At 36.9% G+C, this 66,833-nt stretch overlaps 5 protein-coding genes across 8 annotated transcripts in view; 1 reads left to right on the top strand and 4 right to left on the bottom strand.

The window, feature by feature from the left end:
- The window catches only part of LOC104090365 (glucan endo-1,3-beta-glucosidase 4-like), a 2,804-nt gene extending 555 nt beyond the window's left edge, over nucleotides 1-2,249 (bottom strand). Inside the window, exons 1-3 of the mRNA XM_009595430.2 lie at nucleotides 1,984-2,249; nucleotides 490-1,197; nucleotides 279-393 (exon numbers count right to left, since the gene is read on the bottom strand). Of these exons, the coding sequence (XP_009593725.1) occupies nucleotides 279-393; nucleotides 490-1,197; nucleotides 1,984-2,065 (905 nt within the window). The 5' untranslated portion in view covers nucleotides 2,066-2,249. The remainder of the gene's footprint in view (nucleotides 1-278; nucleotides 394-489; nucleotides 1,198-1,983) is intronic.
- A 23,467-nt stretch (nucleotides 2,250-25,716) lies between these two features.
- LOC104090366 (serine/threonine-protein kinase haspin homolog) lies at nucleotides 25,717-31,658 on the bottom strand. Its single transcript, XM_009595431.4, has 15 exons — nucleotides 31,499-31,658; nucleotides 31,280-31,412; nucleotides 31,081-31,170; nucleotides 30,218-30,308; nucleotides 29,481-30,076; nucleotides 28,982-29,105; nucleotides 28,710-28,819; nucleotides 28,190-28,301; nucleotides 27,923-28,015; nucleotides 27,774-27,835; nucleotides 27,541-27,671; nucleotides 27,399-27,469; nucleotides 27,266-27,318; nucleotides 26,433-26,499; nucleotides 25,717-26,047 (listed from the first exon to the last, which is right to left on the bottom strand). The coding sequence occupies exons 1-15, from the start codon at nucleotides 31,512-31,514 to the stop codon at nucleotides 25,922-25,924; spliced, it is 1,875 nt and encodes a 624-aa protein (XP_009593726.1). The 5' UTR covers nucleotides 31,515-31,658; the 3' UTR covers nucleotides 25,717-25,921.
- Nucleotides 31,659-39,825: 8,167 nt separating this feature from the next.
- Nucleotides 39,826-41,412, bottom strand: LOC104090367 (beta-D-glucosyl crocetin beta-1,6-glucosyltransferase-like). Its single transcript, XM_009595432.3, has one exon. The coding sequence runs from the start codon at nucleotides 41,339-41,341 to the stop codon at nucleotides 39,893-39,895; it is 1,449 nt and encodes a 482-aa protein (XP_009593727.1). The 5' UTR covers nucleotides 41,342-41,412; the 3' UTR covers nucleotides 39,826-39,892.
- A 1,704-nt stretch (nucleotides 41,413-43,116) lies between these two features.
- Nucleotides 43,117-48,664, top strand: LOC104090369 (probable receptor-like protein kinase At5g18500). Its single transcript, XM_009595433.4, has 8 exons — nucleotides 43,117-43,578; nucleotides 44,108-44,789; nucleotides 44,880-44,984; nucleotides 45,150-45,272; nucleotides 45,344-45,514; nucleotides 45,705-45,834; nucleotides 46,953-47,165; nucleotides 48,144-48,664. Exons 2-8 carry the CDS (start codon nucleotides 44,128-44,130, stop codon nucleotides 48,261-48,263), a joined length of 1,524 nt encoding a protein of 507 aa, XP_009593728.1. The 5' UTR covers nucleotides 43,117-43,578; nucleotides 44,108-44,127; the 3' UTR covers nucleotides 48,264-48,664.
- Nucleotides 48,665-50,411: 1,747 nt separating this feature from the next.
- Nucleotides 50,412-56,391, bottom strand: LOC104090370 (uncharacterized). 4 transcript variants are annotated; one of them, XM_009595438.4, is made up of 10 exons: nucleotides 56,196-56,385; nucleotides 55,673-55,732; nucleotides 55,328-55,567; nucleotides 54,622-54,817; nucleotides 54,293-54,463; nucleotides 54,102-54,218; nucleotides 52,941-53,138; nucleotides 52,806-52,865; nucleotides 52,620-52,718; nucleotides 50,457-50,790 (listed from the first exon to the last, which is right to left on the bottom strand). In XM_009595438.4, exons 3-10 carry the CDS (start codon nucleotides 55,462-55,464, stop codon nucleotides 50,710-50,712), a joined length of 1,059 nt encoding a protein of 352 aa, XP_009593733.1. In that variant the 5' UTR covers nucleotides 55,465-55,567; nucleotides 55,673-55,732; nucleotides 56,196-56,385; the 3' UTR covers nucleotides 50,457-50,709. The 4 variants fall into 4 exon arrangements, with proteins under 4 accessions (XP_009593736.1, XP_009593733.1, XP_009593729.1 ...); XM_009595434.4 differs by having other exon boundaries at nucleotides 55,328-55,572; XM_009595436.4 differs by having other exon boundaries at nucleotides 55,328-55,587.
- Nucleotides 56,392-66,833: the final 10,442 nt, after the last annotated feature.

Genomic DNA, 66,833 nt, shown 5'->3' on the forward strand with positions numbered 1-66,833 from the left:
AAACCATATGGATTACTCCCTCTATTCCATGTTATATGACACTTCCCATTTTACTTTATTCCAAAAAAGAGCAATGCTTTTTTATATTTGAAAACCTTTTAACTTAAACATGTTTTTATACTCATATAAACGTTATGGATGTTTAATTGTAGAGGTACTTTTGGTACGTGTCAAGTCTTTCTACCTTTCTTAAACTCCATTCCTAGCCAAAACCACAATATAAAATACAACAAACAGAGTATCTGCAGACTTATGGAGCAAATGAAAGTTCCCCTTACCCTGGTACTGCACCACCTGTTGACGAGGCTGTTGTTGGCGCTGGAGTTCCAGGCGTTGGTGTCGCAGACGATGATGTAGAAGACCCCGATGCAGGAAAAACACAAGAACCAGTGCCTATATTTCAGCATGTTAATGATCAGAAAAAAATAAGAAGATGCTGATTTATAACAGCAAGGCAGGATATATAATAAAGAATCCTTGTTTGCTTACTTGGGTTTGAGTTGGTTATCATGGCAGCACCCCCAAAATCACAGCTTGTTTGCCCTGGATTCTTTTGAAAATAGCTATTGAAGGCATATGATGCATGATTTTGTAGACTATTGGGATTATAACAACTTCCACCCTGCTGAATGGCTGAGCAATCTGCTCCCTTTCCACAAGCATAATCAAGCGCTGACTGAAGTGAAGTTTCCATCGCTCCATTCTTAGCGACACACCAGCTCTGCCCTGAAGTAGCAGGAGAGCTTGTGGTTGCAGGAGGCGTTACCGGGGTGGTAACAGGAACACCACCTACTGGGGTTGGATTCGCCGTTACAGGATTACTTACAGGTGCATTTGTGCTAGGGGTGGTAACTGGATTAGTTATTGGTACCGGTGGATTGGGGTTCGTGTCAGTTGGAGGGGTAGTAGAAGGAACTGCTGGAGGTGTATATCCAAGATTTGGAATTCCAGCATTAGGATTTGTGGATGGGACAGTAACAACTGCTGGAGCTGCATTATCAGGAGGCATATTAACTGGAGTTGTGACAGGATTTACTACAGGAGTTGTAGGAAATCCGGTTGTTGTTGGATCTATCATGTCACGTTTAAACGCTTTAATGGGCAACAATTCGAGCAGTCCTTTCGCGAAAAAATGGAATTTTTGTTCCTTTTCCCTTTCAAGTTCTTTCTGCTCAAAACTTTTAGCTGGCGATAATCCTGCAAAGAACATTTACAAGTCCTTTAACTTGCTGCAACTTGTTTGCCATATTTTAACTTTAGTTCAACTAATGTTTTGTAGCTCTTATAAACATCAGATCTCAACCAATGCAGCTCATATTCTAACTAGCCATGGTAAATTTAACATGCTTGATTTTACTGTAAACATCTTTTTTTCCTGGTGAAAATTGGTGATAAATCAAAGGGAATGACACTGACTTTCTCTAATAAGATAAATGTCTTGTCACTTTCAATATTGGTCAAATTTTTGTCTAGGCTTTGTTCCAATATACCTGATTTCACTCCCACCCCACTCCCACAATAAATCAGAAAAGAAGATGAAAAAAACAAAAATATTGCAAATAGGCACTAAATAAGTATGTGAGGCAGCTATTAACCATCAACCCCTCAGAGCAAATCTTCACAGTCGACAAAGGCAATGCTTTTTACCCTTAAAAAAAAAAAACTAATTTAAGAATGAGATAGAGCAAACTTGTCCAACTACAGAAATCCAATATATCAGCAGGTGGTGAAAATTACAGCAATTGTTATAGCATCAACCACAATATTTGCTCATAGGAAAAGGAAAAATAAAACTGACCTATAGTCTTGAATAAAGCAAGGAATACAAAAAATGGTGAATATACATTGAATAATCTTAAACATAGACAGAAAACACAGTAGTCATAGACTAGAAGAATCATCAGCAAAAACAAGAAACTTGGAATATTCAAAGAGAAACATAAAAAAAATGCTATAAATTCCAAATCAAGAAAGTACACTAACCAAAAATGCAGGTAAGAAGAATAGACAAGAAGAATAAGAAGATGAATTTGGAAGCTCCTCTAGTCATTATAATGGTGGACATTTTCTTGAATGTATGTGACTTGAGCAAGAGACCCCAATGGAACTATAAAAGGAATTATATAATGTTGGTCTTTAGAAAAACATGACAAAAGTTGTACTATATATTTAGCAAAGGGGAGAAAGGGAAAAAAGGTATGAGTAGATGATAAACAATGGTGGGGTAGAGAAGGAGAGAAAGTAAAAGAGAAACGAATATGTAACTTTCTAGACGTATAATATATATAGGAAAAAAAGGTGATTACTTTGTGATGAAGAAAATATTGAAAATTGTTTTTGCTTCTCTGATGTGGAAAAGCATAAATTATTTATGTTATTTCTGGTATTCTTTTAGCAGAAATTTCTGAAAGATTGAGTTCATAGTACTAAAATGTAACACTTGTCAAATTGCAGACAATACTACATGCATGTAGAAAGCAAAGTGTGGAAACCTTATCTTTGAAAGGGGCAAAGGATCATGCTGCTTGATTTTAGTGATCAATAAAGTGAACAAAAATCATGAGAAATTAAGATTTCAATTTTAATGGAGATTAAATTCATCAGATAATTTCATTTTAAGCTTTTATAAGTAGAGTTATATGGTACCTAGGTTGATAATATTCGTGGTTGTTGAAATGTATAATCGTCTAATCTAAAATTTAAGTTGTTAAAGAGAGCACATTTCTATTTACTTAATTATTTCTTCAACACGTCTCTTACGTGCGTGCTTGATTCTTTTTTATGAACCAAACACGTGAAAATTATTTTTGATATTGGGTGGCGGTGAGAATCGAATCTAGTACCTCTGTCTTTTCTGATATCATATGAAGTGATAAACTATCTCATCTAAAAACTTAAACGGTTAAAAAGAGCATATTTTTATTTTTTTTAATTATGTCTTCTAACAGTGATAGAATAGTTTAAGATATCCATAAATTTTGAACACTACTACAGTCAAACCTTTCTATAACAGTTTCGTTTGTTTCGAATAATTTTGGTTTTTATAGCGAAATGCTTTTATAGAGAACATATATTATAACATAACATAAAAATTGATTCCGAAAAAACTTGACTTGTATAACAAAATATTATTATATAGAGATATTATTATAAAATTTTTTTACCGTATATTATATATAGAAGGTAACATAGATAGTGGTCCGGGGAGCCATGTTTTAGTGTATGAAAAGATATGGGAGTGGCAACATGAGACCAGGAGATACCATAATATTCTATTTTTATGTAAATCACACTACTTCTTCCCCTGATTCACTGCACCTTTTGTTTTGTTCACGATTATTAAGGTAGAAATCCGAATTCTATATACCTTAAGAAAAAGAGATCTAATGTACGTTCAAAAATTTTATTTGTTAAAATAGCTTATGCAGTTAATTGATGCTAATTTTAGAATAAACTAACTGTTGGGAAAGGAAACAATGTTTTGGGACATACATACAGAAGAATCGAAGAAGGTGACAAAGGAAATGGAATTTAAGGAGTAGATAAAATGAAAAAGAATTTTTACACAAATAGCCGGTTGAATTTACTGTTTATTTTTTAAATCAGCATACATAAATTATATATTTTTATATATGATTATACACATATTATATATGAATTATACATATATTATATATCTATCGAATAAAATTTGACATGAGGAAGATTTTTAACGTTAAAAATAAAAGTGGGTGACAAAATACATCCGTTGATAACTTATTAAGAAGTGTAAAGAAAAAGCGTATCTCTGTAATTTTTGGACAATCATTTGGCATCGAGGGCGTGATAAAATTAAGAACCAAGGTAGATAAATTATCAATGTTGTCATTTTGGAACTTAATTGCTATATCAATCTATTGTCATAGTTTGATTTAAACACGTGTTTGTGTCTAGGATTAAGGATATATATATATATATATATATATATATATATATATATGTTTGTGTCTAGGATTTAAGGATATATATATATATATATATATATATATATATATATATATATCCTTAATCCTAGACACAAACAATATATATATATGGTCATACAAATTACATAGGATTATTATGCTTTTAGCTTTAATTATTCGATGCTGAGTGCAACGTCCCTATCTTTGAATTTGAGGTTGCAGAACGAATTCAACTTTTCTAGCTATTTTCTTCTCTATTTCTATTTACTAGGATCCTTGAGGGAAAAGATTTTGTTTATCTTTATCTTGGTCATTGGACAAAAACAAGAACCAAGGTAGGATTAATTCTACTCAAACTCTACATAAAAGGAGGTATATGTACTAATAGTATCATGAGATGCCCTTGTCCAGATTCATGTTGATGACCTCAAAATCCTCCATCCTACTTAGCAAAAGGAAAAGTTGAATCGCAGGTACAACCAAGAAAAAGTGATTATGGTGGGTATTGAAATGTCAAAACATTTCGTTTAAACGGTCAAAGGTAAAACAGATTTAGGTTTGGTGCATCACAGGAATTGTAGCTGCTGACACTTTCTGTTTGCTTTTTTATCTATTACTCCTTTTCTTGGCAAAGGAAAGGACAATGATTTGGAATTTTAGTTTCTCTTCTTAGAGTTAAACATGCATATTTTGACGAATAATCATTCACAAAGAGGCATGGATCACACATTAGTTTTTATTAGTAGCATTATGTTAATTTTATCAACCATAATCTAGCATTCGATGACATTATTTCAGGTTCGCTTCAAATAGGTCCACTAAATTATAAAGCATTATCTACCAAGAAGTTTATACTCTCATGCTCGAACATGAAATTTTTAACATAAAGTTACAAATATCCCAACCATCCTACTATATACTTTAATTTGGTCGCGAGCATCAATGTTATATAAAGACTTTGTCAGCAGAAATGGTTCCTTACCCCTGGAACATATCAAAGTATTCAGAGAAATCACGATTCAAGTCATACTATTCTAAGTTTGAATTAGATTACTTCCTGATAGTTGTAAATTAAGTTGGATCCTTGTCTTTTCTACTACTAATTCAATAAGAAAAAAGTGAAATTGAAAATTAGCTACATCATGATGTGCGCTCAAGACAATGAAACAAATATAAGGTCACTGAGTATTCTCATTTTGTAATATTATTTAAACAATAGTGAATAGAACCAACCTCTAGTTGCATTTAGTGATCAATAAAATGAATAGAGAACCATGAGATCTTAGGTTTAAATTTCAGATTTGAAAAAAAAAATACGAAGTTAATCTCGTTAGACTTGCTACTTAGATCTATCACAACGCCAAATGATGTTGAATTCTAGCAATGGAACCAACGCTTTTCATTTAATTCTGAAAACAAAGCGTCAATTTTTATCCAAAGGAAAAGGAACGAAATAACGAAAACAAACAAAATAAAATATGATAACCAAGAAATAGTGCAATAGCTTTATGACCGCTGGCGTATAAATTATAGTCCAGAAGAGATACATGTGCTGAGTCTGCTTTAATAAAAAAAGTTCTTTATGATCATGCAAACAGCTTTAAGGAAGGTTTTGTGGATTCGGTTTCTCTTTTTGCTCTACTTGTCTTGATCTTCTCACAATATGGGTTTTGCATCTCTATGTAGAGTTTAAGTTTTGATGCAGAGAGTACAAAAAATATTTAAAAAGTTAATTTAAAAGATAATTGTAATAATTATTATTGTTTACCCTCAAAATCTGATAACAATTAAATTTGTAGGTGATTTTAAGGATACACGGATTAACTTGATACAAAGCAATAAATTAAGTTACTATTGAACATACAAAGATAAAACAAATTCAAACCACATGAATTGGATGGTTCGGCCTTAGTGAAATAGTCGCTCTCGAGCCGGGATCACCACGTCCGACACATATGAAAAAGAACAAAACCTAGAGACAGAGAAAATAATAATATATTGCATTTGAGTGCGTGTTACAATGTACTTCATGATTATTAGACCCACTTTATATAATATGAGTGTCATACTTTAGGTACAACTCTATAAAAGATAAAAAATCTTCTGATTTACTGATTGTCGGTTCCTTATCGATACGTGCCGAGATCCCCACCGCGATATTCGGCCGGTCATGGATATTTCGGCTTTTTGTTGGCTATGCTTGATTGTTTGACAATGTTCTTCGAAGTCGTTCGAGGCTAGGAATGATTCCAGGACCATGACCTCGACATTCTCGAGGGCAGGCGTCATGCCCCCGGATTCTGGCCCGATGGGGCTTTTGGCTCGATTTCGGTCCCTTGCAGCCATGTCTCGAGCCTGACTTATTTTATCGGAGGCCGGGATGTACCATAAGCTCAATTTCACCCGTATACAGATAGTCCCCTTATTTTTCGGAGAGTAAACGACGAGAAACGACATGAGCTTCCGATTCTTACTTTGACACATCGCAACATAAATGACAAAACATCCGAAACGTCTCTTTAGTCAAGTCATAATGACACTAAATGCATGTTAGTCGCTGGTCTGCAGTCTCTGGACGTGAAACACTACTGAAATACTATAAATACCCCCTCATTTGTTCATTTTTACTTTACATCAAACCTTCTACCCTCGTACCCTCAGGATTTCAATACTCTTTTGCATTTTTACCCCGGTTATTCGAGGTCCTTTGCAAGAATTTTTACCTATCTTCTTCTCAAGCGAGCAAGTCTAATCCTTCAACTCCCTCTCTTTCTTCATCTTTCCCAAATTTTCCTCCATTTTCATTTTCTAAAAGAATGGCAAAGACTTCCAAAACAGTTCCCAAAAAAGAAGCTCCTTCTACTTCGCGGCCGGCTACTGAGGTCAAGGAGACCGCTCCGTGCGCGGCCGTTGATGAACCAGTACCCGAACCCCCTTTGAAAATGTTCTTCCTCGGGGAATGCTTGGTCAACGTCGATTTCAAGGTTGAAAAGCCTTCCTCTGTACAGGGTCAGTGTGAGGAGGTCTAGAGATACATCTGCTCGATTACCGAAGAGGTCCTCCATACGGTCGGAAAAGACTGCAACTGGGCCGATAAAGACTTAGTGGTCCCTGAACCCGAAGAGGCCATTACCACCTATGTCGAGGGATATCTAAGTGTTTACACTAATCCCTTTACATTGGGCCCGGTAAACCCAGTCATTTTAGATTTCTACAAGAGGTACAACGTGTGCCTAGGCCAGGTTCATCCATCACTGTAGAGGATCGTGATCCTCCTCCAATTTTTCGTGAACAAAATCGATCGGTGCTCGTTCTCCATTGATCATCTACTCCGCTTATATAGTCCCCGAATCTTTCGGGGGAGGGGGGGCTGATAAAGCTTGTGCATCGGGGCGAGTAAAGCCCCATTCTCAAGCATCGATGAGGACCGGGATCGAGGCTGGAAAGGTCATTTTTTCCGAGTGAGGACTTCAAACTTAATTTCGGCTGAATGCAGGCCATTCCCCGTGAAGTGGAATATGTCACGTAAGTAGAAATTTCCTTCAAATGTTGATTCTATGTTTATTTCTCTTTTCCTTATCGATATTCGTGGTGCTGCAGTCGTCGCTCAGGTCCCAAATGATGTCTCTCGACTCAAGGAGTGGGTCGGGGGTATCGTTTCACATATTCCCTACTCCAAGCGCTCGTGGCACAAACTCTCGAAGGGCCGTTGGGAGGCCCGTTCCCATGGCGAGACTTCTTTTCAAAGTAGGTTGTGTTAGGCTTCTTCTTTTAACATTAAGCCCTTATTATCTTTACTTCGTTTTGCATGCTTATCTAAGGATGTCGAGCTTAGGCCTCCAGTCAACGACAAGGACTTACCTATTGAGTCTCCTTCTCTGGGACAGGCCGAAGAGAGGAAAAAGAGGAGGGCTCTGAGTTCCGCGAGCTCAGAGAAAAAGAAAACAAGGAGAAGGTTGGTTCGCAAGCCAAATGAAAACACCAGCTCCCGAGCACCAGCTTCGAATTTTCTCTACCGGGTGAGGGACGAGTCCGAGGGAGAAGAACCTTTTTTCTGGTGGCCCGCGAGCCGTCGCAGCTTGAAGAGTAGGGGGCCTCTGAACTAGAGATCCGTGAGGCCGATCTACCTCAAGCTAGGGAGGTTGATGAGGAGACCGGGGGCTGAGGCTTCTCGGGATGCGAGCAGTGCCCTGAAGGAGGCACTTGGCATGATAGACATCAAACACCCTGACGAGGGGGCCCACGGAGCGGACGACCCCTCTGCTGCTTTTTTGATGGCGTGGATTCCACCGCCACGGATGACGCCAACAGGTTAGTTGACCTAGAGGTACCGAGGAAAAGTCCGTCCTCGGAGGCAGGTAAGCCTAACTTGAGCCCGAGACTGATCAAGCAGTTCCCTGCCCCAAGTGTGGATCATGGTCGGAAGCGATCCATTATCAGCACCATTTCAGAGGATGCCCGGGTTCTTTCCGCCCCCGTAGAGGTGGCCAGTTACCTCAGGTGCCTGGTGACTGAAGAAGTCCAGGCCAAAATGAACGCGGTAGACGCACCATGCTTGTTTAATTAAGCACAACAGGTGCTGAACCGGGTAACTCTAGATAATTCTTGATGATTTCAATTTTTCCTTTGATATTTGAACTGATTTTTTGATAATTCTAATATCTTTTTTCGTATTTGTAGGCCTCAGTGCTTCACCATGAAACCTTACTCCGGTGTCGGGATAAGCAGAACCAACTCGAAGCCGAAGTCAAAGAGCTTGTTGAGAAGAGAGACATGTACAAACTTCTCAGCGAGCAGCGTGAAGGAGAGGCTAAGAGCCTTCGAACTGAGTTGGATGCGACTCGGAAATAACACGCCGACCTAGTTGAACAGGTAAAAATCTTTGAAGTTAGTGACGATGAGCTAGACACGGTGATTAATGGTCAGAACCCGCATGTCCAATAGAATATTGATCGGATCGACCAACTCCGGGCCGAGATGGATGTAATCAAGGACGAGGCCGAAGAGTGGAGAGACAAGATGGACCTCTTGGACTCGAAAAAGGAGACTGCCCGGGTGCAATTGGTCTTGACGGAGGTACAACTTTGAGTGACGAGGGAGAAGACTGAGGCATGGTCCCAGAAAATTGATGAGCTCCGGTATCAATTGAGCATGGGTGTTGCCAATTGAGAGACCTTTGCCATGGAGCTTAAGGCGGCCAAGCTGGTCGCTGAAGTAATCAAAGACGATGTCGATGAGATGGTGGCCCAGTATAAAGCCGATGCCGAGGCAGCCTAGGACCGCCTGAAAGACATTATCGAATACGTGAAGTGGCAGTCTCGAAGGGAGCCCCTCAAGGAGGTTCATTCTCGAGGTTTTGATTTATCGGACGAGATCGAAAGTGCTAATGGGTTTGAGGACGAGGCCAAGAAGTTGGCGTATACCAAGGATGATGAGGAATCCGAGGGTTCGGGCGGATCCGAGGATGAGACAGGCTCCGACGGAGACTAGGTTATTTAGGCGCCTTGTAGAGTTTTCTTTTGTTTTTGCTCCTTTGTAATTTTTGTTGAGGCCGGTTTGGCCTTTGTAAAGATCTTTGTTTTATATATATATATATATATAAGGCTCTTTTACCCTTCTACAATTTTTAAGCTTGTTTCCTTTCGCTCTTTTCGTTATGATTGTAAAGATATCGAATGCCTTATGTCTTCTTCGGAGGTTCGAACAGGCCTTGTTTCCAATATTATTTTGCTTATGACTCATGGAGGGCTCGGTATGACCGGAATCTTTCCCCAAATTACTTAGAATATTTTAGGTTAAAATTTTGCTGGGGTAGCCTTTTGAACCGGTTTAGAAATTTTTCTCTAAGACGGCCATAACCTTTCTAGTTCGGGTGTTGCCCATTGGGCTTATTACCCCGAGTCATCCGAGATTAAACGAGACAACCGTCCCCGAATAGGGGTGGCCGTAGCCTTTAAAGTTTGGGCACTGCCTAATAAGCTTTGTGCCCTCGGGTTTCGTTATCCCGAGCCGTCTGAACCTGCCTTGGGTGGAAGTTCCCGAGTGAGGTGGCCCTTGGGCTCGATGTCTTTAGGGGACCAAATGTAAGAAAGAAAAATTTTCAAGGGACAAAATATTTATACGCAAGGTAGAAACTTTCATTCATTTCTGTACGTAATATAGAAAGTTACACATGTGTTCAAGCTTTGTGTCAGGGATCGAGCGGTCTATATGGGCACAATTCATTTGACCGTTTGGTCCTTACAGTAAATCCTATCGATCGAGCCTAGACCATTCGAGCATAAAAATTCTTTCATTGCTAAAATCATTATCCGAGGGTGATGCCCCCCCCCAGTGTTCGAGGCCGATCATATAGAAGCCTTGGATACTGTTGATGTAATCCTTGACATTGGTTCACAACCGGTCTTCTATTTCAAGTTAGCACGATCGCATGTTGCCTCATTAAAAACCTTGCCGGAAAACCCATTTGGGGCAAAATCGGTTCAAGGGAAAAAGAGTGCAATGCGTGCTTTCACGTCTAAAAATTGTATCGTTCTTTGACGGTCACCTGCAAGTGTTAGTCCAAAAAATAAAAGAAATGAATGGGGTCGTACCTTAGTCGTAGTATCATTTCAAGTGAGTGATGTTCCAGTTGTTCGGTACTCGCTCACCGTTCACTGCTCCGAGTTTATACGATCACTTTCCGGTGATCTCGATAATTTGATATAGACCTTCCCAGTTCGGCCCCAGCTTCCCTTCGTTTAGGTTCCGAGTGCTTAGTTTGACCTTCTTAACACTAAGTTCCCGACATTGAAGTATCGAAGGATGGCTCTTCGATTGTAATACCTCTCGATCTGTTATTTTTGGGCGGCTAAACGGACAAGGGCGGCTTCGCGCCTTTCATCTAACAGTTCCATGCTCGTATTCATGGTCTCATTGCTTGATTCTTCAGTCACATATCAGAAACTAAGACTTGGTTCTCTGACTTCGACCGGTATCAGCGCTTCGGCTCCGTAAACCAACGAGAACGAGGTGGCCCCGGTATTGGACTTTGAGGTTGTACGGTATGCCCATAGGACTTCGGGAAAGATTTCTCTCCATTTTCCTTTAGCGTCGGTCAATCTGTTTCTGATGTTTTGGAGTATGGTTTTGTTCGTGGACTCCACTTGCCCGTTCCCACTAGGGTGATAGGGTGTTGACATGATCCTGTAGATATTATGGTCTTCGAAAAAACTTGCTTACTTTGCTACCGATGAACTGCTTCCCATTGTCACACATGATCTCGGCTGACATTCTGAACTGACATATTATGTGGTCCCTGATGAAATCAATGACTTCCTTCTCCTTGAATTTCTCAAACGCCTAGGATTCCACCAATTTAGAAAAATAGTCAGTCATAAACAATATAAATTGAGCCTTACGGGGTGCCCATGGAAGGGGGCCAACAATGTCCATCCCCCATTTCATGAACGACCAGGGTGACAAGACCGAATGTAGCAGCTCCCCGGGATGATGAATCATCGGAGCATGCCTTTTACATTCGTTGCATTTTCATACAAACTCCTCCGCATCCTTTTCCATGTCAATCCAGTAGTAGCCAGCTCTGATTATTTTCCGAACTAATGATTTGATGCTGGAATGATTTCCGAAGGTGCCTTCATGGACTTCCCTTAGAACATACTCGGTGTCTCTTGGTCCTAGACATATTGCGAGTGGGCCATCGAACGTTATCTGGAACAGGGTACCGTCTTTAGACAAGATGAACCGGGTCGCCTTCGTACGTAGAGTCCTTGATTCCTTAGGGTCCGAGGGCAGTTTTTCGGTCTTCAGATAATCCCAAGTTAAGATTATTGAGTTTATCTTGACGTTATATTCTTCCACTACCGATCTCATGAGTTGTACGACCATCTCCCGAGTTAAACTCATCGTCGTCGACTGATGATCCCAAGTTAGCAAGGGCATCATCCTCGTTGTTTTGATCCCGAGGCATATGTTGTAGAGTCAACTCCTTTAACCGATGTAACGTTACCTGTAATTTATCTAGGTATCTTTGCATTCGTTCCTCTCTGACTTCGAACGTCCCATTATCTTGGTTCACCACGAGGAGGGAGTCGCACTTAACTTCGATCACCTCTGCCCCCAAGCTTTTTTCCAGTTCGAGACCTGCAATCATGACCTCATACTCGGCCTTATTGTTAATTAATTTTACAGTCCTAATAGATTGTCTAACTACATTACTTATTGGTGGCTTCAATACAATGGCGAGTTCAGACCTCTTTGCGTTCGAGGCACCGTCTGTAAAGAGGGTCTAGATTCTCGAAGAAAGTCCTCGAGTTTAACAACAACTCTCTTGTCTACAAAATTTGAGATTTAATGGCGGTCTGAGGCCGATATTCGATATCGTACCCGCTGATCTCTACGATCCATTTGGTCAACCATCCCGAGAGCTCGGGTTTATGCATTACATTCCTTAATGGGTATGGGGTGACATTGAAAGTACGATTTTAGCTTCCTAGAGGCTCTTAGCAAAGCGAGCGTCAATTTTTATAGGTGAGGGTATCTAGTTTCAACCTCGCCTAAAGTACTACTAACTTAGTAAATTGGAAATTACGTACCTTTCTCTTCCCGGACTAGGACTCCACTTACCTCTATCTCTGATACTAGCAAGTATATGTATAGTTATAAAACTATCTTCGGCGTGTGAAGCAGCGGTGGGCTCGAGAGATATCACTTGAGCTCCTCCAAGGCTCGTTGGCACTCTGGGGTCTATGAGAAGTTATTTTTTTCTTCAACAGTGAGAAGAACCGGTGGCTCTTGTCGGAGGACCTTCACGTTGTTCACAACAGTGATATCTTCGATGGCCTTGATCTTATCGGGGTTGATTTGATTCCCCGGTTAAACACTATGAATCCGAGAAACTTACCGGACCAGGCTATGAATGCACATTTCTCCGGGTTCAGCTTCATATTGTAGTGCTTCAATATGCTGAAGGCTTCCTGCAAATGTTTCAAATGGTCCTCTGCTCGCAGGGACTTAACCAACATATTGTCGATGTAAACCTCCACTAATTTTCCTATTTGTTCTTCAAACATCCAATTTACTAGGAGTTGGTAAGCGGCACTGGCTTTTTTTAGTCCGAATGGCATCACGTTATAGCAAAAGGCGTCGAGGAAACTGAGGATCTCGTGCTGGGTCGTTGCATCGATCATGCGATTGATGTTAGGCAAAGGGAAAGAGTCCTTGGGACATACTTTATTCAAGTCTTTCTAGTCCACACACATTCTTAATTTGTTTCACTTTTTAGAGACTATTACTACGTTTGCTAACCAGTCCGGGTATCTAATGTAACGACCCGATCGGTCGTTTTTGAGCATTTACGCTCCTTTCAACTATTTGAAGTATTGAATAACTTCCTAAGATGTATTATGACTTGTGTAAATTATCGGTTTTGGTTTTAAGGTATTTCGGATTTAGCTAGGAAGAATGAACTTTCATGTGGGAAGCTTAAGTTGAAATAGTTGACCGGATATTAACTTATATGTAAACAACCTCGGATTTGAATTTTTATGATTCCAATTGCTCCGTATGATAATTTTGGACTTGGAAGCGTGTCTGAAAAATTATTTGGAGGCCCGTAGTGGAATTAGGCTTGAAATGTCGAAAGTTGAATTTTTGGGAAGTTGGACTAGGGGGTTGACTTTTTGATATCGAGGTCGGAATCCAATTCTAAAAATTTGAATATCTCTGTTATGTCATTTATGACTTGTGTGTAAAATCTGAGATCAATCGAACGTGATTTAATAGGTCCCGGAGTCGTTTGTATTAATTAGAAATTTCAAAGTTCATTAGGCTTGAGTTGGGGTGTAATTCATGGTTTTAGCGTTGTTTTAGGTGATTTGAGGGTTCGACTAAGTTCGTATGATATTTTAGGACTTATTGGTATAATTGGTTGAGGTCCCTAGGGGCTCGGGTGAGTTTCGGATGGTTAACGGGTTGGATTATGGACTTGGAACTCTGCTGGAATTTTTCTGATGCACCATTTGGTTTCCTTCATCGCATTCGCGAGTGGAGCCTCGCGTTCGCGAAGAGGAACTGAGAAGTTGGCAGTATTTTTTCTTCGCGTTCGTGAAGGGTGGACTAGGTGTGCATCTCGAACGCGAGAGGTATTACGCATTCGCGAAGAAGAGAGGAAGCAACTGAGGACCCCAGGCATTTGGTCTACACGTTCGCGTAGGGGGTGTCGCGTTCACATAGTGAGGGGGACCGAAGCATCGCGTGCGATGGGTTGAACGCATTCGCGTAGAAGGCATTGAGGCAGAGGTATTTTGTGCTTCGCGAACGCGAGGGTGATGTTGCGTTCGCAAAGGAGGAATTTGGACGGGAATTATTTTGTGCTTCGCGAACGCGAGGCACTCACCGCGTTCGCGAAGAAGAAAAACCTGGGCAGTGAGTTTAAATTCAGAAAAGGGGACTTTGTCCCATTTTCAGTTTTTGACGATTTGGAGCTCGGATTGAGGCGATTTTCAGGAGTTTTTCAAGGAAAATAACGGGGTAAGTGTTCTTAACTCAATATTGGTTAAATTACCTGAATCCATGATTGTATTTATCATTTAATTGGTGAATTAAGTTGGAAAAGTTTGAAAAGCCTCTTGATTTAAATTGAAGATTTGAGGGTCGAGTTGGGGTCGGATTTTGGTAAACTTAGTATGGTTAGACTCGTGGATGAATGGGCTTCCAGATTTTGTAACTTTTGTCGGGTTCCGAGATGTGGGCCCCACGGACGATTTTTGGGTGAAATTTCGGATTTTGATGGAAAATTTATATTTTCTTATGAAATTAATTCCTATCATTTTTATTGACTGAAACGAATTATTTGTGGCTAGATTCAAGGCGTTTGGAGGCCAATTCACGAGGCAAAGGCATAGCGGAGTAAAGAATTACACTGTTTGAGGTAAGTAACACTTCTAAACTTGGTTCTGAGGGTATGAATCCCCGAATTTAGTATGATATAAATTGTTGAAAGTGACTCACACGATAGGTGACGAACATGTAGACGCGCACTATAGAAATTGTGTCTTGAATAAATCCTGTGAAGTTGTAAATTTAAAGAATCATGTTATTATCTGAACATGTGGCACATGTTAGAGGAATTTAGGTGAGGCTAGTAATAAAGATCATGTTTAGGCTATGTGTCGACATTTTAGGACCCATGGGGTCGTGATGCTATTGAATTATTTTTTCTAAAATATACATTTCATACTCAGTAATAATTATCCAGTGTAAGGATATTTATGGGATTGAGCTGCGCAATGCAGTAGGCCATTTGGCTTTATATATGTTATTATTAAATGGATCGGGGCTGCCCGCCTGCAGCAGGCCAGAATGGCTTTATATATTATTATTGTTCTGGATCGAGGCTTCCCGCCTGCAGCAGGCCTTATTGGCTTTACTATTGTATGGATCGGGGCTGCCCGCCTGCAGCAGGACATATAGGCTTTGTTATTATACAGATCGGGACTGTCCGCCTGCAGTAGGCCACATTGGCTTTGTATTACGCTTGGGCTGAAGGAGCCCCTCCGGAGTCTGTACACACCCCTAGTGAGCGTACATGATCATCGATATTCGGGATGGACTTCCCACGGCATGGACTTGCCTTACTTACTGCTTATATATATATATATATATATATATATATATTATATTTGGGATGGATTTTCCTAGGGCATGGACTTGCCTTACTTATTTGTATTGTAATGAGTTATCCGAACATGGATCTTGTCAGTATTATTTATATTTGGGTACAAATTATCCGAGGGCTGGATTGGCCTTATACGGTACTTGGTGACTGACTGTCAGTCGATGTGTAACATATATACGGGTTGGAACACCCCTGGGCTGGATTGGCCATAAATAGTATCGAGTGGCCGGATAATTTGTGACCAGTATTTACATGAGGTCTTTCTACTGAGATGTCATATGCCTCATATCATGCAGTATTGATCTAATTTACTTGTACTGAGTTTATCTGTTGAACTTAAAAGCATGCCTGCATTTCTGTACCATTATTTTTACTGGACTGTACCTGCGGAGCTCATCATTTCTTTCAGCCCAGAGGTTAGTCTTGTTACTTATTGAGTTAGTTGTACTCATACTACACTCTGCACCTCGTGTGCAGATCCAAGTGCTTTCGTACACGGAGATTGTTAGATTTCAGAGTACTATCAGTTGGAGACTATCAAGGTAGCTATTTGGCATCCGCTGACCTTGTCTCTCTTTCCTTCAGTTATTGTACCGTTCTATACTTTCAGACATTGGCTTTTTATCAGTCATACATTGTATTCATATTAGATGCTCATGTACTCAGTGACACCGGGTTTTTGGAGTGATATATTTGAAATTTTGAGATTTCTTCCGCTAAATTAATTATTTCGTTTTCAAATTTAAAAGAAATGGTAGTTTATTGGGATTTTTGGCTTGCCTAGTATTGAGATAGGCGCCATCACGACAGGTGATATTTTGGGTCGTGATATTTAACCTCCTGGATGGACCTTATTTTAAGGAGTTTAGATACCTCGTCCTTGATGAAAGCATGTTTGACCTCAGAATGGGGTCTCCTCTTCTACTTGACCGGGTTGAACTTCGGGTCGAGGCTTAGCTTGTGAGTGATTATTTCCGGCGAGATCCGTGTCATATCAAGGTGGGACCAAGTGAGACAATCTTCGTTAGCTATAAGGAATTAAATGAGTTTTTTTGTGATCTCGGGACTCACCCCCTTGCCCAGGTATACCTTTCGATCGGGCAAGTGTTCGATAAGTACGACTTGCTCCAGTTCCTCGACCGTTGATTTGGCAGCATCGGAATCGTCGGGAGCTATGAAAAATTTGGGAACTTCGTAGTCGTCGTTCTCACCCGTCTCCTGCTTCTACGATTGGGACGGGGTCGGTGTCAGTAGTTGCTATTTGGTTCCTCCCTTGGTGACCGGTCCCAGATCCTTTGGTGTAAAAAGTGTGGATATCAGGACCACCTCGTCGACTGCGAACATCTCTTTACGGTCGGTTGTTCTCCGTAAATTATTTTTATTCCTCCCGACATCGGGAACTTCAACACTTGGTGCAAGGTCGAGAGTACTGCCCTCAAGTTGTGAATACATGGTATTCCGAATAAAGCAATGTATACCTCATGTCCCCTTCGATCACATAGAACTGCGTTTCCTGAATGGTCCCGGCGGTGTTCACCGGTAATGTTATCTCCTCTTTAGTGGTCTCACATTCCATGTTGAATCCGTTTAGGACTCTGACTGTAGGCACGATCTGATCTAGTAGACCGGGTTGTTCCACAACCCTCGATCTGATGATGTTAGCAGAGCTACCTGGATCAATTAACACACGGTTAACTCGAGATTTATTTATGAGTACTGATATTACTAGTGCATCTTTGTGGGGATGCACGATCCCTCGATGAAAGACAAGATTCCCTCCGGCACATAATCCCGAGTCCGTTTTTCCCTCGTGATGGATACTTTAGTGTGCTTCACCATCGGCCCCTAGGAAATATCGACTCCACCGATGATCATGTTAATGATGTGTTTAGGTTACTCATGTTCGATATGTTTACTAGAATCTCTATTCCTAAAGTGGTTCTTGACTCGATCGCTCAGAAACTATCGGAGGTGTCCGTTGTTGAATAGTCGAGCTACTTACTCTCTTGATTGTCGGCAATCTTCTGTTATGTGGCCGTGAGTGCCATGATATTTGCACATTAGGTTAGGATCCCTTTGGGCTGGATCAGACTGTAGAGGTCCAGGTCATTTGGTGTCTTTGATGTGTCCAATGGCGGATACGATGGCGGTGGTGGCGACGTTAAAGTTGTACTCCGATAGCCTTGGCGCTTCCTTAGGCCCGATGGGCATGTCGAAATTGTTTTGCTCATGAGTCACAGGTTGTTTTGACCTCAATCACTCCTTCTTTCACTTTTCACGGGGTTTCACCCAGATCCACTACTTCTTCGGTCTCCATTGTATGGATGATACCGATCTCTGTTCGACCTTGGTTCACGATCAACATCTCTCCTAACTCTGTCGACGGCTATGGCGGGATATACAGACCCAGAAGGGTCCCCGAGTTGATCGTCTTCGACCCTGATTTTTGATTGATACTGATTATGCATGTCGGCCCAAGTGACAGCCAGATACTCCACCAGATTTTTTTTCAACTGTTGTGAAGCCAACGAGCTTCGAGCATTGAGTCCCTAGGTGAAGGCTTAAACGGCTCGATCGTCTGTGACCAGAGGCAAGTCCATCCGTTCCATTTGAAACTGTGACACGAATTCCCTGAGCATCTTAGTATCCCCCTACTTCACTTTGAAAAGGTCTGACTTCCTGGTCTTGACCTTGATAGCCCCGACGTGTGCTTTTACGAAGGAATCTGCAAGCATAGAAAACGAGTCAATATAATTAGGTGATAGGTTATGATACCATATCATAGCTCCCTTGGAAAGAGTTTTCCCGAACTTTTTCAGCAGGACAGACTCGATCTCATCATCCTCCAAGTCATTTCCTTTTATGGCGCATGTGTAGGAGGTCACATGCTTATTTGGTTCGGTCGTTTCATTGTACTTAGGAATCACGGGCATGCAGAACTTCTTTGGGACCGGCTTCGGAGCTGCGCTCAGAGGAAAGGGTTTTTGAACAAACGTCTTAGAATCCAGGCCCTTTAATATCGGAGGTGCCCCTGGATTTGGTCGACCCTAGAATTGTAGGTTTTCACCTTTTTGTCATTGGCTTCGATTTTCTTCTCCCCCAATTCTATCCGTTTTGTCAATTCCTCGAGCATCTTTATGATCTCGGGGTTGGTCCCCGATTCATTTTCATTCGGCCTCTCTGTGATTGGTTCATTCCTGCGGGCGATTTTTTGGGATGGCTCTGGCTTAACCCTGCTCGGCGCTCGGCTTTGGTTCTGCAACTAGGCTATCGCTGCCTATTAAGCCTGTAACATTTCGAAGATCACCCACAAATTGATCCCATTATTTTCACCGATGTGCGTATTTTGGGAAATCGGTCAGACTTCCTTGTGCACGTTGTTCTCAGGATCGATAGGCAAATATGTATTGATGGACACATACGAACCATCGTCGATCGGGTACACGACCGGAACTCCGCCAATATCGACATGGGGCACCTCGTTACCGGGTGCTACATTGTTGTTCTCGCCATGGTGGCTAGACTCGACATCCATGCTTAGAGGGGCAGACTAGGGGTTTGACATTTTGACTTTAACCTAGAATCAAAGACACTTCAAAGAACAAGTGTAAAATAGGGTGTGTTACGGGAATTCATATTAAATTGCCGCTATTATCCATAGCCCCACGCTGGGCGCCAAAATATTTACCCTCAGAATTGGATAACAATTTAATTTGTAAGTGATTTTAAGGATACGTTGATTAACTTGATATAAAGCGATAAATTAAGTTACTATTGAACAAACAAAGATAAAACAAATTCAAACCACACGAGTTGGATGGTTTCAACCTTAGTGAAATAGTCTCTCTCGAGCCGGGCTCACCACGACCGGCACATATGAAAAAGAGCAAGAGCTACAGACAGAGAAAATAATAATATTTTACTTTTGAGTGCGTGTTGCAATGTACTTCGTGAATTATCAGACCCCCTTTATATAGTATGAGAGTCCTATTTTAGGTACAACTCTATAAAAGGTAAAAAAATCTTCTAATTTACTAGTTGCCGGTTGCTTATCGATACGTGCCGAGATTCCCGCCACGATATTCGGCCGGTCACGGATATTTCGACTTTCTGTTGGCTATGCTTAATTGTTTGACAATGTTCTTGGAAGTCGTTCGAGGTTATGACTGATTTCGGGACCATGACCTCGACATTCTTGAGGGCAAGCGTCATGCCCCGTATTCTGGCCCGGTGGGGCTTTTGGCTCGATTTCGGTCCCTTGCCGCCATGTCTCAAGCCTGGCTTATTCTGTCAGAGGCCGGGATGCACCATAAGCTCGATTTCACCCGTATACAATTATGTATTTATATTTTATGCACTAACAATGCAAATTTCTTTTATATAACTCTTAGTATCAAATATGACGTCGTAACTTTACATAGAGTAATAACTTGGCGAACTGTTAAATTGCATTGACAGCGCAAAAAGTTTTCAAATTCAATAACTTAAACTTTGAGTTTATAATCTGAAAATGATAAATAACCTTTTAAAATATGTCAAATCATACATTGTAAACGAAAACTTAAATCCTTTGAATTCAATATGTCAAAGCAAAAGTATCCACTTCCATGTGAGCTAATTCGTAATCCCTTAAATCTGAGTCATCCGACAGCTGAAAAGATTTGATCAGCCTATCTAAATTGAATAAACAACTAACAATTACAAACAAGTCTGCTCCTTTTCACAAAAAAGCAAAGAGATAAAAAGCAACAACCAATACCACATACTACTAACTTTTTCTTTGCATTGCTTTCGAATTTGATATTTAACTAATAGGTCGGCAGAAGTGTTGTAGTCACCCTACACAAGTGTTTTGGTCAAGTAATTAAAAGATTGTGATAATTGGAGTATAATGTTACAGATAAGGTAAAGTCAAGACAAGATCGCATGTCGATAGAGAAGACTTAGGCAAATTTATAAGAAAAGTAATGAAAAAGATTTCGATAATTGAGGAAATTATAACTCTTCTTAGTCTTGTATAGAATTTCATCCATGTTAGTTGATAATTTTACTGCTTTATAATATTAGCTAGTTAATTAGTAGAAATAAAAATTAAATCTTTATAACTAGAAAATTATTTGAATTTGTGTTTATTTGCAATATTGAACAGTTGTGGTTAAGCCTTAGTTCTCTGTGGGATTCGACTCCAGACTTGTAAACCGGATTATATTTGCAACGATCACTTAGTCCTTTTTATAAGGCATAGTTGGGCGTGATCAAATTTTGGCGCCGTTGCCGGGATCTAACGGTTTAGTTGTAGGTGTTTATATTGCAAAGAAATACATTGCTAGGTTGATAAAGAAACACTTATAGTTGTAGGTATACATATTGCTAGGTTGCAAGTTTGAACTTTTATTTTGTTTTCTTGTATTTGATTTTTTTTATTTTTGTTTTACTTGTTGATTTTAGAAACATGACATCTTGGAATTATGACAGTTTTGATGTTGGTAATTCTACTTTTGATCCTCCTTATGCATATTGTGGAGGAAACCACTAATGGCAAAATTATCAAAATATTCCTGAGAGCGAGTTATGTACACCAACTCAATCGTATGTGTGGAATGTGTGTGATATGTGTGGTGGTCAAGATGGTCACTTTCATGGTTGGACTTATATGTCTTATCCTCCCCCAACCCCTTACTTTTACGGTTCTACATTTTCATGTGAAGTGAATAAGAACAAAGAATCTTGGGAAGCTGACCTGAAGGAGATCAAAGATATGTTAAAGGGCCTCATGGAACAATATGATGAGAAATTACTGCAGATACAAAGGCAAGAGGCAACTATTCACAATTTGGAGGCTCAAGCTAATAAACTAATTGAACCTTGTAAAGTGCAACAAGCTTACATTGTGGATAATAGCCAAGAAGAGCATGAATGGGCTGCAGAAATTGTCATTATAATTGAGGAGTCGAGAGTAGAATTTGACCAAACCAACCAACTAGAATTTGATGATGTCGATGTTGAAGAATTGGTACTGGAGTCAACTGAGGACCTTACAGATACAATTTTAATTGATTCTAGTTTTTGCCATGAAAATGATGTGGATAAGACTGTGCATTTTCAGTTTGAGCGCATTTGTCCTTACTCCAAGCACTTTTCCACATTGTGCGTAGATAATGATATAAAAATAGAGTCATCTGGGCCACTTGAGGAGTCAAGGAATGAGGAACAAGGTTCCTACATTCTGGAATTCTTCTAGCCAGAAAGTCGGAATTACACACCTCATCTAAAGGCCAAGAAGTACAGAATACTACATTGTTTCCTTGGGCCAGTTAGATTCCTTCCACTACGCCAGGAGCATGATCATAGAGCAGAATAAAAACTTGGGATCCAATTCATAAGTTCAAAGTGGAGGCAGAAAGTGATTCGCGTCGTGCCACGACGTTAAATCAAGCGCTTGTTGGGAGGCAACCCAGCTTTACTGGTTTCTTCTATTTTTTTATTATTTTTTATAGTGTCGATTTTTGATTTTCTAGGAGCATGGATAGCAAAGCTATTAGAAGGATGCAACAGCAAACCAGATGGTTGGAACTAAGTGTGAGGTACCCGCACGAAAGATCAAGCCTGGGAGAAGTCTGAGTACCCCATGAGCTGCTGGTTCTTCGGCCTTTGGCCTACCAGGGAGTTTCTTTTACCCTCTTATTAGTTATGGTGTTCATTGGGGACAATGCACAATTTTAAGTGTGGGGTGAGGAGATTGTCTGGGTGACTTTCTATGTTATTTTAATTGTGTTAATTTAATTGAATAATTTTCTTAGAGAACAAAAATAGAAAAGATTGGACTTTTCCCAACGATGGATCTACTTAGACAATTTTCTTGAGGGATTTAAGTCTAAAGAAAAAAGATAAAAAGATTTTCTTTTGTTAGGTAGTGTAATAATTCCCCCTTGATTTTTCTTTGTGCCGCGGTTCTTTTACAAAGGTTTTGTTTGAACCGGGTGTAGTTAGTTTTACTTTTTTTAGGAATAGGAACCATTGTGATATAAATTGAATTGAAGAAATATCTCTTGACTTTGTTATGCCTTGAGAATAGTTAGTATTATGGTTATAACACTTAGGCTCAGTTTTTGACTCTCGCATAAGTACATGAAATCGTAGATTTTTAATTTTGCTTAACTGCTTTGACTCGAGTGTCGTGATGAAACCAATCCTGAATGAATGATGTGCCATGTATGTGTGAGGTTTTGTATGTATTCTATGCATTGCATTTGATGTCTAGAACTTGTCCCGTGTGTTTGCAAAGCGAAATAGTAGTATTGTTCAGTCTAGGAAGTGATATAGGCGTTTCTTTGTTAAGCCAGATATATAAAGTTTACCCACATAAATGTTATGTATCGTAGTTAACCCCGTTGAGCCTATAATCCTGTTTCTTTGGTAACCACATTACAAGTCGTGCCCCTTTGTTTTAATCGACCATATATTTGAACCTTTTCACCTCTCATAAGCACTTGAATTGTTATGAACTTTGTAAAAGTTAAAGTGTGGGGTGGTTGGTTCGACTTTTGTGTGGAACTAATAAAATAAGGAGAAATGTGCATTGTTTTGAAAAAGTAAGAGCCACTTGAATTGAAAAATAAAGAAATTTTTTTTAGCTATATTGCTGTGAAAAATATTCCTTGATAGTGGTGACTCTTGATGTAATTGTGCTTAAAGAAATATGGAGTTAATATAAATTGAAGTGAAGGTGGAATGTTTGGTTTGGCATAAGTATGGGATGTGTGTTAAAGTATATGTATAGAAGTGCTTAAGGGAGGTGTAGTCACTCATATCCAAATGTATCCTACCCGACCCGCAGCCTACATCACAACCAATGAAAGTCCTACTTGATCTTAGACTGAATGAACTCGATTAGTAGAGTATTATACTACGGGCAAGCCTATGGTGCATCTTTTGTAGCATAAGAATGTTATTTCTGAGAGCAAGTGAATTCTTCATATCTTGAGTTCCTACGGTCTTAAAATTTATTGTGTGTGGAACTAATCTCTTTTGTTGTGTGAGGGCACGTGATTCATAAAGGAAAGGTAATGTTGTTGACATCCATGTCAGACTAAGTAAGTGAATTGTGAATAAGGCATGGTATTTGTGAGTCGAATCTTGAGGCGACGATGTCACACTTGTGTGCTTAAACTATTTTAAAAATTCTTGGTGTAATGAGTTAGGAGAATTGCTTAAAAAGGTCGTATCTATAAGTGTAGTTTGATTGCTCAGGGACGAGCAATGTTTAAGTGTAGGGTATTGATGTGGCTATAATTCCATAGTTTCGTACATTATGTGCCTTGCATTTTACATGCTTTAATGATAAATTATACTTTATTTGTGCATAATGCAGTCTATTTTATGTGTAGGTGAATTGGAGATGAAAGTAAAGCAAAAGGGATACTTAAACGTTGAAAGTGTGCTCGAGAACAGTGAAAAGGAGAGACCTGGTGAGGCCAGCCAAAGGCCAGGCTTGACTAGGCTTTAGCCTGGCGAGGCCAGCCTAAGGCCAGGTTGGATCAGGCTTTAGCCTGGCGAGGCCAGCCTAAGGTCAGGCTGGACCACGCTTTAGCCTGGCGAGGCCAGTCAAATTCCAGGCGTTAGGCTGGCGACACCAGGCCTGGGGCCAGGTCCAATCCGAGTTTTGAAGACTTAATTCGTTCCGGGTTTGACTAGGACTCGGCCCACACGCTTAGGGTTTCTTCTACACATATAAATAGACCTAAAACACCACTTGGAGATAACGTTTTTTCAGCAGCCAGAGGCAATGAGAGCTGGTGGAATCACCTCTTGGGAGATAGAATCATCTATTTCTATATTTTTTCATCTTTACTCTGTATTTTAATTATGCAAAATATTTGGGATATTGTTACTATGAGTATGAGTAGTTAACTTCCTAATCTAGGGTGTTGATGGAACTTATTGAATGATGATTTTCTTGTTACGTTAATATAAATTTGCCGTAATATTTTCTCTATTTATTCAACTATATTATTCTTGTGGTTGATTGAAGGGCCCTCAATTAGCTGTACCTATTTAGTATGTATTACTCGGGAGAGAGTGCATATTTAGGTAGTTGTTGAACAACATCACTCCTAAACGTATATGAGGGATCAATACGAAGGTTTAAAGGTGGGTTTAGGGATAACGAAACTTTGATGCGATCGGAGTGAGTTGTACTTAATGCCAGCTAGCGTAATTCGGGAGAATATACCTAGTAAATTATGGTAATTACTCGGGAGAGAGTTACGACAGTTAGAGTGCTCATGGTCGATAGAGAAGACTTAGGCAAATTTATAGGAAACGTAGCAGAAAAGATTCCGATAATTGGGGAAATTATAACTCTAGACCTCCTTAATCTTATATAGAATTTCATCCATGTTAGTTGATAATTTTACTGCTTTATAATATTTGCTAGTTAATTAGTAGAAATAAAAATCAAATCTTTATAACTAGAAAATTATTTGAACTTGTGTTTCTTTGCAATATTGAACAGCTGTGGCTAAGCCTTAGTTCTCTGTGGGATTCGACTCCGGACTTGTAAACCGGATTATATTTGCAACGACCGTTTAGTTCTTTTTATAATGCATAGTTGGACGTCATCATTAACGTTTAAACTTTGTGACTAGTGATGACGAAAGTAAAAGAGATCCGATACAATTTGCGTTAAAGCGGGGAATTACAATAGATTTCTTGTCAAGTTTTCGCTTCAAGCATACAGGCCCACAAGTTTCAAGAAAGAAAATTTTGGGGAGAAAAGATGATAAACATCGTCTGCATGAGCTGTATGCCCACAACTTCTGGGACACAGTACGAGAGCTTATGGTTTAGTGGATAGAAAGGTTGCTGAGTTGATCCTTTGGAACAGTTGATGTTTGGCTGGTCGCTATAGATGCTAAAGGGAAATGACGACCATTTCCTCTTCTTTTTCTTTATATAAAAATGGTGTCGGACAGAACTTGCCCACACTTCGGCTATTCCACCAAATACATATAGACAGTTACCTTTCCCACAGCGGCTTAGACAAATGGGAAAAAGTTACAGTAATTCAGAGTAAAAAATTGGCAACCACACGAATTCAACGTCCTAACTACTGGAGATCCACTAAGGGGTCTTAACATTGTTTACAATCCAAAATATGATACAGAAGAAAAATGAAGACAAAAGAAGAAAAGGAAACCAAGTTGGTTTCTTGATACAAACCTCCTACAAAACGATCACTTTCAGAAAAGATCACAGGCACAGCAAATACTACTTATTTTCTTGGGGGTTCTTCTGCCAGTCAGTGCTGGAGGTTAACGAACAATTCAGAAAAGAAAACATCTGATGTTGCTTCTCTTGCTGAACCATAGCTATTTAGGCGCTTTTTTAGAGAACGTAGATCCCTCTCATCTTTGGAGGTCCTTTCCTGCAACATTTTCATGAAGTAAGGCCACTTAACTTTGAACCCAAAAGAATATACTATGAGCTTGATTTAAATCCCAAACTATAAAGTACCGGACTATCGGGCAGAGGATAGCAATTGGAGGAGATTGACCAGTCAGTTTTTTTATTTTTCTTAGTCTTTGAAGAGGATGGAATTACATGGTCAAAATAAACTATTAGAATATCAAAGTGCATGCAGCTTAAATTGCAGCAACTGGACGCACATTCCAACAAAACACAACATATGTTAGAAACAGAAAGCCAATTGCATAAAATGAGGACATACTACAATGCATTATTCTCTAAACAGTTTCGACGAGGTGATATGAACAGATAACACGGAACCAATTTTGTCGTAGAATACTCACATATGATTTCTTTAGCAGCAGTATGTCAACCAAGTATTGTAGCCACAGCACATTTGTCTTGGGGAAACTGTACAGGCAGATAAAAAAAGAAAAGAAGGCAAAAGGTCAAAATCCATAGTCAAATAATCCAGTCACTAAAGCCTTGGTGATTTGCATAACAAAGATACTTCTTAGGTGCTAAGACTTAGGTCTGAAATTCAGCCACACCATAATAGAATGCTACTTCATTTATCAACAAGTGATGGTCCGTGAATTATATAAGAACAAGAAGAAACAGACCAGTCCACAGTGTTATGACAAAAAACAAGCATGATTCGTCTTTGGCAGTCTAAAGCATACAAGTATGCTCTAGTACTAGAAACCCATTAACCTAGCATAGAACTTTTATTATGGGTTAGTTCCTCTGAATCTCCACAAGAAAATGAAATCCATGAATATAAGGCAAACACCATCAAACAGGAAAGCCTCCCGCTGATGGTTTCCGTGATTTAGAAAATTGGCCACCAATACTGTGCGCCAGAGGTCATTAAGCAGCAAAAGCTAACTGATTACAAGAGATAAAAGAATCTGCACGGTTGAAATTTTGGTTCAATTCAAATTCTCGGACAGCAGCTTTACACAAAATAGGATGTTATTTGAGTGGGGAATTCCAGACATCTAACTTGCCAACACTTTTAAACTGAAGAATTATGAATAATATTGTGGCAACATAAACCTTGAAATGGAAGAAAAATACATTATTGTTATAGTCAAATGTATTGTTATAGTCAAATGCAGTTTGCTACCTCCTGAAACAATTTGTTACTTGAAAGTGAAAGGACTAGCATTTATACCTTCCTTCCCAAAATTCGCCTGTGACATCTCTCATTTTCCTGTATGTATCAGACTGCAAACATGCCACAAAATAATGAAATATAAAAAGTATTATAACACCTGAAGATACATGGGACTTCTTTGGCGTCGTACCTGTTTATCTCCTTTTGGACCTTCAAAGAGTTCAGGGTCTGATGACAGGTCCAGAAAAAGTATGTCTTCCCCTGTTATCAGTATAAGAATCTCTAATCAATTCAAGTTAAAGATCGTGAAGGGAGAAAGAAAGGGTGAACACCTGTATTTATCCTTGAAAGAGTGAAGTCAATTATCGAAACCAATAATCCATATGTTCTGACATGTATTTCAATTCCCTCAAGAGTGAATTGCACCGTATCTAAACCTTTCCGACGTAATAGAATATTTCCCCTATGATAAGAAAATTGTTAGAGCACAGAAAAGTTCAACAACGCATTAATCCTACTCTAGATTGGAAAATATGACGAATAAATCATCACATGGAAAACGAACCAGTGCAAATCGCGATGTTCAAATTCATATGCAGCTTCGGATACAGCCAAAGCAAGAGTTATCTGGAGTGCAGATTTTGCAGTCAAGCAATTGATAATGAATGAGATATTTGGTTAACAATGCCAAAAGAAAAATATTCAATCACTTGCCTGGGCCAATAAACTCTTGGCTTCGTTGAAGTTCAAGAGCACAAAACTCTCAAGATCCTTCCCTCCATGTTCTTGAACGAAGACAACATAGTACTGCTTGCAATAGCTAAGTCAGTGGCACTTAATATTGTCTAAGTAATTATCCTCTTAACTGCAAGAAAAATACCAATCTGCCTAGACACAAGATCCACTCAAAGAATAGATGAACAATGGGAGGCAATTATTAGCAATTAGGAGAAAAGGAGTAAATTAAGCTTTGCAAGGAACCTGTTTTTTTGGAAATTCCTTAGGATGATCATTATCTGAACCATGCTTCACATCCCAGTCTTCCCACGCTTTTAATAGAGATGCATCATAATGGCCTTGGCACACCCTCATGCTGTAGAAAGGCGAAACCAATTGTACATGAGTGGTCAACAATTGCTCTTCTCCTACTTTAAGAAATAGTATACAATTGAGAGTGCAGAAAACAGCACGCAGGAGGAACTTCAATTTTACTTCTCAGAATATCAGTCATTAGAGGTGACGGTTATATATGGATGCTTATTTCAAGACTTATTTACTGATAAGGTTTTTACAAGAACTATTCCTCATTAGGTAGCAAAAGTTGGTAGTTTCATGACAGATTCTGAGGTTAAGCATAAGTTTAAACAGCACAGGCAAATTAAATCAGACAGGACCTTTAGATGTTCCTAAATGCAGATTTTGTCTTGAAACAGAGGTTCAGAACAAGGACCAAAAAGTTGAAAAATTGCTTTAAAGTTAACGAAGAATATATAAAACTTACTCCATTGTCTGTATAAAGGTGGAACAGGAATTCAGGAGATGACCCTCTTGAGCTCTTAAGCTATTAAGGGTACCGGAGAGTATGACCTCCTCAAGTAGTTCTTCTGATTTCTGAAATGTATCAAAACACAGATTTCGAATCAGAGTGACTTAAATATTTTCAGAAAATTGGTTGCTGACCCTATGATCATATGCATGTTACTTGGGCCGTATCTCAATTTAATGAAATTGGAACCTATTCAATTGCACAAGAAACATAATTGAACTGGATACCTTTTGAATTTCTCCATTTACTCGTAAATCTCCATCAAATGGGACAATTTTGAAGACATTTTCGCCAACCTTAAAGGCCTCACCAAATGTACCTTCGCCCACCTTGGCAATTGTTTGTGGCTCACTGCATTTGACATAGTTCAGTTTACGAAACTAGATGCTTTGGGAAATTAAAATTAAGAGCAAAATCAGACTGAATTAAGTCTATTGCCAACACAAATATGAATTTGATTCTTCATGAAAAGGAATGGGTACTAATTGATAAGGCCAAATTATATACATTTTGCGTTATATGTCTAATGATCCTAGTTAAGGTTTTTCAAAAGGCAAAGTTGACAGTTTCAAGTGATAATTGTATCAGCTGAAACAAAATATCATGTCAAACTCGCTGCTCCACAAGTACCAAAGACAGTAAAATCTGACTAAGAAGAAAGATATGCCTAGGAGATATTTGATTTGAGGAAGTAGAACAAAAGTGGAAGGGTCATAGGAGCCGCACCAATACTTTGATAGTATCTCCAGTAGTGTTAAAGGAGCAGACTGCCCACATGCTGCCAATAGAGCCAAAAATGGATCCCATGTGTGAGCATCCACTGAAGAAGGTCTGGAAGTCAGAGAAAGTTTACTAACACCAACATCAATATCTTCATAACCTTCCTCATCCATGGGACATATTTCTCCAATGGCTGTTTCTGATAAAGGCCGCCCTCCGGACACATCTTCATCTCTAGAACCAATGTGTTTGTTCTGGGTGGAGTACAAGCCAGAGGGAACTCGTAGTGATTTTTTTTCAGGCGTTTTCACGTTTGAGGATCCATAAATAACTCCACAAGCAGATTCTTTGCGAGAGGCTGGGGTTTCTAATATCTTCGATAATGAAGCTGGGGGTGCATAGGTATGGTTAAGTTTCTTAGAAATCAACCATTTCTGTAGAACTGAGGACAAACGTGATATAATGATATCGTCAGTTTGGACGCCTGTAGTCCATGTACTGCATTTGTTTGGGGAGGGGCTTTCTACCATTAGTTCAAAATCATCAACTTCTTGAAAATACGCCCGCTCCTTATCATAGTTTGCAGCTTCAACTTTTTTACCCTACAAAGTATGAGGAATTAGAAATAGACAACATGTGATTTTGTATGATAACCAAAATATTAGCTAACTGATGCCTTTTGAAAAGAAACAACAACTATATGGTGGCTTTGCAGGAGCTGGGAAATATTTTCAACAAATTACCCTTGGAAGAGGTGGTTTCGCTTTTCGTCCAGGCTTCCTTTTTTGAGGATGTAATTCAGCACATACAGTAGCAGCAACACTAGTTCTCCCTCTGTCAACAAAATAAAGCGACTCAATGCGAAAGACAAAAGTGGAAGAAACGAATAGCTAATTGGAATTCACGAATATGACAAAGAAAGAGAAGGTATGTACTAGGAATTACCATGTACATAACAGGGTGAGGAGGGGTTATGGATTCAATTAAAAAGTGAAGTCAAAGCCCCAGTAATTTCATCAACTTAGGGTACCCAGAAAAAGTTCTTAACAAGGAGACTAAACATAAACAAAAATCAGAGAACTGTTTACAGCTTCAAGTCTTAAACCCATTTTGTTGACTGAATGGGAAACGGATAGAATCATCTAGGTCGGGTAAGTTTGTATTGTTCTGGCAATATGTTTCCGCCAGTGAGCTAGCCTATAGAATAAGCTTTATTGCTAAGTACAAAACAATGAATATATACTGCCCAGACGCTGGAGGTAAGGGCTCTCCTAAAAATGATACATGGAATTTAGACAGCCTTTAAGCTTCTTACAGCAAGCATTCTTCAAAATTGCTGGTTGTTTGTCGTCTTATTACTCATAAACTACACATCTTAGTATAGACTAAACTGTTGCTTGTTTCAGTAAATCTGAATATTTGCTTCCAAAATAACCTTATCCCGGATTATTTCCATTTCTACTGAGCCAAAACTACTTATCAAAGAAAAAAATGAATAAGCTAAAACCACTACAAGCACAATCCTTCTAAGCATATCCAAAGAGATAGATTTTGATATCAGTGGAAATTTAGGGGGGAAATATAAAATTAGGGCAGAAGGCAAAACCTAGTAGAAAGAGAACGATTCCAACTAATTCGTTTAACAGGGAGAAAACTTAGCCGATTCTCGTAACTAGAATTTGAATTTGATTGCCTCCTGAAAACAAATCAAAGTAAAAAAGTTAAAGCCTTCAGCGAACCACCAAAACAAAAAAATAAATAAATAACATGGAAATTTGAGAACTGAAAAAACTATAAAGAGAAACCTGTCATCATCTTGGGGAATAATATGGGATTTTTGGCGGCGATATACAACAGCAATATTTGGTTCCCGAGGTTGATCGGAGGGACAATCAAATTGATGTTTTTCAGCAGCTATGAGTTCTGCCCACAAATCAGCTGCATTTCAAATTCCACCATGTTAGTACTACCCTAAGCATCTGAATCGAGATGGAAAATTAATTAGAGGATTGAAGAGTTTTTACCCGCTCGAGAAGTCATGGTTGTGCCGAATTTGAAGCGTCGAATTGTACCGTTGCAAATCAAATGTCTTGTCAACTGCAACTTAAAGTCTCTGAAGAAATTTCGAAGTGGGGACGATTGAGCGGGAAGAGAGACAATCCATCGGGTTTGGGCCTGACAAATGGGCTTATCAGTAATCTTGGGTACGCAGGTAAAATAATCAGAAATAGCTCGACTCTTTTTCATGTAAAGATATAATCCAAAAATATTTCAGCATAATATGTTGGAGTTCAGTATAATATGCTAAAATTTTATACTGGAGTTCCAACATATTATGCTGGAATTTTCAGTGTTGGAGTTTCACCATAATATACTAGAAGTTTATACGCATGAGCTCCATAATCCAGCATATTATGCTGAAATTTTTCATGTTTCAGCAACACAATGGCTATTTCTTAATGACTTTACGAACGTTGACTATTTTTTTATTTCCAGTCCGAAAACGGGTTAGGCCGTGCTATTTTCACGTATATAGGCTATCCTAGGCCCCATATACAGCCCAAAATGGAGGCCTGGCAGACTTGGACTGCATGTCTTTGTAATGTCTCGGCTTAATATCTCAAGCATAATAATTGCAGTGATAAATTTGTGAAAATAGCACAGGCTAACCAGTTTTCGGATTGGTAATCAAATAATAGCCAGTGTTTGCACATTCATTGAAAAATAAACACTTTTTTGTTGAAACACGAAAAATTTCAGCACAATATGTGTGATTATGGAGCTCCTGCGTATAAACTTCTAGCATATTATGTTGGAATTCCAGCACACGAAAAGTTCCAACATAATATGCGGAATTATGGAGCTCCTGCATATAAACTTTCCGCATATTATGTTGGACCCCCAACACATTATGCTGGAAGCTCATATGTAAAAAATTCGAACTCCAGCATATTATAATGGAATCTTTCCGGATTTTAAGGGTGTTTTTGTTCAGGTTTTATCTTTACATGAAAAAATTGATAAATTTCGATTACTTTTAAAATTATGGCTATTTTTTAATTACTAGTCGTAATTCGGGCTATATTTTATTTTTTTTCCGATAAATTTGGGAAATTAAGGGTCTGAGCCAGAGACGGGAATACTCATTGAAGTTGTTATGTCACTATCATTATTCTCAACTAGGTGCAATTCGCCTAATATAAATATAAAAACTGGCACCTTTCATCCTTCGGTCCTTCCCCAAATTATGGTGTGCATCTCTATCAAATGGGTGACTATCTTATATATTCTGATACTTCTAATTAATTCCAAAGATTAGACCTTCAAGTGATTGGATTGAAAATGAAAAAGAAAAATAGAAAGATAGATTGATGTCTAATCGTGTTAAGCAGAGCATATAACCCTTTCACTTAACCAAACACAGCGGTTCGTACTGTTAAGATCCCATAATCAATTATGTAATCCAATTATTAGCAAGGCAATCCATGAATATGCCCCAGTAATATCTCACTGTCTCCTTCAATCGACATCTAATATAATGTAATTTATCACATTTATTTCTGTAAATTTTTTTATTGCATTAATGGGATATTTATTTTAAGTATCCCTCGAAGCAGAGACTGTCACAAACTCATATATATACAAATCGAGTTGTAGTAATGGGACGATACTGCTCGCACTAAATCTTGCTACGTTGTTGTTCCTCTAAATAAAACTCAGAAAAAGAATAAAGTTCCTTCCTCCTAAAACATGTTTTAAAAATAGTAATCACTGTTTTATCTTGGACTGTTTACTGTTAGACCGATATGTTAGATTAGAAACATTGATTATTAATGTTATTGGTTGTTAGAGGAAACATTGTAACATGGCATTTCGTTATTAAAATTTGATTTTGCGCGAATTTGTTAGATAAACAATCAAAACTATACACGTAACATGACTAGATTATTAGTATATTTCAGAATGCTATTGGGTTTCTAGTTTAAATAACAACACTATTAGTAATTAAAATAAAAGAGGAAAATTTGGTCATACCTTTTCAACATGAAACCCGTGTTTCTTGATTTCTGGAAGTTTGAGAACTGAGAATAAAAAGATTTAGGACTTTCTGGTGTGATTTTCTAGTTTTATGGTTTTTTGCTGTCACTAATTATAAAGTTGACTTTAATTAATTATCATATATGATTATATGTGTGGCAAATGTCTTTCCAATCAACAAAAACTGGTGGGATTTCTTTGTCTAATCCTAATAACAACATTGACTAAGTAACCTCTATTGTTCAATTAGAGAATATGACAATCCACTTGCTAATCATTATTATTATTACCTTACCTAAACACATCGCCGTTCTCAACTTTTTTTTCTCTCTAGAACTTTAGGGGAAAAAGTCTTGCAGAAGAGACAAAGGTATGTCATCTACAAAGGAAAAGAGTTAAAAGGGAAAATTGAAGTTCCATGATGTAGTTTCTTCACATGAAATCAATCTTAACCATCGATTTTTATCGGTTTAATTTCTTCCTTGCATTTACTGCAATCGGGAGTGTATTTAGTGTAGAGACTATAGGTTCATCTGAACCCATAATTTTCACTCATAATTTATATTTTTGTCCAAAAATTTATTAAATACATATAAAATAATAAATTTTGAATCAATTAAATTAGATAGAATATGGTAAAATTGTCAATCAAAATTCACAATATTCAAATTCTGGATCTGCCTCTGACTCCAATCACACATGAAGTTGGTCCTTTCGATCATTCTTTGATATACTAGTCCGTTTGAATTAGAAATACCTATCTGTATATTTATTTGACACTTAAAAGTTAAATTGAACAAAAATCATGTGATGGGGAGAAATTTAATGCGGAAAAGAGAGCAAAGGTTGAGTCATGTGAAAAGAAGTAAAGATTTAATGGAGGAAAAGAAAGAGAAAGGGACACATTGGTTTCTAGCTAGTACAACGCTAGGCTAGTAGTAGTAGTAGTATGAGATTTGATTTGTGACGCATGTAGAAAAGCTTAATTTGTTGTAGGGGTTATCCCGTGCCACAAATGACAAATGAAAATGATTTACCCGTAATTAACGTCCGCAATCTTATTCCTTGATTCTTAATAAGGATTACTAAATAGTATAACCACGCAATGCGCGGATAACAAATCAAATTGTGATGTTGCTTGCTTCAACATTTTAAATCAATTTGTTTTAACAAATTGCCAACTGTCATCTTGCTTCTTTGCCAATGTACTCAAAAAACGAAAATTGAAATTAAAGAATATAATTAATATGATCTTCGAGTAACAATTGGCATAATTAGTGAAATAAACAACCCGAAATGTAATTAAATAAAAGGGTATATAATAATTCTCTAATTACTAGCATACCCATAAGTGTGTTCGTCTTCATTTTTTTTTTCGGCGGGGGTGGCGGGGAGGGGGACGGAGAGAGAAAATTAACTTAAAAGTAACAAGATTTTACCTGAAAATTCTACTTCTTTCTGGATATGCATTTTATCTGATTTAGTAAAATCCTTAAGAAATTGTGCCATACACCATGATCCAACGATAACATGGTAATGGCATGAGTTCTAGTGATTATATTATCAAAACTACCAATTTTTGCAGGACGACTAAAAATATGCAAAACTTTTAACGTTTAATTTGAAATTTGGGTTGACCAAATAAAAAAAATGCAAGTCAATTACCAAATATTCCCACAGGAATCAACTCATTTGGTACATAGAACACCAGAGTTTCCAACTGTAGCATTAGGCAATAGGCAGGCAGCTCTTACAGTTTAGATTCTGTAAAATTTTAGATTCTTTAAAATTTTAGATTCTTTGACCAACAACATAAAAAATACTAACCAAATAAACATTACGATGCCTTCTAATAATAAATCAAATCAAGTAGTACTAATTAAGAACCAGGTATGCTGTATCTATGTCGGACTATTTGACGTGCACATCACTTTTAGTAAGTGTTTAATTTAATCAATCCATATTATTCATGACCTAGAATATTAGAGATTTGAAAAGGAAAAAAAGGGTTAGGAAATTTAAAAAAGAGAAGGGAAAAAGACAATGCAACTAAAACTGAGTATTTGCTATTTTTAATAATTTTTTTTGGAAACAGGGTGGAAAACCTTTTGTCCTCAGAAAAAAATTCATACCAGCTGGACGGTGAATTTTCTGAGAACAGGATGGCGAAATATTATTAGTAAAATCTTCTATTAACCGGTTTTGAAGATATTGCTTAGACAGTATTTTATGAATTAGGCCTTTAAAAATACCTAACACAACTGCTTTGACGAGCTAAATTGGGGCTTTTAAAATTTGAGCAACTTTTTTTTGGTTGATTCAGCATTAGTCGCAATAGAACAAATTAAAGAACTTATTTTGAAGAAAAATGTTGCTTATAGGCTTCAACAAAAAAATTGTCTAGAGGAAGGAATTATTTTATATAAGGTGCATCCAAACTGGCTCAAAGTGTCTCTTATTTTCCATGCATCCGAGTCAATTTATCTATATTTCAATCATATTAAGTAACTTTGTTCTCCAAGATTTAAGCATATAAAAAAAATTATCTAACATATTTTGCCTCAAGTAAGATTACTTTAAATTCTTGTCTTCCTTGGTTTTCACTTCACTTTATTTTGGCCACACCCTTGGGTGTTGGTTGATACAAATAATTATAAGGGAAAAACATAAGAATATAAAACAATATAAAGGAAAAGCATTAAAAAAAAAATTATTAAGGAAATTAAAAGTTTAGTAACAGGTGTAGCTATTTTGAGCGGGTCCTAACTTAAGATTAACCTCATTAATTTAATTCCTGGTGGCTGCCAATGATTTGATTATTATTGAAATATTTTATGGAAGGTAGCTTCAAAGACTGTCACAATAATGAGATAATTTATTTATGATAATTCCTAAGTTAATGCGGTCGGCCAAACCATGATAGTATTATTTTGCTTAATCTTTTCAAGAAGAATTTTTAAATTTGAGATAGGGATGGTGCTATGGACATAAGGGACCCTATTAACCCTTATTAAATTTCTTATAACGAACCATTTGCGTTGTATAGCCTACAAATGTAGGGCAATGGTCCCTTCGTATATTAGGATAATATATTCTTTCTGTCATATAATATCTTAAGTTAATATTAGCTTCAACTATAAGGCAGATCCTTCATCTTTCATTTGAGTTCTTTTAGCAAATTAGATTCCTCATGATTAGCAGTATTACTATTTAAAAAATTAACCGACAGTTTAAACAAGATTAGAAAAAAGTGACTTTCTCTTTTTTCTTTCTTTAATTTCTCAACTGCTAGCTAAAACGTTAGAGCACTTTGCTTTGTTAAAGCTCGGGTCCATATTAGAAAGTAGGTGTTAACCCAATTCGAGAGTTACCTTTTAATGTTGGATAGTTAATATTTGGATCAGTCTATTAATGAACATCTATTTATTGCAGAGTTAAAAATTGTATAAGAATATTTTCTAGTGGTTTATGGTTTTATACGTTTATTGCTTCACCAGCTACTCTATATATTATGTGGACTTCTTGTGTTAGAAATAATCTTTTCGTGGCTTATAGTATTAATAAGAATTGAACCATGAGACTAATCCGCAAGATAAATTTTGCTCGACATCTTCGATTAAGGAACTCACTTCCCGAGAGACTAATCCTTTGATTCAAAATCCGGATATCACATGATTATAATTTTGAGATTTTATATAATTATCAGGAATATAATCTGAATAACTTATCCTTTACGGAGGATAAGTTATACAAAAATTTTGATATTAAAATAATACTCATCCTAATTACTACCTCAAACCAAATATGGGGTAAAATTAATTCTAAAATTTACACCGAAATAATCCACATTACCCTTGAACCAAACGGATAGACAAGTTTCCATGTCATCAAATAATGCATAGTTTATTATCATTATTCAAATTGAGTTGTTACTGTGGTACCTGTGATATTATGTACTTAATCATTGAATATCAAGTTTGCTTAGTCTTCCTATTTCCTATAACAAGATTTTCTGGTCTTCATATTTCTCTATTTTCCATTGTAAAAGACAAATTACTCCATTATTCATATGAGGTAAGGTCAATTAAAGTTGAATCTTGAGAATCAAGGACTTAACTGCGTGCATGAACTGAACTTACTTAAAAATCTCTCATCTTTAACCTCTTTTCCTATTCATATTCTGTCCTTACTTTTTAGGTCCCCACTTCCAACAATAATAAAAATAAATTAAAAGAGGAATATTTCCTCTTTAATACCCTATATACGATCTAAATGGGTTGGTTGGAAACTTTAGACTGATCTTTTTGGATTAGTTGTATTAGTTAACTTGTTGAGACATTACTTTTTTAGTGATGCAAGGTGGATGCATGAAGCTAAGCCTATTATGGTATGGCATGCCAAAAAATGGAGATCTAGATTCTAGATATAGGTCACAAGTTTTTTTTGCAACTACATGTGTAGTACAAGTAAATAATTTTGAGAATGTGAGTAAATTCTACCTCCCTATTCAAAATATTTTGTATGTTCATATTGCTTGAAGGGTTTAAAAGTTTCAGTATAGTGATCATGAAATTCAAAAACTCATTTTCTGTCACATGTATAATAACCATATGTTTAAAAGTTATTGATTCAAAATAAAAAATTGTCACATGATTGAAAATAAAGAGAGAAGCAATCAATTTAAACATGTGATGAAGTGCTCTTTGTTTTCTATCGGAACGAACATAAAAGTAACTCCTCTCTCTGTCCATCTATACATCTTCCTCTTAGAATCAAAGTTGGACTTACGAGCAAATTTCTATATTGTGATTTCTATTCCCTTGAAGTATATAATTCTTGTTCCTGTTCCTTGATTTAATTCTTCAGCTTAGTTTCTGTAATCATATTTTTTTGGTGGATTAGTAACTTACCGTGTCATGAAATAACTTCCAATCAAACATCACGTTTCTAACTGAAAAATAATAGAGTGAGAGAGGAACGTAGTTTCTTGATGCAATCTACAGATATTAATAGACTAAGTATATCGTCCTATCATCATACTATACTAAAAATGGAAACACTCCCAAGTCAAAAGTTAATTTATAAATTTACCCATTAAAAACTAAGTGACTACTTTACCCTTCAATCAAATATTAGTTGGAAAATATTTTTGTATAAAAGTGTGAATATACATTCTAATAAGAATAATTAAGAAAATTAATTGGAAGGAGAAGAAGTTAACACCCCTTCATATCGTCAGCTTTTACTTCTCTGCATTCTAAATTCTATCCGTTTTTTTTTTACTTTTTCTCTACTTTTCATTTACTTTATCTTATTGTAAGAATAAATATCTCAATAATTATTTCTTCAGTGTTTCACAAGATTTAAGGCTTTAATTGAAGCCCCATAATAAATAAGGACAAACAAAGATACCATTTCAAAATTATTTAATTGCATGATAAATAGGAAAGACACGTTTCAAAATTTTAAATCCAAAATTTCCAGCTTTTCAACTTCCACAATGTTAAAGGTAAAACCATCCTTCACCTATTTAATAGTTTTCAATGGTCCTTCTTCACTGATGAAGAATATGAAAATAGTCCCAACCTTTTTATCCTCTTTTTTATCTTCTTTCCAATTCTCTCTAATTGCTTTTTTGATTGTGACACCGCTCGTTTCACCCAATTTTTTTTTGATTAAATTATAGCAGTGATGAGCTCAGTAATTTGTTGAGTTTTGTAGGTGACAGTTTGTATTAATGTGTTTTTTTGAGTTTGATTCCCTAAATTTCCATCTTTCATATGTTCAGAATTATTAGCTTTTCATTGCCCCGGTGATATTGATAAGTGGGAATTAAACGTTAAATATTTTTATGGTATATTATCTATTCATATTTGTAAATGTTTAATTTACTTTGTTTCCTACACTCATTGTCGTAATCAATTTCATGGTGCATTTGAAATAATGATCAAATCCCAAGAAATAATATAGTATGCATTCTTATTTATTAGTGTTGAATGTATATCTCACATGACTCATGAATACAGTTTTTTTTTGTGCTAGGAAGAAGAAATGTTGAGGAAGTGTTTGCTACGTCCTTATTAGATGTTTTATACAATGCTGAATATATTACTAGAAGGTGCTGTATGATAAATTTTATAATTACTATTTTAAATTAACTTGTCAAGAGATTGTCTATGATGACAATTACTTCTTACCTTTTGTTTATTACTCAAAAACATGTTTCAATAATATAAAAAAAATAATTTGGAATACACGTGTAACACACGTGTTTATGACATGACAGAGTATAAGAAAATAACAAGCCAAAAGATTTAAGTTATGTAATCCTTCGAACCTGATTATTTTGAAAGCAATCAGAAACAATATCTGTTCATGAATTACAACATCATATTATTGGACTTGCTAGTTTTGCAAAGTTGTACTAGCTCTCCAACGGCTGCATCCATTTCTTCCTCTCTTTTCTTCTTCAAATTCTCACTGATTTCTCTAACTTTATTCCTTAGATTTTCCCCTGTTTTCTCGCAAATTACACTTTTAACAACTTGTGCTACCTCTCCTCTGTGAACTTTACCTTCATCATCTCTAACAATCTCCATTGCGACTCCAAGTTCCACAATCAGCCTAGCATTTATTGGCTGATCAAGATGCATGGGCAAAGCTATAATAGGCACACCAAAATCTATACTTTCCATTACAGAATTCCAACCACAATGACTTACAAATCCTCCAGTACTCGGATGACTTAGAATTCTTAGTTGTGGTGCCCATCCATTCACAACCCTTCCCCTATCTCCAATTCTTTCAAGAAAACCTTCTGGTAGTGCTTCTTCAACTCTAACTTCTTCACCCTTTGGAAATCTTACAACCCATATGAAGTTAACATTGCTAAGTTCCAATCCTAAAGCTATTTCTTCCAAATCTTCCTTACTCAAGAAATACTGGCTTCCAAAGGAGACAAATACAGTTGAATTCTCATATTTCTTTCCTAGCCAATCAATGAGATCATCATCTAGGTCCCCATCATATTCATTTGTTGTTTCTTGGACTGGAGGACCAACTGGTGCAATTTTCCATTGGATCAACTCGGTGAAGTAATCGATGTATTTGGCTTCTGTTGCCCTCGAGGTACTAATCAGTATTATCTTATTCATAGGTTCTTCTTCTTCAGCGAAAGGGTCCTTATCATCAGGATCCTTCTCTTTAGCAGCTTTTTCCATCATTTCTTCCCTTCGTTGTCGCTCAATTTCCCTCAAATAAAGAGCTGGGAAAGGAAATTCAGTCCCCGGCTTTTTTACTGGATGAAAAATGTATGATAACATAGCCGCAGAAAAAGTCAAAAGCATGACTGCTGGAATATTGTATGAATTTGCAACTTCCTTAGCCCATGGCTGCAATATATCATAGATTAACATATTCGGTTTTAAATTTTCTATGATTTTGTAAAAATTAGGTTTAGACATTTTGAGGGCTTTTTTTAGGGTGTAATTTAGATGGGGTGGGATGCCGTTAGTTGTATGGTAACTAGGAGGAAGCTCGGGTAAATCTGGTAAATGAAATTCAACCAACTGAATTGAAAAGGAGTATTTTTGAGGGATTTTTTTCTTAATAAAATTGAGATTCACAGGCGTAGAACAGAGATATACATAGAATCCCCTGCATGCAAGTTTCTTGGCAACAGTTAAATAAGGAGAGATGTGACCATAAGCCAACCATGGAAACATCAGTACCCTTAAAATACTTTGTTCTGTATCCATGAAAATCGAAAAGGATGATAAAAACAGATTAGCTATGGCTGTTTGTGAAGTTAATAGTATTGCCCGGAGCATGCCTTTAATAAACGAAGGTAAATGGCTGCTAAAAAAGAATAGAAAATGAAAGGTATGTTTCTATGTCAATGTGAAACTTGCTTTTCTGCAAACGTGATCAAGTGATTATTGTTGAGTGATTGGAAAAAATATTCATAAAATATTTTCTTAGTGAAAGTGATAGGTCATTAGATTATTTCTAGGAATTTTTCTATCTTAAGATTTTTAGCCAAGTTTGATAAAATAAACTTTCAACCTTTTTATCTAGAAGACGATTAATTAATAAGTTTGAGTAACGAAGAAAAGTGTGGTATAGATTTAGATATAGGTGACAAGGATTTTGCAACTATAAGTATAGTAGAAGTAAATGATTTTGAGAACGTGAATAAATGCAACCTCAAGTTAGGTCTCCGGTTCAAAATATTTTGCATGTTCATACTGCTCGAAAGGTTTAAAAGTTTCAGTGTAACGACCATGAATAATGAGCTAATTTTTTTAAATATACATAACTGAACTTACAATAGCAATGTCTCAAATGTACAAATACTTAAATTCAAAAATTCATTTTCTTACAACTTTTTGAGTTGACTTTTTTTAAATTCAACTCTCAAAGAATATAATTTTCAAAACAATAGCAAACTATCTCCCAAACTTACTCAAAAGTACATAATATATTATTAGTAAGTTAAATATTACGAGCGGTTAATAAGATAAAACTTGTAATTAATTTCACAATTCCTTTAATTGAGTGGACGGTGGAAAAAAATATGTGTAGGTCTTCCTATGCAGCTCACATCATTCGAGGTGGCTTAGACTAATATTCAATCGCAAATTAGGTAGTGAAGTTGTGCAAAAAATTTAGCACTATCAATGTATATATAAAAAAGTGAAATTGTTCTGTAAAGTTCAATTATTTTTCACAATTGAATTTTACAGAACAAATTTCACAAAATTTCACTTATATACATTGATAGTGCTAAATTGATGAGATTATAAAACTGTAAATTGGGTGTATACTCACCCCTGAAAAAAAGATACGTATAAAACTGTAAATACAAAAATAAAATAAAAAGATCCTCAAAATTGAAACAACCTGAAAAAGGCAAGAAAATTAAGAGAGCTCTTGACTTGGTCCACAACAGGTCTATAACAGTCCAGGATGTCATCCACCCAAACCACAAGTCAGTGAGTTACTGGCAATACCCAAATAAAGACTTCCTAACTTTTTCTTCTCTTTTTCCATTTTACTGCCACTTCCACTGTGTTTTCTTGTTTCTTTCTACTATCTTTTTCTTCCTACAAGTAAGGTAAAAGTAAAAAAGGAAAGATTGTAGAAAGTTACCCTACTTTTAGTTGCAGGTGATGTGTGCATGCATACCCTTAAGTACATAACTCTATTACATCACCTTTGTCCAAGATTTTTGGTAATAATAAAAGCCAAGTTTATGGTATCAGAATTTTAAGAAAAATTTAGGAATTTCTGTTAAATGGGTCCTTTATTTGTGGCAATAGAACCTCGCTCGCTCTTACTTACCTTCTCATCAAACAAATACACTGTCATCTTCCTTTCTTTGACCAACAATTATACTTTTTTCCTATGATAATTACATTTCTCTTGTTTTATAGTAGTATTATATGTTAATGGCAGTAAATATTTTTTTTTCCTGATAATCAGTCATATTCATAAGAAATTTAAAAAAATGGTGTGGTGGTGCCAACTAAGAAGCTGGCTTGCACCTGTTCCATGACTTCCCTTTTACTGTTTGTAATTGTAAGGCAAATTTCTCTTATCACCTACCACTGAAAACTCCATCTTTCCTTTCCTTCTCTGTCATATTCCTATTTCTAAAAAGCACCCTTATACCGATTGTACCATTTATTATTCTATGTATTTTTAGTCTCTTTGCAAATTCAGCCCTTTTGTTGTTGTCATCTGGTTTACTGTCTTTCAGAAGGGGCAGGTGGTGGTCTCAGAAAGCACCATCTCAGCTTAGATTTGGACTTTAATCTGCCAATGCTGTGAAAAATCAGATACAAGATTGTACTATTAGTTTTGCTAGTATTTAACTTGTGTAGCTCTAAAGAGAGTCTATTATTTGTGTGTTCTTAGAATTTGGTAAGTGCATTGGCTTTCTTGGGTTTTCTTGGTCAAGATCTGTGGATTGGCTTTTTGTTCATCCTTTTGAGGAAGAGAGTGATGATGGAGTTCTTGAGATCTGGTCTTTGAAGATTGTGTTTTGGGGGTATATCTCAGGAAGGTATGGGGATTATAAAAATTGTAACTTTCTCAAAGTGATGCACTTTTTCTCTCAAAATCATGAACTTTTTTTTTCTCTGTATGTTCCCATTGTTTTGCATTTCTTGTTTATTTTCTTGACATTGGCATCTGGAATTACATAAGGGATTTTTGTTTATGTTGCTGTACATTCTCTACTAGTGGATCTGTTATATGATCTCTTGGTTGACTGGCTCAGTTTATGAATTTGCTGTTTGCTTTCTGTGTTTCCTTTTAAAACAAAAGTCATTGGTAGGATGCCCTTTTTCTTCCTTCCCACCTTCATTGTTAATTTTTGAAGATTTTACAAATGGTGAACATGATTATACTCATTGGTAGTAAAAGGAAAAGTGCTTATATTTTCTGTTTCACTTGGAGTTGCAATTAGAGAATTCAGAAATAAAAATTATAACTTTAGTTGCATATTGGGTTTAATAGAACTAATACTTTCTTAGATGTGCGTTTTGTGTGTAAAGTTTCTGTTCATCATTCAATTTATGCTATTTTTATAGGTCTGTTGACATCCTAGAAGATGGCTTCTAATCTAAAGGAGGATTTATCGCAAAAAACTGCTGTGTTTGGTCTCAAGGTCTGGCAATTGATTGGAATCCTTGTTGGGATTTTCATAGTGGTCATCCTCTTATTGTTAACATTGTATCTCACTTTCCGGAGGAAGTCAAAAAGAGCTACAGACAATCTCCCTATTAGCCAAATACCTACTGTTTCTAAGGAAATTAAAGAAGTTCGGGTTGAGCAAGTATCAACAAACGAATTTGCTCCACGTGATGGAATTCTTCTCACTATTCATGACAAAACCAGTGATAAAGAATCAGACAAGGTTTTGGTTCATCTTGGAATGAGGAAAAAGAACTGCGATAACAGCAGTCAATCGGATTCCTTCCATCACATTGATAAGGACTGTTGTGGGTCACAATCAGGAGAAGAAGGGAGTTCATGCAAAACTGCATATAAAGCTTATAATTCACATCCAATAGCTGCTCCTTCTCCTCTAACTGGATTACCTGAATTTTCACACTTGGGTTGGGGCCACTGGTTTACATTGAGAGATCTTGAGGTTGCAACAAGCCGGTTCTCAAAGGAGAATATTCTTGGTGAGGGTGGATATGGCGTTGTCTACAGGGGAAGTTTGATTAATGGAACACCTGTAGCTATTAAGAAGCTCCTCAACAATCTGTGAGTTGATATAATCAAATTATATGCTTTCCTTACTGGTCCGTTTGTTTTAGTTACGGCTTGAGTTTGAATTTAAGATCTTTGTCCCAGAGGTCAAGCAGAGAAAGAGTTCCAAGTGGAGGTTGAAGCCATCGGCCACGTGCGTCACAAAAATTTGGTTCGCCTTCTAGGATACTGCATTGAAGGAACTCACAGGTATTTCCCCATCTGGAAGTCTCGGATAGTCCTATACCTTTTTTGACATGAAAATGAAGCTCTGGATTTTTCATTACCTTCACGCGCCTGTGCTGTAATAGAATGAGTGTTATGTTCTTTCTTGCGTACCATTTGAAAATGCTATGTTCTAATTCATGATCTCAGGATGCTGGTTTACGAGTATGTCAGCAATGGCAATTTGGAACAGTGGCTTCATGGAGCCATGCGACATCACGGGTATCTCACTTGGGAGGCTAGGGTGAAGGTTCTCCTTGGGACAGCTAAAGCGTAAGTTCATTCAAGCTAAATCTATTTTTTGGAATAATACAGATTTCTTGATGTACCATCATCTCTTGCAGTCTTGCTTATTTGCATGAGAATATTGAGCCCAAAGTTGTTCATCGAGACATAAAATCAAGTAATATATTGATTGATGATGACTTCAATGCTAAAGTCTCTGACTTTGGTCTTGCCAAGCTGCTTGGTGCGGGCAAAAGTCACATCACAACTCGAGTCATGGGTACCTTTGGGTTAGTTTCCTCTTTCTGCTCGTTTTGATTCAATTCCAGCTTGAGTAAATTTCATGTTTTGGTCTTCTGGGTTTTACAATCTTCTACTTCTGGCGTCTTATTTTGTTCCTCTTTTGGTATAAAAAGATGAAAAAGAAGTGCTATTTTTAGCATTGTTATATCATTTCACGCCCTTTCAAATATTTGACAGGTATGTGGCTCCTGAATATGCAAATACTGGTCTCTTAAATGAAAAGAGTGATGTTTATAGCTTTGGGGTTGTGCTGTTAGAAGCAATCACTGGAAGAGATCCCGTGGACTATGGCCGGCCGGCCCAAGAGGTTTGCTATCTTTAGTACCTTATATTAAGATCTCATTAGCACACTGACTTATATATCTAATCTGCATCCTAATTATTGAAGAAGCTGTAAAAATGATTGTGCCCGGATCTTCAGCAGAATAGATCGTTGTTAATATACTTGCCTTGCTGGTTTTCTGATATATGTCTCATTTGCATTTTCGATTCAGTTTCCCCAGATTTTTTACAGATTACTTGTTCTTGATATACCATGTACGATAGCCAATGTTCTCATGCTATAAATCTTTGAGACATATATCTCATCCTACCCGATTCCAGCGGATTGATCTTGTCGTAAACCTCAGCCTTCTGCTAAATTATAGTTTAAGAAAATGTCCCATGCTTTAGCCTTGTTCCCTATTCATTACATTCTCTGAACAAAAGGCTAATACTGGTAACGTGCTCTGCTATTTCTTGTTGCTTTACGAGACGATGCTTGGAAGTCTTGTCTCTTTTCACCATGTCATAATGAAATATATTTTGTATATATCAAGACAACATTCATAATATCTTAGCTACCCAGTGTCCTAGTCTGATGCTGATGGGTATATCTTCCTGCTCTCCATTAATTGGTAAAAGGAGTAGTAATCTCTTACTTTATGCCATCAAGTCCAATGGAAAGGCAAATGGAAGCTGGTCAATATTTGAATTTTATGATCTTTCACCACCAATGGTCCACAGAAATTATTTTAGTACACAAGATATTAGTAGAATCATATCTGAATCTTCTCAACCTTGGTAATAATTCTAACTAGAGCTTGAGTTTTAGCTGAGGATTCGTCAAGCAAATCTATTTTTCATTTTGGGCTCTGAATATATTGATGCTGATTTCCTCTTGAATCTCCCCCACCACTTCCTTTCACCAATATCCTACTTCTCTGGTTAATTTGCTTCATAATGCACTAATTCTTTAAACTAGTGTAGTTTCCCACTAGTATTAGGTGTTTAACAACTAGGGATCACAGATTTGAATCCTAAAGAATTAACACGACTTCATTTCATTTTTGACCCGGAAATGGTCAAGTTGCGAGTGGGTCCTCTCTTTGCTCAATCTTTGCGCTAAGAACATACTCTTAAAATATTAAACTTTTCTGGTTGCAGGTGAATCTTGTTGACTGGTTGAAAATGATGGTTGGAAGCAGACGCTCAGAGGAAGTAGTAGATCCAAATATTGAATCAAGGCCACCAACAAGAGCTCTCAAAAGAGCCCTTCTGACTGCTCTGAGATGTGTTGATCCAGATTCTGACAAGAGACCAAAGATGAGCCAAGTTGTTCGTATGCTTGAATCAGAGGAATATCCCATACCAAGAGAGGTCGGTATCTGCTTTCTGTTTCCACTTTTCTTCTATTGCCACATGAAGCTCAAAATTTTTTCACTGCGAACTGTGCCCTCAAGTTTCTTATTTTGTTAAACTGTGATCCTGTTAGATACAATCAATTCCTTATCGTCGTTTGAACAGATGTGTTATATTTGCAGAGGTTACTAGCAGTTTTATTTTATTCAATGTGCATTGCTTGTAGAAGTTGTTGGATAAGCACAGTCATGTCCTAGAATTTATGAAAATGGCTTGTGTATTTGGATGTTCTTCCCTTATGTAGGGACTTAGATGTGGCGGAGATATTTGATTCCTAGCTTGGACTCTTAACAATACCTTCCTTTTTAGTCAACTGATGGAGGGGGATATAACAATCTTTATATCAACTTGTTTCCTGAGGTGTAGATAAAGAAAGGGATGATGAATAAACATCCATGTGAAGACACCTATTATTTGTTTGTAGGTGTGTCATTTGGATATGGGATAGAGATGGTACCGGATGATAAATATGCCTAACAGTATCAATATCTTCGTAAAAAAATATTTTTTCCTGTCAATTGCTCATCCCTTATTGAATGGTTTCTGAAATGAGGGTAACAAGGATGGACAAACTTCTCTCCTTGTTTCAGTCACTTCTATCCCTCATCAATTGATGGGCAATAGCATGTCATCCTATAAGTTTCCAGTTGTTCGAGGTTTAGTTTACTGCTAGGCGATGGAGATTGGAGAAGTTAAAGGGTGCAGCATCATGGATGCTTTAATGGATGTGTATTCTTTTCTTTAATGTCTCCGGTTCATCTTGGTGTATATCCGAATTCTTTATGTTGCTGCATGTATCAACTGGAATTGTCTTTACTAGATCAACGTGTTGCTCATACCTATTGAACATATAACTGAAAGAACAAAATTATAGTAAATTTTTCACGCACAACAAATGAGAAACTTATGTATCATTTTCATTTTTGGCGACTGCAGGATCGAAGGCAACGAAGAGCTCAAGCAGGTAACGCAGAGAGTGAATCTCAGAATTACGACACTGACAAGAGTGACAACCCAGATTCAAGGTCAGAAAGTAGAAGGAATCATAAAGTATGACAGTCTTAGACACAGCTTTCTGGTCGTTAATGAGAAGCGTATTACTTACAAAGGCTTCACCATACTGAAGTCTACCGGATCAAATGAGTAGGAGGATGAACTGTTTCTGGTGGTATATTGTTGATCAGAGATTGACTACTCTTCTTTTTCTTCTCCCTTGGTGGGTTCTATTCTTTCTTATCTTTTATTTGTATCTCGGTTTTTCTTCCTTCTTTTTCCTCTTTTCCATTTTGGTTCTTTCCTTGTATGAAAGTAGATAGGGAGTTAATTGTGTTGTGGACTTGATGGTCTTGTAACTAAACTGAAAACAATCAGGGGGCGGGGGTTGTGTACAGAAGAATTTCTTTCTTTGGTATTCAGTATTATTTAAGTAATACTTCTATAATTTATTTTCCTTAAAAGGAATACTATGGTTCAAATCTCAGTACAGACAAAAAGCACTATGTGATTCCTTCTCATTTGCCTAAGTTTTGTTGAGTAAGATACCCAATACTTGTGCTGGTAGGAGATAACAAATATCTAGTGGAACAGTCGAGATTCACGCGAAAAGCTAAGAGTTGGACCTGATTTACAGGCTGTTGGGGCTTCTTTGTGAGTTTAGGGACCTACTCCAACTGGTAATTATTAGTACTACTGTGGGTGAAGCTGCTGGTCCCTAGTAATGCAACAATTGATTTTTCCTCAAAGCTTTCTAGTTACAAGCAAGAACTTGCATTATTATTAATGTTTGACAGTTCTTTGCTTGCAAGTTGCAATTCAGGTAGAGCCACCACCATTATCCACCCCTTACTAGAGTCTGAAAGACTTTTTTTGGGCAGAGAAATCCCTTAATACATTATTTTGTCCTCAAGACTCGAGAGTGGAAAGTCCTAAAAACATTCAACCTCGGTTTTGCTATAATCTGTTGCAACTTTATGTATGTCTTTTCAACTTTTTTTTTTTTATTTTATGTTAATTAGTTCGAGCTTACAGCCTTACCCTGCATTTGAAGGGGAGCTTTGGCTTAACTGGTAAAGTTGCTGCCAAGTGACCAGAAGATCGCGGGTTCAAGTTGTGAAAATATCCTCTTGCAGAAATGCAGGGTAAGACTGCGTATAATAGACTTTTATGGTTCGGTTCTTCTCCGGACCCCGCGCATAGCAGGAGTTTCAGTGGCGAAGCTAGGAATTTCTCTAAGTGTATTCAAATTTAAAAGAAGTAAAAAAATTCCGACAAAGGGTGTTCAATATGTGTTATATACCTCTAAAAAATAATATTTAATAGTAGGTGGTCCACGCAAATAAGGATTCTTGATGCAATACTCAAACGTCAGTGGTTGTTTTGACTCGCGAAGAAAGTTATGTAATATATTGATTAATAATCACTGAATTATCTAATGCATGTGTTTTCTGGCGAATGTTTGGTCCGTTCATTAAAATTGAAAAGAACGGTGTGTAATATAAAACTTTACAATTTTTTGAGTACATTTTCAAAGTAAATAGAAGCTAGAAAGATGAAATCAAAGTTACTTTGGCCTTTTACGTGTTTTATCCTATCAAGCTACTCATCGCACAGGTTATTGGTTTATCGCATATTGGCTCTTGTATAAACTATTACCAAAATTGTAATATACAATTATATGCCAACCCAAATGCAATATAAAATAATATATCTAATATCATACTGGAAGTATTTCTTATCCCGTGACCAAACGACCCCCTGGTTGAGGACCAATTGAAATGGTTTCTAGTGAAAAAAGAAATCCAATTAATCAAAGAAGCTATAAATCAAGTCAGATAAGAGATGTCTATGCAAATAAATAAAACAAAAAATTAAGACGCAAAGATTGCCGCTGCTAAATGCATGTTTTCTTCTGGCAAATCCAGCTAAGAACAGTATTAAAATGCCACCAACTCGTGTGGTTAGCTAAATGTAACGAGGCTGACTCAGCTTATAGACAGAGACAGGAACCAAATCTCACATCACAAGATAAGGCTGCTAAGTCACTGAAATTATCCAAATGGCTTTGCTAGCATCTTTCCTCAATATTCAGTACAGGACAGCAGCCACACCATTAATTAGCTGTCTAATGAAGATGGACGTAACAAAGCTTTGGTGGGCAGAGTTTTAACAAGTATTCTGTGAAACAACAGTTGAGATGCGCGCAAATTTATCCAAACACCACATTTATCAGTGGGAGAGAGAGGGAGAACATTTGTAAATATAAGAAGCCAAGTAAAACTTATACCATTGACCCTCATGGCGAAGCCAGACGCCTACTCCAAATAGACCAAACAACCATGAGAAGTGTATTTTGCACTAAAAACTGCATTGGTCTGGTAATCTGGTCAATGTATTTATGTACAGCAGCTGAGTCAGCTTTGGAAACACAACTAAAAGAATACAAATTTTATGCACAGAAATCTAGCTTGGTTGCTCTTCAGAGGTCTCTTGCGTTTGGTAAATCTTACTGTTTGACTTGGGAATCAGGAGGTTTCCCGCGTTGCTGGTCATATTCTTGCTTCAGTTCCTCCAAATGCTTGGAAACCTATTAAGTGAAAAAAGACAAAATACAAATGAGCATAAACTTAAAAAGATGAAGCAGAAAGATAGGAGGGCAGCAATCAAATGAGTATTCAGCCCAGATGCTGAGAGCCTTTTGTTTCCTCTCTTTAGATTGTTTCAACCTTGTGCCCATATCCAGAATAAGACTCTTTCTGAGAAATCAAATATGCAAAATAAATATCATCAAGTATCATATGCCTACTCTTTAGCAAAAAACAATTCCTTCACTTTAATCCTTGCACAGGCTTGGCGGCAAATCTTTGCCACATACAACTTTATAGTGCTAATCAACCAACAGGCATGCAATGCATGAAATCAACTTCGTTTAACATTCATCCATATACTAGGGTTTTGCTTCTGAACTTTATCCACTTAGTTTATGGCTCCCTTCTAGATCCAAACTCAGCAGCCTTTTTAAAAAAAAAAAAAATGGTAAAGGCTGTGACCCAAGTGGGCTTGTGACCTGAGTGGGGGCAATAATGTGACAGGACAAGTTTTGTTCTAAAAGCTGAGGTCTGGGCCATAACTTGGTTCGAGTTGCCGAGTACCATTAATTGTCTTGACAAACTCAGCAGCCTTACATGCCTGTACTGATTAGATTCTACTTGTATCTACTCAAACTACTTTAGTGTATAGATCCCACATTGAACAAAAAGTTTTTACTCGCCAGGTTTACAAGCCTATGGCTCTCACAAAAGAAAAAGGCTCTCACAATTGCTGAGGAAGATGTACAAGAAGACATGCGAGAGAAAACACAAGCACAACTGATGCAAAATTACCCACATTAGGCATCGCTATATTTTTTTAATTCTTTAAATAGCTGTTATCATGTATAAAAAAGAGAACTCCTAAATTTCAATACAAGGTAGAGTGCCACGTTTGAGTTCAACAGTTTCACTTCAGACTGAAGCTTGACTTAAAAGTTTCAAAGTAAACTAAGCCTTGAGGCATCCATCATATCATATGTAGAGAAACATATAAGCGGCTGCTTAAGGACCACAGGAGAACCGAAATCACGCAATAGACAGCAAGACAAAACACCAGAGAAAGAAACAACAATAATTACATAGACAATTGGTTTAAGGAAAAACAGTCAAATTACTTCTACTAATGAATCCATTTCTCCATAGACTTCAATACTTTTATATATATATATATATATATATATATGTCTGTATGTATGTATTGTGGAGACTACATACAGAGCATCAATTACCATGCAATTAAGCATACTAGAGGGATTAAGATTTTGGTCGTACAAGCTTAGGAACTGAAGCATGAACCTTTCGAGAAGTTTGTGGTATATATGTTCAAATACCTGTTGAAGGGTTGACAACAGCCTTATCAAGTCCCTTTTTTTCTCCATTTAACCAGTACAGATGGATAGCCTATGTATTTTTCATTATGAGCAAAATTGGAAGTTTTGGAAGATACTTCTTATTTTAGACGCAAACATTAGAATATTACATTTTGATCAAATAAAAAAAGCATGAAACATCTATGTTTACCACCCACCACTTCTTCTAAGAGTCTGTGTCCATATTTGACTAGGCATTCATGTCCTAGCACATCAGATATATGGATTGAACCTACTCACTTTACACCCTCATAAGTTAGTAAATGTATCTTTTCAAAGGTCACCTTATTAGGGCAATTGTGGTAACCATACGAGTATTAATACATCGACAGCTAGAAAATCACGGCATTTTGGTCCTACAACCATTTGCCAAACATTAGATCATTGTTTGGCTAGGAGAGTATTGACTAGTTTGGGGGGGGGGGGGGAGAGAGAGAGAGAGAGAGAGGGCTAGCCTTGATTGAAAAAGCCATTGGTAACAGTATATCTGGATTCATGGCATCCTCAGGGAAGTTGCGCAAAGCATGTATGAGTTTCTCAAATGGCAACTTTACCTGCGAATGAGAGATTATTATAGTTGTTGTAGCCTGTAGGAGCAAGAAAAAGCAGCATTTATTAACTTTTCTATAATTAAAACTCACCAGGTCATCGTGGCAATATTTCAATAGAGCCAAGCCAACTTTGAAGACGACTTTAATACCCTGGGACAGTGAATTTAGTAAGCTCAACAGTAAATTCAGGCATCAGAGAGTGGATAAAGATGAAAGATTACTGACCTCAAAAAGGAAAACATCCCAAATTCTGAGAGCCAAGTGAAATGGAAAAGAGTACGAGAAAACAGTTATGAACCACTGACTTGCATACATGCTGGGATTTATCATTTCTTGAACAAAATGTCCACCCAACTTCGGCAGGTGCTCTTTCACCAAACGATCAAACTGAAAGAGGTATTGCTGTACAAGCGGCAATCCTACCTAGTGCGCATGTATAAAATTCATTATTTTAATACAAAGTAGGCCATATGACAGATGTTATCTAATCATTGTAATGAAACAAAGACTGCCTAATATGTGGAAGCGGCTGAAAGTCTCCAGAGCATTATGCCGTAGTAGTATAGTTGGATAGACATAAACAAGGTGTTTTACTTCTTAATATTTTTTATTTTGATTCATCATGAAACTCATTTACTTATCTTCTTTTCTTAAATATCATTTTCTCCTTTTCTTCTAATACTCCCTCTGTTTCATTTTACATGACACTCTTTCTACTTCGAAACATTCCAAAATATTTGAAACAATTCAATCTCTATCCAACTTTCACAACTCGAAGAATTCAAATCCATTTAATTATACAAATTTTAAACTTTGATGTGCCTTCTTCTCTGTCAAGCTAACCATTACCTTACTATTTTTTTTTCTCACTACAACTGATATGATACAGAAGACAAAATGAATACCTTAAAACTCTGTTCCCATCAAACATCATCACATAGTTGAAAGGAGAGAAAAGCTTGATACTAGTCATAGGCTCTATAAGATTTAGTCTTTTTTTCCCTAACATCTCTCAGTGTCGCATAAACATCATGTGGTGGTGCACGCAGAGACAGCTGAAGAAAAGAGCCAGGTCCTAGTTATTACTGATAGGATAAACGTAAACGAAATGAATTTTAAACCCCTATTTCATGTTTAAGCTATTATATGAACCCCAGATTATGGAAGGGGTTTCTGAATTTGTATCCAGTTGATTAAGGATATAAAAATCACAAATTAGGTGCTAAACATGGATACTATGGTCATTAACGGAGTCTGAAATAACAGTCAAACTCTTCACCCTTAGGAATTGATCACATATTTCACATCCAAATTCTTCTGAGTTCAAATGTATCGACCATCCACACATATCGGTGAGCATCAAGCAGTTTCAAGGTTGAGCCTTACCAAGTACATTCCTTCCATAGGAGTGTGAACGGCTCCCTTCAACAATGCAACCAATAACCAAAATGCATCTTCTTCACTCATGTAAAGAAGAAGCAGACCTGCTACAAATCCCATGCCCTGCAATCAAAATCATCAGTATCGGTTAACCAGACACTAGATCACCTGTCAATCAATAAATTAAGGATATATACCTGTACATATCCAACATCTCGGTCAAAGACGGAATATGCTTTCAGAACGTTGTAAAGAGACCTTTGACCAGGTCCATGTCTCTGCTGAAAGAAAACATGTGAAGGAAAGGTGCGAGAAATATCTCGAATAATATCCAATTCGGAAGCTGATGTCTCATATATGACAAGTTGCTGCAACAGATAAAAGTTCAATCAGTTCAGAGATTTCCATTACACAGGTAAAGCAAAAATGAACAAGCCGAAAATGGAGCAATCAGTTGAAAAGCAGCAGAACTAGCTCGCACTACAAGTCTTTAAAAAAAACTAGTCCGGAACTACAAAAAGTCTACCTCATAAACTCCAGGATTCAGCAGCAAGAGGTCCCGACTTCCAGAAATTAGCTGCCAGACGAGCCCCCTTAGACAATCAGGTATTCCTTTCCGTATTCGCCTTTTAACAACATGTGGCTTCCTCCGAACATACTGCTTCCAGTCACTTCCTCCAACACCTATCATTTTTCTCCATTTCCTAATCCTTCTTTCATCTCTGTAAAACATTTTTATGAATGTAAAAAGAGCATCAACCAATCAACAATCAATCAACTATTCCTTAATTACAAACTAATTGGGTTCAGGTGTATCTATATATCCATTCTACTCTATTCAGGTCCATTAAATGCTATAAATTCATGATACAAATATGTTGGATAATATGTGAAGCGCAACAATTTACTTCTCATACATGAACATTACTTCACTGTGCATCTATCATATGACCACCAGCGGAAATACTGCAGAAACAAAGTTGTTTCTCGCATCAACACAATGCATTAGATGGTTTCTCCTTAATATGGAGTTCTGTTGATCTGAAGATGCACCATTTAAATTTTGTGACATTACAAAAATATGATTACACTTTCGTCTACAGGATGGAAAATTGGGTGATAGTGGAGGGGTGAAAAAGAGAATCACCACTAGAGAAGTACAAATAGGATAAGAAAATTTACATGTCCAGTTTAACAACAGCAACTAATGAATAAAAAAAGTAGTTTCTTACCTCTGATATTCAAAGGCCGACCGGCTCCTTGCTAAACCTTCAGTAGGGCTATGTTCCTGCTTCACAAAACCGAATCTATCAACTCGCATGGGAACAACTGGGCCTTCCTCATTTTCATCTACTACTTTACTTTCCATTGCTAACCTAGAACAACCCCAACACTACACTCCAATAGAACATTAGACTACTGCCCGCAACATTTCCAACTGCATGGACCAGTAGTACAGATTCTCCTAAACCCTGAACTGCATTAAAGGGGCCTGCTTGTTAAGAAATACAAACATCATAACATTGGAAGAACTCTACCCAATTTATCAACAAAAAACACATCTTACAAAAATTCACCTGAAAATTACTTTACTAATACCAATTGGTTTTGTGGGATGATTTCCACACTGGCTCACCCTATGAAGAAAAAAGAGAAATTTTAGAGTCCTTTCAAATATTATAAAAACAGACGATCTGAAAATTGCATCAGCATACATTAGAATCCAATGACTTGTTTGGTTCGGGATTATTTTCACCTGATTTCATTTGAAAAAAAATACGTAATGTATAACAATGCTGTAATGAGGGTAAAGATAAAATATCAAAGTGCAGACAAAACAACAATATCTCATTAAAGGTTAACACAACATTCCGTACCATTCATATCAAACGCCAAAACAAGAACAAACAGGTTCGAATGAATTCCCAGCTAAATGGGGCACAAAATAACGAGAGATTAAAAATCCACATTCAATTTTATGTAAAATTACAACTTTTATATTCATAGACTAAGAATTTTCATATCTACGAATCATTTTTTGGGGTTAAATTTTAAAAGGGGGAAAACAAAAAGGGGTAGCAACTGGGGGAGAAAACGAACCTGGATAGATAATTCCAGCATTATGGAGAGATTAAAAACTACTATGTGATTTGAATTTCTTGTTGACAAAAATACTACTATGATTTTTCCAAGAAACAGGAACAGATTAAAAGAAAAATTATGTCTCTGTTTACATAGCTGGCGTGTGCATTTTACGCTTTTAGAAATTACTCGTGAGGCCGCGTTTTCAGGGTGGGTTTAACATATTATTTTTTCTTTCTTTTGGGTACATAAATTGCGATAAATTAATAGTAATTCATATTTAGGTTTTATTTGTTTTTCTTCGTCTAATGAGATCTGAGCAATTATGAAAACATTTGTTGAAAATATCTGTCTGATCTGATCTGTTACATATAAGTTGTTCCAGATCATTTCATATTGTGTGAGTATTATTTGTATACTATCTTATTATAAGATCCAAAAAAGCATTACAGGTCTAAAATGTCATTTAACGCACCAAAAGTTACTTCCTCATGTCCATAATAAATAACTTTTTGACATTTTTAAAATAAGTATATTTTTTACTTAATCAAGAATGAATTAACTTTAATATTTCAATTTTGCTCTTATTTACATATCCCAAATATTTCAAGTTAACAATATGTAAATTTTAAATAAGAGTAATTTAATCAAAATATTTTTTTTCCCTAAGAGTTGGTATTTTCTTAAGGGGTGTGCCAAAGGCCAAAAATCAATTATTATGGATATAATTTTTTGTTTTAGATAACTATCAAATATGAGAAATGATGAATCTGAATTAAAAAATTCTATTAATAGCGGAATTAGATGAAGGGTTTGTTTGGTACGAAGGAAAATATTTTCCGTAAAACAAATTTCAATTTTTTCATATTTGAGTGGCTTAAATATTTTGGAAAATATTTTTCTCCACTTGGAGGAAAATATTTTCCCTATCAAAAGAAGGAAAAATATTTTTCAAAACTCTTTTTCAACCTTCTTTCACCCTATTCCCCATCCCCACCAACCCACCCCCACCCCTACCCCATTTTATACCCCCACCACACCCCAACCTCGCCCATTGATAAGTGTGAATTTTGACCATTTATTAACACCTTTTTGCTTTTGTTTTAATCCGAAAGTATTGATTTATGTTCCCCAAACTAATAAAAGTGTGTAAATTGCAAGAATGTTGCAAGTTTGGGCTCCCATGATGAAATCTGACTAAAAAAGGAGTGTTCCGACTCACAAGGCAAGAAAGTGCGCATAACATAAGATGTGCGGTTCGCAAAAGGATTTTTGTGGCTGTAGAAGAAAGTGCGGACCGCAGAATTCCCTCTGCGGCCGCATAACAAGTGAAGTAGCCCAACATAACTTTAGTTGATGTGCGACCGCAGAACAATGTGTCCACTGACAAAAATTCAAATGTTCAGAGAGTGTGCAGATGACTAAGACTTGAAGCCTTGCTTAAAGTGCGGTCCGCACGAGAATTGTGCGGCTACAGAAGCTGACTTGCAGTCGTATACCATATTGTGTGGCTGCAGAATCCAAGACCCTGCAAGCTGACGCAATGTGTCCGCACATGGAATTGTGCGGGCGCATAACCTCCTGAGGGGTATTTTTGTCTGCGAATATTTAGCCACTATAAATAGACGAGAATTACATTTTTAGGTCAAGTTTCGAAGTTTGATCTGTTGTAGCCGTTGTATTTTGCTATTTTAGAAAGTTTGTGACTATTTTAGGATTTAAACATCATATTTTATCATAGTTTAATTAGTAGTTTTCTTTGTTTTCTTCATTTCTCACTATGAGTAGCTAAATTCTTACTAGGGTTGTGACCCAACCCTGTTGTATAAACCTTATGGGTATTTAATTTAATATTTGTTATGATTGGGTGTTGATTATTTACACTAGCTTATGCTTCAATTTTAGAATTAATGGTTGCAAACATTGATTCATGCATTTTTACTAGGTCTTTACTTGAGAAAGAGGGACATAGTCTAGGATAACTTGGCTAAAAAGAAATTGGGCTAATTAAGAGTTTTATTAGCCTAATTAAAAGGTTTGAACTAGAGATAGTGAGAACGCGACTTGAGCTCATATCAACTATTTAGCTTGATATCCATTTGGACTTGAGAGAGCCAAATTGGGCAAACTCACTCTATAGCCGAGAGGTATTGAGTGGGTAACTAGAGTTGAGAGCTATAATACACCCCGCTCAATAAAAAAAGTATTAATGTATTTAACCCATTAGGCGAACACCTAGGTTAAGGTTACATCCCTAGACATTTAACTATTTGGAAAAATACCAAAAACAATTGTTCGCTTTCTAGTTTATTCTCTTAGCTTAATATTATTAGAGTAAAATTAGAATTAGAAATCAAAACCCTGTGTTTGGAAGTGCAATCTAGTTGTTCCATCTGCTTTCGTCAAGTGTATACCCCTAACACCCATATTAAACTCCCTGTGAAAATCGACCTCGACTCTTGTTGGGGTACTATGCTTCCAACGACCGTTTTCACTCACTATTAAGTGCGGATTGGATGTGGATCACCCACCACCCAACCTAAATAGAAATATTATTAAGATTATTTTCTTTTCATGTTGTAAATAGAGTCCTTTTTTTTATTTCAACAAAATGAGTATATTCTTTTCATGATGTAGAAAAGGTATTTTTTTTATTTCAACAAAACGAGTACTTTTTTTTTTTCATGATATAGAAAAAGTAGTTTCTTTCATTTTAACAAACTAAGTATTTTCTTTTCCTGAAATAGAAAAAAGTATTCTTTTTCAACAAAATGATTACTTTCTTTTCATGATGTAGAAAAGTATTTTCTTCCATTTCAACAAAACTAGTACTTTCTTTTCATGATGTGAAAAAAATATTTTCTTTTATCTCAACAAACTAAGTATTTTTTTTCCTATTGTAGAAAAAAAATCTTACTTTAACAAAACGAGTACTTCTTTTCATGATGTGAAAAAGTATTTTCTTCAAAACAAATACTTTCTTTTCATGATGTCAACAACAACATCATACCTAGTAAAATCCCAATAGTGGGGTCTGAGGAGAGTAGAGTGTACGCATACCTTACCCCTACCCCGATGTAACGACTTCACTTGTCGTTTTAAGAATTAACGCTCAGTGACTTAAGTTCTCGAGAAGTTTTGCAATATGTATTATGACCCGCGAGTGTGGTCGAGTTTCAATTTCGAAAGATTCATAATTAAATTAAAAGAACAATTCTTATTTAGAAACTTAAATAAAAAGAGTTGACCGGAGAGTTGACTTTTGAGAAAACGATCCCGGAATGGAATTTTGATGATGGCAATAACTTCGTATGATGATTTCGGACTTAGGCGTATATTCGGATTTGGATTTGGAAGACCGTAAGACAATTCGACGCATTTTGGCGAAAATTAAAAAATAGAAAATTATTGAAAAGTCCGACTGAAGGTTAAATTTTTGATAACAAGGTCGGATTTCGATTCCGAAAATTTGAATAGCTTCATTATATTGTTTATGACTTGTGTGCAAAATTTAAACTCATTCCAGATTGATTTGATATGTTTCGGCACAAGATATAGAATTTAAAAGTTTAAAATTCATAGATTTTGATTTGAGGTTCGATTCGTCATTTTGATGTTATTTGATGTGACTTGAGGCCTCGAGTAAGTCTGTAATATGTTTTGAGACTTATTGGTATGTTCGGATGGGGTTTCGAGTGGCTCGGGTAAGTTTCAGGGTGGTTTCGGACCATTTCTAGGCTATTTTTAGTTGCTGGTTTTTGGCCACAAAGGTATGCATCGCGATCGCGGACAAATGATCGTGATCGTGAAGAGAAATTTTGTTGTTTGGACACTGTGAATTGCTATCGCGGAAGCCTTTTTGTGACCGCGTAGAGGAAATCTCTGTTGCACTCACCCGACTTTGGAAGCTTATATGTCACAATCTATAAGGAATTTAGAGATGATCAAAAATAAAAGTTGTAGCACTTTGTGTCTAGTTTTCATAAAGATAAACCATTTGTCATTTGGAGTTATGTACGAAATGTTATGGTAGATACACTATAGGCTATCTGGGAAGAGTTTGGAAATCTCTGTTGCACATGGCTGACTTTGGAAGCTTATATCTAGCAATATATAAGGAACTGGGAGATGATCAACAAATAAAAGTTATAGCCCTTGGAGTCTAATTTTCAGAAAGTTAAATTATTTACAATTTGGAGTTTTGTACAAAATATTATGACCATTATACTAGAGGCTGTCTGGAGGAGCTGGACACTTGTTCTTCGCGATCGCGAAAGGCAAATTTTGGGCTGAGAAAAGTTGTGCTTCGCGATCGCGAAGAGTAAATACCCAGGCAGTAGCTATATTTCAGGGTTTCAGCCATTTTTAACATATTTGGAGCTATGGAGCTCGGATTGAAGCGATTTTTGAGGTGATTTTCATCATATGGATTGGGGTAAGTGTTTTATATCCTAAAATATTTATATTTCATGAATCTATGATTATATTCATCGTTTAATTCGGATTTTAATGGAAGAAATCAAGATTTTTGGCAAAATCTTTGAAAAATGAAAATTTAAAATTTGGAGGTCGAGTTGTTATCGGAATTTGATAAAATTGGTATGGTTGAACTCGTATCGGAATGGGTGTTTGGATTTCATGAAAATTATGTCGGGTTATGAGAGGCGGGTCCCGTGTTGACTTTTGTTGACTTTTAGGAATAAATATTTAAGTCGACGTATTATTATTATTCGAAATTATTTCCGATGAATTTTAATGAGGTTGTACAATTAATTTGGATAGATTTGAGCTGACCGGATGTCAATTTAAGCAAAAAGGCTATTTTGGAATATCGGCCTAACTTTTAAAAAAAAAAGGGTAAATATCTTGCGTAACCTTGAGTGGGGGAATTACCCCTTAGGCATTGAGTCTTATGTGAAAATTGTGTGATTGGAAGCCATGTACGCGAGGTGACGAGTACGTACTCGAGCTTATACGTGCAAATTTTATTGGTTTAAAGTTTTAGGCATTTTTATGTATTAAATTGGATAATTGTTGGCATTTAGTAAATACTTGAATTATCACGCCTCATTCTTCATTTGTCAAGTTTGTATTTTATATAATAATTTGGTGTTGCCATTATTTTTATATTATCATATATTTATGGCATGAAGGGTGTTTTCGTGCAGGCGAGGACGTGAGACATACATTATATTGTGATATCGTTTTGTTGTGTATACATTCATGCCTTTATCTTAAGATGTTATTGTGCACCTACGTTTTCTATGTGACTTGTAGTCGTGGTTGCTTCTTGTGTGCCTCCCCCTTTATTTATTTTATTGTTATTGGCATTTCCCCTACCTATTTGATACTGTTATATGTAAGCATGGTGAGAAAGAGATAAATGCACGAAGGGTGTTGCCGTGCCAATTGATTTGATCTACATATATATATATTGGGTAAGAATGAGACAAGTGCACGAAGGTATTGTCGTGCCATTTGATGTGATATATTGAATATATTTCTCACACCAGGAAAGTTAAATGAGGTGTCACATAGTGACTTTTACTTGAAAAAAATATATTTGAAGGATATTTTTTTGAAAGAGATTTACATGAAAGAATTATATTTGAAGATATTTATTTGAAAGAATTGTATTTGAAATAATTATATTTGAAATATATTTATTTTAAGGAATTATATTGATATTCGATCCTTGAGATCATTTCATGTATTCAGTTAGAGTTTGTGACTCAGTATTACCAATCTTGGGAGGTTGTATTAAATTATATGTTTTACAAAACAAAATAAAAAATTGGCTTGATTTGTAATTATAATCGGCTTACTTAGTCTTAAAGACTAAGTGTCATCACGACGCCTGTGGTGGAATTTTGGGCCGTGACAAGTTGGTATCAGAGCTCTATGTTCATAGGTTCTACGAGTCACGAATGAGTTTAGTAGAGTCTTGAGGATCGGTACGGAAACGTCTGTACTTATCTTCGATAGGCTACAGAGCTAGTAGTAAAATCTCCACTTCATTCATTCCTTATCGTGCGACATTTATTTATCTTGAAACATATATCTTATGTTCTTTTACATCCACTCGTATATGAAATTGCGCACTCGGTATCAACTATGCGCCAGCGGTTCGTGATACTACAGAAGAGTTATAAGGGGCCCAGGGTTGCTCAACCATTGTTACAGCGTGTTGTCTAGATCGAGGATGCAGAAGTATTGAGAGATCATTCAGTTGCGCACATTGGGGTGCAACAGGTTCTAACATCTGGTTGATAAGTATGATCTTAAGAAGGTCTAATTAATTGCCTAATCATCACAAATTGTGGTAGGGTCACGAGATGGATGTAGATATGAAATAGTTGGTAGTATTAGAGACTATGTAGTTTGTATGAGATTTCTATTTAGCGAAGGGTACATACTAGCAGCCAAGGCACAGGAGGAAGCGAGTTTAACTGTCACGAGGATGACACGCGCCAAATAAATGGCTTGAGGTGTCTTATGACCGGTGTCCTACAAGTGATAAAGGTTAGTATTGTGAGTCATCGCAATGTGTCCTATGAATTCACGCCAAGTGAGGGGTGTCCCCTATCAACGATCAGATTGTGGGGTCATGTGTTATATCGGTTTTGGCTTGAGATGTATTTATGTGGTATTGAAAGGTTCTTCGAAACTTGTATATGATTAAGAGGTGAGAATTGTATGGGACGATGTTGGGACTTGCGATATTCCCGCATCCTTAATAATTCTAAATTTTAGTACCAAAGGGGTCACATAAACAATTTTAGAATACTTGGAGTGCTCCAGTAAGTTTTTTTTATGCACCACCGACACAGGGTTTCTATAATGGTTATTCCAGTTATCTGGCATAGACTTAGTATGAGCAACCGAACCTGCAGAGGGTTTGTTATCAGTGTGGCGATACTAGGCACATCTTGAGAGATTGTCCCAGACTTGGGAGAGGTAGATTTCATCAGAACACTCAGGCTATGGGCCCTAATGCAGTTACTACCCCACGTGCACAGCCAATTAGGGGTGGAGGACAGGCGGGTAGAGGGCGCCTTAGAGGGGGAGACCCAATTAGTTGATATAATTATTATGGTGTGGCTGAGGCCATTACACCAGGTGGTGTCGCTACAGGTATGGTCCTGATCTGTTATAAAAGGATATATTCCTTAATTTGATTCGGTTCTGAATTTTGAGGTGAGTCCTCCTATTATGCTTCTCTTATGGACGAGCTTCGTAACTTTGTGACCCACTTATATGTTATCCTTATTGGGGAGATTTGATGATGTTAGCCCGTGTCTATCATTTTTATTTTGTGCACCATTGAGGGCTATAAGTCCAAAAGTAATTTTATTATTCACTACAATGGATTTTGATGTGATTTCGGAATAATTGTTTTCAATTTTATGAATTATATGCCCTACCTGGATGAAGGTTCATTATGCGTTATGAAAACTGTTTACGAAATATATCTAAAAAAAGAAAGAAAGGAAATTTAAAATTTCAGTTGGCACAATGTGCAAAATACTTATGATTCGGAGTTGAGAACGAGATCCTCGTATTTTTATATGATGTGAAATATTTAAACCGGGCTACAAGCCGCGATGGAAGTTGTATAAGGACGAGGTCCTTGTGGTAAAAATTTTTATGAGTTTAAATTCTCCCTTTGTGAAATTTAAATTTGTACTATAGTATTAATAATAGGGAGTCATGCCTGATGGGCTTATTTGATAATTCTTGTATATCTTTTTGTGCATATTTAGCCATAATTGTGCTGTAATTATTGAGTTTTAACCTAAGAGGTGAGTGCGCGGGTGGCGTTAAATGCGACTCGTTAATTCGGGTAAATAATTATGAGGTATTCATGCCTCGCGTGTTGTTGTCAGTGTTACGAGAAGTTGAAATGAGATTTTGGTGAATGTGAGATTAATTTAGGATGTTGGAATTAATTATAAACAACTATTATGACCAGAGATGTGGTTATGGACATGTGTGTGATGTGTGCGTAGGCACGAATTGCTACATCCGGCTGGGACTAATACCGTGTGCTGATGTGAGGAATTTGAAATTTATTGGAGTGTAAGGAAATTGGCTTTAAAGCTTACAAGAGAAATAATCTCCACTAAGATGATATTGTCGGACCCCTATTAAATTTACGGTGACGTAGAATCACCCGTGAGTATGTGTGAAATAATGCACTCAGTAATTTAATGTCATCAGAATAATTCTTGGCACATTCGAGGACGAACGTATGTTTAAGAGAAGGAGAATGTAACGACCCGACTTGTCATTTTAAGAATTAACTCCCTCTCAGTGACTTAAGGTCTCGAGAAGCTTCGCAATATGTATTATGACCCGCAGGCGTGGTCGAGTTTGATTTTCGAAAGATGCAGAATTAAATTAAAAGAACAATTTTTATTTAGAAGCTTAAATGGAAAGAGTTGACCGGAGAGTTGACTTTTGAGCAAACAACACCGGAGTAGAATTTCGATGTTGGCAATAGCTTCGTATGATGATTTCGGACTTAGGCGTATATTCAGATTTGGATTTGGAAGTCTGTATGACAATTCGACGCATTTTGGCGAAAATTAAAAAATAGAAGATTTTTGGAAAGTCCGACCGAAGGTTGAATTTTTGATAACGAGGCCGGATTTCGATTCCGAAAATTTGAATAGCTTCATTATATCATTTATGACTTGTGTGCAAAATTTAAAGTCATTCTGGATTGATTTGATATGTTTCGGCACAAGATATAGAATTTGAAAGTTCAAAGTTCATAGATTTTGATTTGAGGTGCGATTCGTCATTTTGATGTTATTTGATGTAATTTGAGGCCTCGAGTAAGTCCGTAATATGTTTTGAGACTTGTTGGTATGTTTGGACGGGGTTCCGAGTGGCTCGGGTGAGTTTGGGATGGTTTCAGACCATTTTTAGTTGCTATTGTTTGGCCACAAAGGTATGCATCGCGATCGCGGACAAATGGTCGCCATCACGAAGAGCAATTTTGCTGTTTGGACACTGTGAATCGCGATCGCGGAAGCCTTTTCGCGATCGCGTAGAGGAAATCTATGTTGCACTGACCCGATTTTGGAAGCTTATATCTCGCATTCTATAAGGAATTTGGAGATGATCCAAAACTGAAAATTGTATCCCTTTGTGTCTAGTTTTTATAAAGGTAAACCATTTGTCATTTGGAGTTGTGTACAAAAGGTTATGCTGGATATACTATAGGCTGTCTGAGAAGAGTTTGAAAATCTCTGTTGTATAGTGCTGATTTTAGAAGCTTATATCTAGCAATCTATAAGGAATTGGGAGATAATCAACAAATGAAAGTTATAGCTCTTGATGTCTAGTTTTCAGAAAGTTAAACCATTTGTAATTTGGAGTTTTGTACAAAATGTTATGACCATTAACCTAGAGATTGTCTGGAAGAGCTAGGCACTTGTTCTTCGCGATCGCGAAAGGCAAATTTGGGCTGAGAAAAGTTGTGCTTCGCGATCACGAAGAGTAAATACCTGGGCAGTAGCTTTATTTCGAGGTTTCAGCCATTTTTAACATATTTGGAGCTATGAAGCTCGGATTAAAGCGATTGTTTAGGCAATTTTCACCATATGGATTGAGGTAAGTGTTATATATCCTAAAGTGTTTATATTTCATGAATTTATGATTATATTCATCGTTTAATTCAGATTTTAATGGAAGAAATCAAGATTTTTGGCAAAATCTTTCAAAAACAAAAAATTAAGATTTGAAGGTCGAGTTGTTATCGGAATTTGATAAAATTGGTATGGTTGAACTCGTATCGGAATGGGTGTTCGGATTTCATAAAAATTATGTCGGGTTCCGCGAGGCGGCCCCCGTGTTGACTTTTGTTGACTTTTAGGAATAAATTTTTAAGTCGACGTATTATTATTCGGAATTATTTTCGATGAATTTTAATGAGGTTGTACAATTAATTTGGATAGATTTGAGCTGCCCGGAGGTCAATTCAAGCAAAAAGACTATTTTGAAATATCGGCCTAACTTTTAAAAAAAAGGGTAAGTATCTTGTGTAACCTTGAGTGGGGGAATTACCCCTTAGGCATTGAGTCTTATGTGAAAATTGTGTGATTGAAAGCCATGTACGCGAGGTGACGAGTACGTACTCGAGCTTATATGTGCAAATTTTATTGGTTTAAAGTTTTAGGCATTTTTATGTATTAAATTGGATAATTTTTGGCATTTAGTAAATCCTTAAATTATCACGCCTCATTCTTTATTTGTGAAGTTTGTATTTTATATAATAATTTGGTGTTATTGTCACTTGGATTTTATGTGAATTCTGTGTGTTTGTTGATTTGATATTTTTCTTGGAATTAAATTCATGATGGAATCCTTATCTGCATATATTTATTAAATAAGTTTAAATTGATGAGTTAATATAATTATCAAAAATTTGGATTAATGAAGGTGTTGCCCTATACTGAGTATTTTTCACCTCTGTTGATTGTTTTGAGATTTTATATACGTTGTGTGGAGCCGTGGGCTATTTGTTGAGAAACTTATTGATTCTGCTACATATTTGAAATTTGGTTGTGGTAAGTGGCAAATTGTGATATGAATTATTATATTGTGTTGTGGTTTGAACACTCTCCTTGATGTTATTTATGCTTCCTA

Source organism: Nicotiana tomentosiformis, chromosome 1 (assembly GCF_000390325.3).
Source record: "Nicotiana tomentosiformis chromosome 1, ASM39032v3, whole genome shotgun sequence".
Lineage (NCBI taxonomy): Eukaryota > Viridiplantae > Streptophyta > Magnoliopsida > Solanales > Solanaceae > Nicotiana > Nicotiana tomentosiformis.

Excerpts from the sequence above, each read along its gene's own strand:
- LOC104090366 (XM_009595431.4), bottom strand. Across the intron at positions 31,171-31,279 it reads ATTCCCCAAGATGATGACAG|GAGGCAATCAAATTCAAATT; the intron begins GTTTCTCTTTAT and ends ATTTGTTTTCAG. Across the intron at positions 28,016-28,189 it reads AGGAATTTCCAAAAAAACAG|TACTATGTTGTCTTCGTTCA; the intron begins GTTCCTTGCAAA and ends TATTGCAAGCAG.
- LOC104090367 (XM_009595432.3), bottom strand. The coding sequence starts at position 41,341 with ATGCTCCGGGCAATACTATTAACTTCACAAACAGCCATAGCTAATCTG.
- LOC104090369 (XM_009595433.4), top strand. The coding sequence starts at position 44,128 with ATGGCTTCTAATCTAAAGGAGGATTTATCGCAAAAAACTGCTGTGTTT. Across the intron at positions 44,985-45,149 it reads TGCATTGAAGGAACTCACAG|GATGCTGGTTTACGAGTATG; the intron begins GTATTTCCCCAT and ends TCATGATCTCAG. Across the intron at positions 45,515-45,704 it reads CGAGTCATGGGTACCTTTGG|GTATGTGGCTCCTGAATATG; the intron begins GTTAGTTTCCTC and ends AATATTTGACAG.
- LOC104090370 (XM_009595438.4), bottom strand. The coding sequence starts at position 55,464 with ATGGAAAGTAAAGTAGTAGATGAAAATGAGGAAGGCCCAGTTGTTCCC. Across the intron at positions 52,719-52,805 it reads AATATTGCCACGATGACCTG|GTAAAGTTGCCATTTGAGAA; the intron begins GTGAGTTTTAAT and ends TCTCATTCGCAG. Across the intron at positions 50,791-52,619 it reads CAATGGCTTTTTCAATCAAG|GTTTCCAAGCATTTGGAGGA; the intron begins GCTAGCCCTCTC and ends TTCACTTAATAG.